The 65,991-nt window shown below is 42.8% G+C and overlaps 1 protein-coding gene across 1 annotated transcript; it reads left to right on the top strand.

The window, feature by feature from the left end:
- The first annotated feature begins 11,329 nt into the window (after positions 1-11,329).
- LOC116527059 (putative uncharacterized protein C10orf126) lies at positions 11,330-38,688 on the top strand. The gene is made up of 4 exons (XM_032243767.1): positions 11,330-11,475; positions 14,401-14,551; positions 31,963-31,998; positions 36,969-38,688. The coding sequence occupies exons 1-4, from the start codon at positions 11,453-11,455 to the stop codon at positions 37,209-37,211; spliced, it is 453 nt and encodes a 150-aa protein (XP_032099658.1). The 5' UTR covers positions 11,330-11,452; the 3' UTR covers positions 37,212-38,688.
- The last annotated feature ends 27,303 nt before the right edge of the window (positions 38,689-65,991 follow it).

Genomic DNA, 65,991 nt, shown 5'->3' with positions numbered 1-65,991 from the left:
CTTCCTCCCAGCCTACCTACTTCTTCTTTCCTCCCTCCCTCCCTCCCACCCTCCCTCCCTCCCTCCCTTCCTTCCTCCTTCCCTTCTCCTTCACCTTCTTCTTTTTTCTTTCTTTCTGTCTCCCTCTCTTTCTTTTTGAGACAGAGTCTCACCCTGTCATTCAGGCTGGAGTACTGTGGTGTACATATTTATTTTCCAAAAAGTTGCTGGAATATTGTGCTATTGGCCTGGCTTAGGCTGATATCAGTCTCTAGGCTTGGAATCCAATAGTCTTGAAAAGGCAAAGTGAGATAGCTCACTGGAGCCTTGAACTCCTGGGCTCAAGTGATCTTCCTGCCTCAGCCGCAGTAGCTGGAACTACAGGCATATGCCACCACACCTGGCTAATTTTTTTTTTTTTAATTTTTCTATAAAGACAGGGTCTTGCTATGTTTCACAGACTGATCTTGAACTCCTGGCCTCAAGCGATGTGCATGCTTCAGCCTCCCAAAGTGCTGGGATTACAGGTGTGAGCCGCTGCATCTGGCCTAGATGTTATTTTTTATACTCCTTTCGATGAGGAAGGAATTCAAACTGTGTTGAGAGCAACGCAAATGTATAATCTGTTTTATTAATATAAAATTTTCTGCCTTCAGAGAAATAATAATCCCTGTGGGTACGTAAAACACACTAATGTGAAAATAAATGTTGAAGCTGCAGAGTGATTCACTAGGTAAGTATTCAATTAAAGCAGGTACCTAATGGGGTGGCACGAGGTTAGACTTGGCACCAAATGCCTTTGTTTTCTCTCTATCACTGGTCATGTGTCCGACCATCTACATCTAACTCCTCTTGGCATTAGCTCCCGGAACTGTTGCAAGGATCGAAGGAGATAATTTATTCCATTTCAATAAGTAGTTTTGTTGAAACTCAGGTGCACTAGGGAGTTTGCACACTGCTGGAGTTAGCAGGGTGAATACACCAGGCATCGTGGTTCATGCCTGTAATCTCAGCACGTTGGGAGGCTGAGGTGGGAGGATGGCTTGAGCCCAGGAGTTTGAGACCAGCCTCAACAACATAGCAAAACTCTTTCTCTACAAAAAATGAAAAATTAGCAGGGCATGGTGGTGTATGCTTGTAGTCCCAGAAACTTGGGAGGCTGAGGTGTGAGTATTGCTTGGGGCTGGGAGGTTGAGGCTGCAGTGAGCAATGATCCTGACACTGCACTCCAGCCTCAGAAATAGAATGAGACCCTGTCTCAAAAAAAAGAAAGAAACAGGAAAGAAGGAAGGAAGGGAGAGAGGGAGGAAGAAAAGAAGGAAGGAAGGAAAAGGAAGACAGGGTAAGAAAGGGAAGGAGGAAGGAAGGAAGGAAAGAAGTAAGGAAGGGAAAGGAAGGAAGGAAGGAAAAGGGAGGGAGGGAGGAAGAAAAGGAAGGAAGGGAAAAGAAGGAAGGGGAAGAAAGGGAGGGAGGGAGGAAGGAAGGAAAGAAGGAAGAAAGAGAAAGGAAGGAAGGAAGGAAAAAAAAGGTGGGAGGGAAAGAAGGAAAGAAAGAAAGAGAAAGAAGGAAAGAGAAAGAGAAGGAAAACAAGAAGAAAGAAAGAGAAAGGAAGGAAAGAAAGAAAGAAGGCAAAAGAAAAAAAGGAAAAAGAGAAAAAAGAAAGGAAGAAGGGAGGAGGAGAGAAACAGAGATGAATGAGACAAGAATTGCTCTTGAACCACGACTGCACGGGGAGGCCGACAAAGGACTCTGATCGCAGTGTAGGAGCATTCAGGAGGACACGATAGAATCTGTCTGAAGGAGACAGTGCGTGTCAGGACACTTTATACGACCGGATATGACATATTGCTAATGTGAAAGCTGTTAATGTGGGTTGCTTTTATCCGATTATTGTATAATAGTAGAAATGATTTTCATCATCAGGGAGAAGACGGCACATTTCCAGCTGAGGTAATGCCTATTTTCCGACTTGTATTTATGAGGAATCCATGGAAATGTGTTATGGGTAACCTCACATTCTACTGTAGGTTAAAATCTGACACTGGCTACGTTTAACCTGTGAGCTGCTCTCTTAAGAGAGTTTGGGGAATCGATTCTTCTTAGTTAAATGCGGCACAGCGTCTGAGTCTCATGCAGTGTGCCTGCTGTTGGGTCTAGAGCTACAATAAAGAAAAATACGAAGCTGCAGTTAGAAGGGAAGAATAGTTTTGAAGTCCTTTTACAGGGTGGGTGACTACAGAAAAAGCAATGTAGTGTAGACAGTATTTCAGGATAGAAGATTTTGAATGTTGTCACCACAAAGAAATGATATATGTTTAAAGTGATGGGTATGGAAATTACCCTGATTTGATCATTATGTCATGTATACCTGCAATTAAACACCACACGGTACCCTACAAATACGCACAATGATTATGTGTCAATTATAAATAAAAAATTAAAAAATAGAACGTCAGCCCTTGGATAAAACAAAAACAAAAGGAAGAATACAGCAGCTGCTTCTCGAATGAGAATATCTGAAACAAGACCTGGGTGTTGGAAGGAACCAACATTTCTTTGGGTTTCCCTCTGTTGCCAGGCTGGAGTACAGTGGACTAAGTGTAGCTTGCTGCAGCCTCGAACTCCTGGGCTCAGATGATCCTCTTGCCTCAGCCTCTTGAGTAACTGGAACTACAGATGTGTGCCACCATGCTTGGCTAATTAAAAAAAAATTTGTCTACAACATTTTTTTTTTTTGTATACATGAAAAAGAGAGCTCTTGCTTTGTTGCCCAGGCTGGTCTCAAACTCCTGACCTCAAGTGATCCTCCTGCCTTAGCCTCCCAAAGTGCTGGGATTATAGGCGTGAGTCCCTGTGTCTGGCCTAAACCAACATTTGTATTGCGTGAGCATGTGCACGTGTGCACACGTATACACACACACACACACACACACACACACCCTGCAGAGATATTAGCCTATGAGTAAAATCGTGACCCATGATTATTACATGTGTTCTTTGGCCTACCATTCAACAAGAAGGTTTATGAATTTAGAATTGGTAGTCCGCTATGGTAGTCTGGAGTTTGAGACGAGCCTGGGTAACAAAGCCAGATCTCTCTCTACAAAAAAATTTTAAAAATTAGTCAGGCGTGGTGGCACACATCTGTAGTTGCAGTGTTCAGGAGGCTGAGGTGGAGGGATCCTTTGAGCCCCGGAGTTTAAGGCTGCAGTTGATTCCCTTTGTTTTCACAGCTATCCCATACACTCACTTGAGAGCATTTTCTGTAATGAATTCAAGGACTAGCCGTTAGTGAGCGTTTACCTTCAGGTTCTTGAGGCCTTGTTAGTAGAATACAGAGTTAAGGGCTATTTCGGGATTGCAGTAAAGATGGGGACATGTGTCTCTCATTCTTCGTGGGGATAATTAAGAAGCTGTTGCTAGTGTCTAATGAGAAGTGAAGTTGCTGTTTCTGGCAGAGGGGCAATGAGGATCAAAACACGTTTGGAATTTTATGTTGTTCCTGAGCTCCCCTGCTGGGCCAGGATGTGGGTTAAATTTGCTCTCTTGTATTAATGAAGAAAAAAAAAAACACGAGGGAGGCTAGGCAGTGGAGAGCAGAGAAAATAAAAAGCAGGGAGATGAAGTCGAGTTTCCTCTGATCTCTCTCGGAGCTGCTGTCGACTTATCAGCCTCATTTAATTATAGAGGCAGAAACTGAGCCGCTGCCAAAATAAACGGTGCTGGGCACATACTAGCCTCTTGATAAGGGCCGCATTTATCTGTGAGAAGAGCGTCTCAGAGAAATGTGGAATGACTTACTTCCGGAACTTGGGGCCTTTGTAAACCACGTCTACTAAATCTAGAGCTTGTTTATCAGCCAGTCTGCAGCTTCTCATTCCTGCAAACATTGTCACTGGTCCACATTCTGTTTCTCTTCCTGAAGGAATGGGAAAGCTGGTCTCCCGCGCCCTAGAATGAAAGTATCTGAGATATTAATATCTAGGTTTATGGCATGGCACTGCCTTTTAAGTTTGTGGAAAGCTATGGAAGCCAGGGCTCTGCCATGTAAAATTGCTTTTCCCATTCTCTAGTTGGGGAATTTTGACTTGAAGTTTAAGAGAGATCAAGTGAAGAGAGTTCACAATTATTATCGGTAAGAGTCGGGATGTGATCTTGTCTTTTTATTGAAATTCAACACAAGACTTTCTAAGCCCTTTCTCTGCTATGCACCCTGCCAAGTGTGGGATTTCAGAGTGCCCTTGGACCTTTGGGGAGCTCAGTCTTTTTTTTCTTTTCTTTGAGACAGGCTCTTGCTCTGTTGCCCAGACTGGACTGCAGTGGAGCAACCATAGCTCACTGCAGCCTTGAACTCCTGTCTTGGGCTCAACGTATCCTCCCTGAGTACTCAGCCTCAAGCAGGCTAGGACTACAGGCACATGCCACCACACCTAGCTAATTTTTTAATTATTTTTTTGGAGATGGGGTCTTGTTATATTGCCCAGGGTCTCAAGGGATCCTCCTGCCTTGGCCTCCAAAGCACTGGGATTATAGGGGTGAGCCACCGCACCAGGAGGTCAGTCTTAATAGGACAGGCAAGACAGATACATAGATCCCTAGTTCAGAAACTCGTTTGGAAATGTGTCCCCAGCCCTCCAATATCGATATTCAATACATTTTCCATATCATGTATAATGCATGCATGGAGGATTTTTTGTTTTTTTTGCTAATGATTAATGGATTGAGAAATCTCATTTTCAGATCGATTTTTAAATACATCCTTACAGATCCATTAAAAGATTAATTTTATTCCATAAAATCAGTTTTAAAGTTACTCTTTCATTCAAAATTTGGAGAGCTTCAGTGTCTCTGGTACCCTCAGTCGTATGCCTATGTGCTTTTTGCCTTAATAATTAAATAATTGTTCATCACCTGAAAGCTCTGAGCCGCTTGACTATGGATAGTTAAGTGTTTATCTTCCGCTGCTTCTGGGTATCACATCTTACTGCTCCTGCGTGCTTTTGAGTGGTAGAAAAAAGTCAGTGTTAGCATCGAACATTAACCTTGTGACCTACTTGTTTATATGCCTACTGTAACATGGCTTTGCTTGAATTTCTGAGGTTAGTCAAAGCAAATATCCGTACAATCTTGAGATGACTGCATATAAACTAAAACATCTTCTGTCAAGATTGCCGGTAATACATTCCTTCAGACCAAAGCCTTGAGAAAAACTAGCTACTGATATGAATGGAGGGAATTTCTTAAAAGCTTAAGAGGAATTAGAGGGCTTTTGTACACCTCCCATTTACCACTTTATCCTGAAAGAGGTGGCGTGGTGGTCCTCCCCCGGCTCAACTTAAGTGCCTTGTTGGGTTGTTGCTGCGTGAACACACTGTTGTGTGAAAACTAACTGTGCTTTGTGTTTGTTAAACTTACATATTCTAAAATAAGCATGAGTTTTGTTTGTCCATCAGGCAATGTATGGGGCAACATGAAACAGAAATATCTGGTTGCAAATAAATTATATGTGCTAAATTTTCACTGGGTATGTGGAATCTAATTATAAGACAAAGCTGTATAAGACATTTAGCAAACTGTTTTCTAGGGATGATATTAGATAAAACCTTAAAAAATCACACTGATTTTTTTCCTATTCTTAAAAAAGAAAGCATTTTGGCTTGGTAGCGTAACACTCATCTTTCCAGAATGAATTGTTTATCTTTTAGGGTGGAGAGAAATCTGATCTACATTAAAGGAAAGGCCACCACTTACTACTCCAGAAATCCTATAAATAGATTGCTATGGGCCAGGCACAGCGACTCATGCCTGTAATCTGCACTTTGGGAGGCCTAGGCGGGAGGATTGCTTGAAACTTGGACTATAAGACCAGCCTGGGCAACACAGTGAGACCTTGTCTCTACAAGAAACAAAAAAATTACCTGTGCAAAGCTGTGTGTGTTTGTGGTCCCAGCTACTCAGGAGGCGAAGGCAGGAGGATTGCTTGAGCCAGGGAGGTTGAGTCTGCAGTGAGCTGTGATTGTGCCATGGCACGCCGGCCTGGGTGACAAAATGAGATCCTGTCTATACATAAATAAATAGTTTGATCCTAAAGGTTGGCTTCAATATTGGGAAAGAAAAGTTTTAAAAAATTCTCATAAATGTTGTCCCCTCCATATCAATTGTTAATGACAACACCGTGCGCCATATTGTAGAAGACAAAAATCATTCATTCTAGGTCTGAGGTTCTGTCAGTAAAAGCAAGCTCACGTTCTTCGCAGTGGGCAGCAATGCGGTACTCTCCAGTTTTGGAGGCATCACTGAACTTAAGAACCCTGGTTCTGATCACCATAGTCCCTTTTCTCCTGGGGATTTGTCCCTAGTTGCTCCCAATGTTTCCATGTCAAGCCGTAGAAGGGATTTCCTTAGAGAGCTTCATACTGAAACAAACCACAGACAGATTCCTATGATTGGGCCATGGCTTCGCTTTCCTCATCAGGTCTCCAGCACAGCACTCAGAAGTCTCCATCTTGTGCCTATCACTTTGCAGGTTTTGTTTCTCCAGGGTGCTAGGGAAAGGGTTTTTGACTCAAATCACCATAAACTGTTGCCAGGAAAGAAAGGATCCCTTCTTCATTGGCAGTGTGGTAGCCAGTGTGCTGATTTAGCCTAGTGCACAGTATATAATTCCTTCTTCTGTTTTCTTTTCTTTTCTTTTCTTTTCTTTTCTTTTTTTTTTTTTTTTAAGACAGAGTCTTGCTCTGTCGCCAGGCGCTAGGCTGGAGTGCAGTGGTGCGATCTCGGCTCACTGCAACCTCTGTCTCCTGGGTTCAAGCAATTATCCTGCTTCAGCCTCCCGAGTAGCTGGGACTGCAAGCGCGCGCCACCACGTCCGGCTAATTTTTGTATTTTTAGTAGAGGCGGGGTTTCACCATGTTGGCCAGGATGGTCTCGATCTCTTGACTTCGTGATTTGCCCACCTCGGCCTCCCAAAGTGCTGGAATTACAGGCGTGAGCCACCGTGCTGGGCCTCCTTCCTCTGTTTTCTTAATACATTTGCTTGTGCCTCAATAATGAAAATTTCTGCTTTATATTTAATTTGTTTTCCTGCCTTCTCCCCCTATTATATATATGGTGTGTATATATATACTATCCATCTATATATACACTACTATATATATATATATACACACTACTATATATATATATATACACACACACACTACTATATATATATATATACATGCTATATATATGTATTTTGAGACACACACACACACACACACACACACACATATATTTATTTATTTATTTATTTATTTGAGATGTTATCGCTGTCTGTTGCCCCGGTTGGAGTGCAGTGGTTTGATCTCAGCTCACTGCAACTTCCACCTTCTGGATTCAAACAATTCTCCTGCCTCAGCCTCCTGATTAGCTGGGATTACAGACACCCGCCACACCTGGCTAATTTTTGTATTTTTACTAGAGATGAGGTTTCGTCATGTTGGCCAGGCTGCTCTTGAACTCCTGACCTCAAATGGTCTGCCCCCCTCAACCTCCCAGAGTGCTGGGATTACAGACCTGAGCCACTGTGCCTGGCCTCTGTACTATACTCTGACATCTTCAGGATGACAATTTCTCATTCCATTTAAAACCTTCCATAGTATAACCACAATACTTTGCATGTAGTAGGCTCTTGACAAATTCTGTTGAATCAAAAAATGCACTAAAAATGATTGCCTCATACTAGCAGCCTTTCTTCCTTATTAGTAATTTTTTTATTTTTTATTTTTTAAGACTCAGTCTCACTCTTGTCCACCAAGCTGGAGTGCAATGGCGCAATCTCAGCTCACTGAAACCTCCGCCTCCTGGGTTCAGGAGATTCTCCTGCCTCAGCCTCCCAAGTAGCTGGGATTACAGGCACCTGACACCATGCCCAGCTAATTTTTGTATTTTTAGTAGAGGCAGTGTTTCACCATGTTAGCCAGGCTGGTCTCGAACTCCTGACCTCAGGTGACCTTCCCACCTTGGCCTCCCAAAATGCTGGAATTACAGACATGAGCCACTGCACCCAGCCCCTTATTAGGAATTTCAAAAGATGGTCACCCTATTCCAATGTGTTATCACATTGAAAAGGGTGCGCTAACAGAAAGAGGCCCTTCTCCTCAGTGGTTGGGGTCCAGAGAGTCCAAATGCTTCTTCTCCATTCTGATTAGGTCATATTTTATTCTGAACATAACCAACTTTGAACTGACGTTCAAAAACCCTTTCTCTTCTCCATTTCTGCCCTTTTTCTCCTTGCCCATCTGTCCTTCCCTCATGTTGCTGCAGCTCCTTGTGGTTGAGACCTGTTCTTGTTTCTATCAATAGATTCTTGCAGTTTTCAAACTGGAGTCTAAAAAGAACACTGCACATTATTATTTTTTTGTTATTGGCATAGTAATCTGCAATACAGTAGCTTCTGTATTATCATGCTCAATGACTATCTCTACTAAGAAGAGGATGAAAAGAATTCACTATAATCAATAACAAACATAATAAAGTAAATTATATAGACTGTTAGAAGATAATAAATGGTATGCTTCTCAAAAAAGAAAGAGAGAAAAAAGAAAAGGAAAAGTGTACGGCAGGATAAACTGGGGAAGGAGCTAAAGTTGTAAGTTTAAATAGGATGATGAGAACTGGCTTATGACAACGTGAGATTGTGAGATTTGAACAAAGTCTTAGGGAGAGAAAGTGAGCCATTTGGATCTTTGAGGGCAGGGTGTTCAGGCTGTGGAAAGGAAGGAGCCTGGATGGTTGATTGAGGAGCAGAAGGTAATTGCCTTGCTGGAGCTGGGTGGCAGGAGTGGGATGGTAGGAGCTGAGGCTGGCGAGGTCACAGAAGTCTAGATCACATGGAATAGATGATAAGGGGCAAGGCAGGAGCAGGGAGGCCTTTTAGGAGGTGAGAGCAGTTCTCCAAGCAAGATGGTACTGGGATCAGAACAAGAGCAGCAAAGGCAGTGAGAAGTTGTCAGAATCTGGATGTGTTCTGAAGAAAGAGGCAAGGGATATTCCTGATGGATTGGATGTAGGATAGGGGAGAAACAGAGGAGTCAAGGATGAATCCAAGAAGTCTTCCGTTTTAGGTCGGAAGGATGAAACTGCCATCAACTAACTAACATGGGGAAGGTTGTGGATGCAGTGGGACAGGTAGGAAAAATCAGAGAGCAGCATATTAGATATTCAAGTGAAAATAATGAGTACGCTACTGGAGATGCAGGTTTGGAGTTCAGGACAGAGGACTGGACTGGAGATATTCATTTGGGAGTTATCAGTGTGCGGGTAGCATTTAAAGCCATGGAACCAGACGAGATCTCCAAGGGAGTAAGTAGAGACGGTGATTTAAAAAAATGGAGCAGTTACTGAGCCCTGGAGTAATTAGAAGCTAAGAGGGGGCAAAGGACTGCAATGAATATGCGTGATGAGATCCACGTATTGCCATGAAAGTGACTGGCTGTTTCTATGAGGGTAGGGGTCAAGACGACTGGAGGAGGAGAGAAGCTGAATGACCTGGGATGGTGGAGTTTTGGCAGGATTATTATCTATGCATTGAAAATGCTCAGAAAAGAGAGGAGAAATATTGGAGAGGACGCCAGTGGGCCGAGAACTGACGTTGTTGAGAAAGGTGGGGAACAATGTTGGGGGGAGGTATTACAGGACCAACACGTTCGGACGTCTGTTGTGCCGGAACAGATCAATATGCCAAGACAGCAGCCTTTGCAGCAGAGAGAGGGTTTGATGACAGCAGGGAGGCTGAGTGAACATATGAGAGAAGACCCTCAAATCCATCTCCCTGAGGAGTTCTGGGCGGAGGGTTTTAAGGGGATTGTGGGAGTTGAGGGGCTGAAAAACTGCAGTCATTGATTGGTTGGGGTAAGAGGGATTAAATCATCAGGATGTAGAAACTGCATTCTTCGGTGAGTCAGCGTCTCATGGAGTCCTTCAGACCAGCTGGCGTCAGTAGTTTCTTCAGTATGCAGGACCTACAAGAATATCTCAGATGGAAAACAACGTTTCACAATGTTCAGCTGTTAGCTGTAGAGCAGTGAAGGGGAACTCTAATCTCTTGACAGGGTCTGTGTGATCCTGGAGCAATACGATGAGGAAGGATCAGGAAAGAGCTGATCCCATGACTAACGCTGAGTGTGTGAAAGCTTGGCTGATTTTTGTTTCTCTCCCTCCCTTCTCTGCTGATTAATTTTAAAGTTTGAAGGGACAGTTTTAGGGGTGACAGATGATGATGGTATGAGATCTGCAGTAGCAGGGAAGGAGAAAGCTCTGGAAGGGGAAACGGGGGTCAGCAGGGCCCTTCCGTCACCTCCAGGTCTGGCAGCAGGAGGGCCTGGAATGAAAAACAGCCAGCACGTGAGAGGGGAGGTGAGCAGCGTCCTCAGGGAAGAGTCAGTTTTTGTCAGGAGGGACTATTTGGAGGTTAGATCTGGGATGTGAGGCGTTTTGCTATGAGTGGATCAGGCTGATGGCACTGTGGAGGGGTTTCAGGAGTCAGGAGCCGGCGGGAGGAGGTTTCACAGTGAGGGCTGTGCAGCGTCTCCTGCGCAGGAGAGTCTGGGTGTGACCAGTGGCTTGGGAGACAGGGATGAAGAGCAGAAACACAAACGTGAAGCACTGAGCTTAAAGCACTGAGCTTACGTCTGCCACATCTTAAGCTCTCAGAAGACCGCAGCGTCTATTCGTTTTGTCACAAATCAATTCATTGTTGAGCTAAAGGATACACAAGAAAAGGATCAATAGCAATACTTCGAACTTCCAATCTGTACTTTGAATTGGCATTCAACTGATGTTATCAAAACCTGTGCTAGCTCCAAGGAAGAGAGAACACTGTTTTCTGATCTGGCTGCTTCCTGAAAGAAACTGAGAGCTGTAAAATGCAGCAAGATTGGACTTTTCAATAATGCTTGTATATCGACTTGCAAAAGACAGTATTAGAACATTTTTTAAGTGCACACATTATCTCCTTAGGGTAAGGGAAGCGGTTTCATCTTTTTGTTTTTGCATCCCCCCTTTGAGTGAGCATGCTTTTCTTTTTTTTTTTTTTTTGCTGTAACTAGCAACTTTACAAGGTCTTCAGAGAAATTTAAGGGAGAGAGAGTTTCTGTTTCTCATCTCTTTAGGCAATATCCTCTTGTATACCAAATAATATCTTAACTGTAGTTAATGATATGAGAAACAGAACACTCCTCCAGAAACCTTTTCACATCCCAGATTCAGAGTTCCTGGGCCCAGAATATGATCTGACATATTTTACTACTTAGGTAAATCCTTAATTGCAAGAGTAATTCGACTGAAGTCTTTTTATGTTTGTTTTCGAGAGCTGGGTCTCCTTCTGTCACCCAGGTGGGAGTGCAGTGCTGTGATCAGAGCCCACCGCAGCCTCGACCTCCTGAGCTCAGGTAGTCCTCCTGTCTCAGCTTCCTGAGTCGCGACTGCAGTCATGACCCACTGCACCCTGTTCAGGTGTTTTGTTTGTTTTTTGTTTTTCTTAAAAAAACACTAGTGATTCAATTTTGACTCTGGCAACTTTCATAAGGTCCAGGGACAAAATCAGTGTGTTGTCTTCTGGGAGGAGATGGACGTGTAAGCCCGTGGGCACCATTCAGAGGCTATGTGTCCTGGAAGCACTGAGGAATGTGGCTTGCTCCACCTTCCCAGGACTCCAGTCAGACACTTGGGTCATCCTTGACTCTTCCTTTGCTCTCACATGGCACATCCAATCCTTCAGGAAATCAACTTGGCTCAGGTAGTTTAAAAATCTATCTGAATGTTGGGGCCAGGCACAGTGGCTCCTGCCTGGAGTCCCAACTACTCAGGAGCTTGAGGCTGCCATGAGCTATGATCATGCCACTGCACTGCAGCCTGGGCAACAGACAAGGCCCTGTCTCTAAAAAAACCCAAAAAAACTATTGAACGTAATCCATTCCATTCCATTTTTGAGTCCCCATCATGTTCTAACTGGTCTCCCTGCCTCCAATTCCCACGGCCTGTCCTTAGGACTTTCAATTTCAAGTTCAATGATGTTTGCTTTCAATTCAGAACCCTGCAATGGATTGCATGTCTCTTACACTAGAAGCTGTGACGCCTCCCCCGCCCACTGCCCCTTACACTGTCTTCCCTCCAACCCCTACTTGGCCTCTGTGCTGCTCCTTAACTCATTGTGAACCCTCCCTTCCTTTCCTCCTTCCTTCCCTCCCTCCCTCCCTTCCCTCCATCCCTCCCTCCCTCCCTCTCTTCCTTCTTTCCTTCCTTCTTTCTTCCTGTCTTCTTCTTCTTCTTTTTATTTTCTTTTGACTGAGTCTCACTCTGTCACCCAGGCTGGAGTGCAGTGATGCAATCTCGGCTCACTGCAACCTGTGCCTCCTGGGTTCCAGCAATTCTTGTGCCTCAGCCTCCTGAGTAGCTGGAATTACAGGCAGTCACCACCACACCTGGCTAATTTTTGCATTTTTGGCAGAGGCAGTGTTTCACCATGTCGGCCAGGCTGGTCTCTAACTCCTGACCTCAAGTGATCCACCCACCTTGGTCTCCCAAAGTGCTGGGATTACAGGCATGAGCCACTGTACCCGGCCTGTGAGCCTTTTCTTTGGCTGTTTCTTCTGCCTGGAATTTTCTCACCTTCCTCACATATGTTTCAGTCAACCTTCTCATTTCCTTTGAAGTTTTTACTTGATGTTACTTTCTCATCCTGACCACCCCATTTCTTTATTTTTTTAATTTTCAATTTTATTTACTTATTTAATTTTAAAGACAGGGTCTTGCACCATCACCCAGACTGGAGTGGGGTATTGTGGTTATTGCTCACTGCAGCTTGGAACTCCTGGCCTCAAGTGATCCTCCCGCCTCAGCCTCCTGCACTGCTGGGATTACGGGTGTGAGCCACTGTGCCTGGCTGAATGATAGATGATATAACTGCCTACTCATTCACCTTTGTTCTCCTGGAGCATGCACACACACACAGTTCCTGGTATACAGTAGGTGTTCAATATATGCTTTTGCCTACAGATGATAAATTCTTCTATTCTGAGAAAGTGGCATAGGGACCAGATTCTTATTTGTGTTATTGATATCTAGTAGAAAAAAGAGGGTGGGAAAAGATAAGAAGATGCTGATTCCTTTGTCAGACAGATCTGACTCAAGTGAAAAAATTGCATCATCATCACTAGCATGTGCTTAGTCAGCCTCTACTGGATGCTTTGTGGCAGCTGTGGAAACGGGCGCCTAGATTTCCCTTTAAGCAAGAGCCTGTGATCAGTTGTGAAGAGCCATTGCGAGCCGTCAGGATCTTCAACACTCTAGCCGTGGCCATGCATTTCCAGGGCAACTGCGCAGCAAGAACTGAGTGTGGCGTGATTCCAGGGCCCAGACCTTTCTGCCTGATGAGGGACTCTCAGGGGACATCAGATGCTGAGACTTGATCAGCTGTGCATTGTGGTTTGGGGGCTTCCTGCCCAGTCCTACCTCCCTTTTCCTTTCTCTCCTAACTTGACGTTAACTGCTTCTGAAGGACTCAACTGATATAGCAAGTTCCAGGTGTGGTCTAGGAAAGAGGCAGTTGGGGGGCCTTTGGGACTGGATCACTTCTTTGACTGGCAATGAATACCCCATCTGCCTAATATGTGGAGTGTGGATGGTTTCTGGCAAAAGGTGGTGATTCAATTGCTCAAACTTTCTCTTTTTATTTCTTTAGAGACATAGTTTCTCTCTATTGCCCAGGCCGGGTGCAGTGGTATGATCATAGCTCACTGCAGCCTTGAACTCCTGGGCTCAAGTGATCCTCCCATCTCAGCCTCCCAAGTAGTCGGAACTACAGGCATGCAACACTGTTCCTGGGTAATTTTTTTGTAGAGATGGGGTCTCACTATGTTGCCCAGGCTGGTCTTGAACTCCTGACCTTTAGTGATCCTCTTGCCTGATCTTCCCAAAGTGTTGGGATTACAGGCATGGGCCACTGAGCTCCAGCTAAAACTGTCAGTAACTTAGAAGAATGTTCTAGTTGATGGGAAAACCCTGGATGGAGAGAGGATTTGGGCATTTGAGAGGTCAGAGAGAAGCAAGGTATCCAAGGACAATGGAATTGGCTGGTTGTTGCTCGGTTGCATTGAGATTCTACAGTAGTATAATGAAAAGCTGTAGGCAGTTAGGAAACAATTCAAAGCCAAGTGTGAAGGCAACAGGGCCTCCAGGAAAGAGGCCCGTATCCACTCCATTCAGAGTAGAAACAGCAGAAGACTAAACTATGGATTTAATAGGCTTGCCTAGCTTCAAAGATGATTATCATTACGCAAGATCAGAGCACTGGTTGGGAAAACATGGAACTCTTGTGCATGGGATGGAGACATGTGGGTGGACGCCTCCAAATATTTTGAGCCTTCAAACTCTTCTAAGCCCTCAGAGCCTGCAGAGGTGGCTCACCCTTCCCTCTTATGATCTAGAACTCCCTATATGGGACAACATCACAGAGTTCTGTCCCCATGAGCTAAGGAGGGCTTCTCAGGATGCTCAGTTTCTTGCCCAGTTGCCAGACCAATCACTAGAGGTAAGTCGCAACATTACCAAGCCAAGAATGTTATGAGCTAGAAAGAGACTGTACCTTCCGCAAACTGTGAAAAATGAGCCCCCACTACTAGAAGGAAGGAACTGGATTTTGAAGGTGCTTGATCCAGGAGGCAGGATAGAGGAGAGTAAAGGAACCCAAGGGCATTTTCTCAGGACGTGGGACATAATGCTTGGCAAAGACCCTAGAGGATGACAGAAACGTGCTGCTTGGGTGGTTCAACAAGCCTGGAGATAGGTCCAAGCCGGGTGGAGCTGAAACAAAATAGTTTTTTAAAGCCTCCGGGAAGTGAATATGCTGGAGAGGATGTATTATGGAGATCGGAAGACCCATCAGAGGATCACGTTGCAGAGGGAGGTCTGGAGAACACAGTATTCACCAAGCCACTGAGAAATCCTCTGCAGGCCACAACTGATGGTGTGAAAAGCTGTTGTGGAGTTGAATCCATGGAGAACACTGATGATGGGGTGAAACAGATGGGAAGCTTGTGAGGATGCTTCGTAATACACTTAATCAAAAGAAAGCCAACACAGGCCAGGTGCAGTGGCTCCCACCTGTAATCCCAGCACTTTGGGAGGCTGAGGTGAGTGGATCACTTGAGGTCAGGAGTTCAAGACCAGCCTGGCCAACACGGTGAAACCCCATCTCTACTAAAAATACAAAAATTAGCCAGGCGTGGTGGTGTGCACCTGTGGTCCCAGCTACTTGGGAGGCTGAGACAAGAGAATCGCTTGAATCTGGAAGGTGGAGGTTGCAGTAAGCTGAGATTGCACCACTGTGCTCCAGGCTGGGTGACAGAGTGAGACTCTGTATCAAAAACAAAAACAAAAACAAAACAAAACAAAAAGCCAACATGGATGCCCAGGAGGCTGAGGGTGTTTGCTCTTTCAAATATTTGCAATCCCTTGTCTAGTACCTAGAGCCTGAGGCAGTTTTCAGACCTGGAGTTCCCCCGTAGAAAGGGTGGCCATGTTCCCAGGATGAAGGACCCAGCAACACCACACCAAGTCTATGGTGGTAGAATTCCCATTGTTCTCCCCAAAGGACATTTATTCAAGTGACTCTACTCTGGGGAAAAACTCTCAGACGTTTTGAAGATTATCAGGTGCCTGGCAGGGATGGATGGAGGTAGGCATTGAGGTGTGCAATGGCTCAGATGTCCACTGGAGAAAGAACTTACTTGGCAGCTGTAAGGAGTGTGGGCAGCCGACAGCTTCCAGCTGCAGCACCTAGAGGATCTGCTTGAGCTTCTGAGCCAAGACCACCCTTTCTCTGGGCAGCTCCCAGCCAATAATGGCACCGTGGTGGTACCAAGGCAGTTCCTGTCCAACACAGGAATCCTCCAGTGTGCAGTCTTTGCTCCAGAGCTTCCCACCGCATTGGCCAAATCCATGTCTGACCCACCAAAATCTGATGTTCTCTCTTGTCTATCTTGTTTTCTACCCGTTTTCCTTTTGTAAGTGTCAAATCTGCATCGTGATCTGAAGGCTTTCCATGCCTGGGCAATCTTCACATTTCCTCTTATGTTCTTTACACACATCCCCCCACCCCAAACCTCTTGCACTTCTAACTCAGCCTCATTATCTGCTTTCCTCTGGATGCAGCTGACGTGATGCTCTGGTCTGCTGGGTTGTAGTCTGTTTCGCAACAGATGAGGCGGTCGGATGCGGTGAATGGCCTCGCAGAGGCTGGCTAACACACGGAAATGCTTATGCCGGTTTAAAAAGTTGATTCACAAAGTAGTACCAGATTTTCTCATTATGGTATTTTAATGCAGGAACCCTTACAGTTAAAATATTCTGGAAGTTGAGCAGGAAAACTACATTGAAGATAAATCTAAGTTAATTACAAGTTTTGTTTTAAATGTAAGCATCTACCCTGCTTCCTTCGACCAGAGTTAGGCCAGGGTTCTGCGAGGTGCAGACAGACATTTCTTGCTTGTATGGAAATTGCTTTTTGTATTTCAGAAGCAGCTAAATTCTGGGCAACAAAACCAAACTGGTCTCACATTTAGATTAAGTGTCTTCTATGGCTGAGCCACTTCCTGTTGAATGTTTGATAGTCACCCCAAATTAAAGACAGTGGTGGTTCCACTCTTCGCCTTCTGTTTCAACGCTCTTTTGCCTTTCTTATTTCCTAGTGCTATTTGTGGCACTGCAATCATATATGTTTGCTAGGTTTAGGCAACAACAGCATCTTGGCTGCCGCTTTAAAAAAAATATTTGAGATCGTTGACAACAGCTCAACTCCTCTGACTTCGGAAGAGGTCACATGGCTTCTCACCATGGCAGAGACAAGGGTGGGAGCAGGAAGGTCGTTCCGTTTCTTCATCCAGGCACTTAGTGAATAAACCCAGTTCCTCAAAATAGCTTTTATGCAAAGAACATAATCTTTTACCTAAGATTCTTTATTTGGTTTTCCATCATCCAGTCTTTTCTTTTTTTTTCTCTTTTAAAGCTTGAAGCCCATGGACTTTAAGATTTGTTGCATCTTTATCCACAAACCTCCTCCCTTTAATAACTGGCATTCTCAGGACTTAAATTTCAGCCAAGCCAACAGCTTCAACACACCCAGCCCGTTTTTTCTTCTTCAGATACTGAATATTACTAGACTGTTTTCCAGCCATTCTCATTTTACCAGTATCTCCTTCAATCTTGAGAGTCCTTCTTAAGAACCACTTCCTTCTAAAGGTGTATTCTAACTGCCTCCCAATGACTTCCTCTTCTTCAGTCATGATCTTAATGCTCCCTTAGCCATGAGCTGGTTTGTACAAGAGTAAAGATAAATGGTGGCTGGCAGAATGCCTGTGCTTGAAAGAGACAACTGACATATTTGCCAATTTCTTTTGTCTTATAGGACTGTGGTCAAACTACTCTACCTTCATGACAATCACAAATATGTGAGAATGAAGGAGAGGCCAGGGATGCCTGTAATATTAGCATTTCGGGAGGTTGAGGGAGGAGGATTCCTTGAGCTCAGAAGTTTGAGACCAGCCTGGGCAATGAGCAGTTCAATGAGAGATGAGCAGGTGGGAAGACTATCACTACTACTTCAGAGGAAACCCAGTCTCTACAAATAACACAAAAACTTAGCCTGGCTGGGTGTATACCTGTGGGCCCAGCTACTCAGGAAGCTGAAGTGGGAGGATCATCTGAGCCCAAGAGGTGGAGGCTTCAGTGAGCCCTGATTGCATCACTGCACCTCAGCCTGGGTGACAGTGAAATCCCATCTCAAAAAAAAAAAAAAAAAAAAAAGAATAAAGGAGAATATTCAAAATCACCATCTGAAATTTGAGGACTAAGGAATGAATTTGGCTGCTTTGTGATTCTTATATAGTTGTTTGCTGTCAGAGCTAAGGGTTTTACTTAACAAATAACTATGCTATGAGTAACAAAAATGCTGAGCTGAAGACTTACTAATACTTTTCCTAGTTCTAGCTGGTTTCCCCTGAGTTAGAACATACCTATGAGAACACAGGGGGGAAATCTCTCAAAATGTAACGGCCACCAAGCTGTTTGTGTCAAACTGTTTACTTATCATCCGCTGGGCCAGACATCTGACATCTTTGTTGTCTTTTTGTTTTTAGGGCTTAGTACCCTTGACATGTGATAAATGTTTATTTGTAGATTTTAATTCTTGGCCTTTGTTTCATTTAATACTCTTTAGTTCTTCATACCAGAATTGTCTGGAAGGCAACTGAAAGTTAAACAGAGATAAAGGAAATCCAGATCACAGTATATTCCTCATAGTTCTGACATCTGCATTTTGGAACAGAAGGCAAACGTTTTAAATGTTTTGTCAACCGCAATTAAATGAAATGGTCAACTATTCATCGTTAGACAGTTCAGGGATGTACGTCTGAGATTCACACATTTCCTCTCCTAGCTTGTTCTTTCAATAAAGAGGTCACAATGAGAGTGACTTAAATAGTAAACAGCTACCTTTGCCTTTATGTCTCTTGTAATAATTGTCGTGTTGGGCAAGGATTAAATGTGATATGTGCGTTGTGGTCTTTTTCAGAACAGAAGAGGAAATGTGTTGGTCTTCCCCAGAATCACCTCTGTGAGCCACTTCAAACTCCAGTAGACAGAGCACTGGACAGCATCCCTCAGAGAACAGCTTTAGCTGGCGATCCGCCTTCTCACCATCTAGCTTATAGAGTGGATCTATGTTTTGCAGCTTTTAGGCTCCAGACCTTTTTTTTTTTTCAGTCTCAACCCCTAAATCCTAATGAGACTAAATTCTCCGTTGTTTTTATAAGTGTGTAGAAGCTATTCCAAAACTTTCAGATTTCATTGACTAGTAAATTTCCAAAAGATATTTTTGAATCCTTGCTTAAAGTTTTTAATATTTTTATTTTCTCAAGTAAAAACAGTTTTTTGAAAGAGATTGTCAAACCGATATTTTTTCTAGAAATATTTACTGTGGCAGATACTCCCCTCTCTTTCCTTTTTGGCAAAACTTCAGTTTCATGTGGGAGTTTATCCCTCTCCCGTACGAGTTAAAGTTAAATCTTGACAAGTTGAAACCTCTAAGTCAATATCCTTGACAGCAACTGGCTTAAGGGGAGGCATGAGATCCTTTTCTGGACTACTGTGTACATGGAAGGTCTGTTAGGGGTTTATGCTGCTCTGTTTCCATTTGTCCTGCTCCATCCAGAATTCATCTGTCTTTTTCTGCTTTTCTCTGTGCCCCAGGAGGTCGACCTCTAAGGTTTGGACTGTGAAGTCTTCCTTGTCCTCTGGTGTTCCTCTGGATTTGGCTAATGGAGGCATTGCGGGGAGGACAGAGCATTCATGACTCGACCTCAGACTCCCTTCCTTCTGGCTGAGATCTGGACAGTAGCTCCGCTTCTCTAAGGCACAGCCCCCGTGTCGGGCAAGTTCTCTTCCTCAGCTACAGCTCTCTTTATGGAGGGTGGAAACTTCCTTTTTCCTTTCTCCTTCAGGACCGGAAGTAGGGAGACTCTCCACTATAATCCTTGGCACTTCACCTTTCTTCCTTGGTTCTCTTAACTTTGCTCGCTCGCAGTCTTTAAACAGCCGGGTACAGTGGTTCATGCCTGTCATCCCAGCACTTTGGGGGGCCGAGGCAGGAGGATCACTTCAGTCCAGGAGTTCGAGACCAGCCTGGGCAACAAAATGAGACCCCTGTTTTTACAAAAAATAAAACAATTAGCCAGGTATGATGGCAAATGCCTGTGGTCCCGTGGGAGGCTGAGGCAGGAGGAGGATGGTTTGAGCCCAGGAGGTTGAGGCTGCAGTGAGCTGTGTTTGTGCCACTGCACTCCAACCTGGGCAACAGAGACAAATAACAATATCTCAATAATGATAATAATAATAAAAAGAAGAAACTTGCTCCTTATGATGTATGGGGCAAGATGTTTTGACCCTTCCTTTTTTTTGGCTTTGGGTCTTTAAGGCATTCACTTAGCCTCCCTGGGCTACCAGAGTTGTGATCTCTAGCGCTGAGGTGATTAATCCTGTTCTGCTCACTTCTCAGGGTCAGACCGGATCAAATGATACAGATGACAGCATGTCGTGACACACAGCCTTCCACACTAGTGCAAGGTATCACTGAGGTTCTACTCTGATGCGTGACCCAGTTGCACAATCACCAGGCACTGTGAGTGCTATGGCCAGCTCCCCGCTGAAGAGGAAAGCTGGAACAAGCTGCAATCCTACCCCTGGGTAGCTTCATTTGGCTGGAAAAAAAATCACTTACCCAAGGCTGTGTGCCTAGACTGTGCTGAGAAGCCAGGGGAAACAGAGAGAGGTCTCAATCAGGGCGTTTACAAACCGACGCCTGGGAGCACCATCAGACTTAACAAAGGACACTTAGTTTAATGTATTTGCTAACATAGCCACCTGGCAGTTCCAAACGAAGTCACGTTTGTTTAAGAAAATTATAAATAAATGTGTTTTTGATTCAAGCTCATCTTGTCGGCCCCTTCTCCTAAGTGTTTCTGAAATCTGCCCCCTTCTCTCCATCACCACCGCAGCTTTATTCCAGGTCTGCCTTGCCTCTCATGTGCATCAGACGCTCAGCCTCCCACTTGGTCTCTTTTGTTCCAATCTCTTTCTCCCAGCAACCTACTGTCCACACCCACCTCACATCTTCTCTGCCTCTGGTCAGATCCTGTCACTTCCCTGCTTAGCATCTTCTGGTATTTCTCCATTCTTCCTCCTTCTCTGTTGAACTGAGACTTCCAGCCTCCCCAAGGCTGGACTGGGTTGCTCCTGTGTGCTCGGTGGGCATGCTCACCCACCTTCCCTCCTTGATCTCACCTGGTGGCCTCACATCACACTTCTTTGAGGAGGGAGAACGCTCTCAAACTCCGACTAAATCTTCTCATCAAAACTGCTGACTTGAGGCTTGGACAAGAAAGTGAAACAGGATATGGAAAAGAATGATCACAGACCCCCACTAAACGTCAACCAGGTGTCTTTTTTTCTCTCTCTTTGAGACGGAGTCTTGCTCTGTTTTCTAGGCTGGAGGGCAATGACATGATCTTGGCTCACTGCAACCTCCACATGTCAGGTTCAAGTGATTCTTGATTCTCGTGCCTCTGCCTCACCAGCAGGAGTAGCTGGGACTACAGGCACCTGCTACCACACCCACCTAATTTTTCTATTTTTAGTAGAGATGGGGTTTTGCTGTTTTGGCCAGGCTGGTCACCAACTCTTGACCTCAAGTGATCTGCCTGCCTTGGCTTCCCAAAGTGCTGGGATTACAGGTGTGAGCCACTGCGCCTGGCCCGTCTCCTCCTAAATCGATAATCATCTCCCTCCACTGTTTTCTCTTTCTTCCCTCCAGGCACAATCGTCACACATCCCTCCCTTGTCTAAGGCCAGTCCCTACGCTCATGCCGTGCACCTGATCCCTGAATCATCTCAGGGACTTCCTCCTTTTATTATCTGCTCTATCTCCAACCTCATCAAGTTCCCCTTTTCTTCTGGATAATTCCCATCAGCTTGCAAACATTCTAAATGTTTTTCCTTGATCCTTTATAGGATGTCTAGCAATCCTTCCATTTTTCTGCCTTTTATGCCTAAAATTCATGGAAGAGTCAGCTGGGCATGCCGTCTCACCTCCTCACCTCTTCTTGCCAGTCGGGTTTCCCCTTCTGCTGCTTGATGGTAACTCCTGCTCCAGGTAATCAGTGACCTCCTCCTTGCCACACTTAGGGCTCAGCTTTCTTTCTTTCTTTTTTTTTTTTTGAGACAGAGTCTCACTCTGTTGCTCAGGCTGGGGTGCAATGATGTGATCTCAGTTCACTGCAACCTCCACCTTCCAGGTTCAAGTGATCCTCCTGCCTCAGCCTCCCGAGTAGCTGGGATTACAGGCAAGTGCCACCATGCCTGCTAATTTTTGTATTTCTAGTAGAGTCGAGGTTTTGTCATGTTGGCCAGGCTGGTCTCGAACTCCTGACCTCAAGTGATCTGCCTGCCTTGGCCTCCCAAAGTGCTGGGATCACAGGCGTGAACCATTGTGCCCTGCCTCAGCTTTGTGCCTTCATCTTGCTCCTTGCTCAAGGGCAGTCACCACCTCCCCGGGTTTCTTTGTCTTTCCCAGTTCCATCTCCGGCTCCTCCTCCCCTCCTAACACAGCTATAAGACCGTGCTCCCGAGCCCTCCTCTGCTCTTGCCACACTCTCTGTGGGTAGTCCCAACTTGACCCATGGCTTTAAATAGCATTTATTTGCTGGTGATTCCTAAATTTATAGCCTTAGCTCAGACCACTGCTTCTTTCAACTTCAGACTTGTGTATCCGACCGCCCTCTCTCCACTCCCATGTAGCAATTTCACAAGCATCCCAATGTTAATATGTCCCAAAATGAACTCTTGATTCCTGCCACTTCAATCCATTTCTCTCCTGTCTTCCCTGTCTCAATAAATCACACCTTCATCCACCTGTGGCTCCATTCAGAACCCTGGAAGGCCTACATGTCTTTTCCCTGTCCTTACCTTCATAGTCAAGTTGTCAGAAATTCCAGACTATTCTACCTCTAACACACATCCTGAATCAGTCCACCTATTACCTCCTCTCTCTCTCACTATAGTTCAAGCCACCACCAGCTTTCTCTTCTCCTTCTTCCTCTTTTTTTTTTTTTTTTTTTGACATGGTCTTGCTCTATCGCCCAGGCTGGAGTGCAGTGGCACAATTATAGCTCACTGTAGCCTCCACTTCCTGGGCTCAAATGATCCTCCCACCTCAGCCTCCCAGGCAGCTAGGACTATAGGCCACACTACTATGCTTAGTTAATCTTTAAAAAAATTTTTTGTAGAGACAAAGTCTTGCTACGTTACCCAGGCTGGTCTCAAATTACTGTCCTTAAGTGATCTTCCTGCCCTGGCTTCCCAAAATGCTGAGATTACAGGTGTCAGCTACCACGCCCAGCTCACTGTCAGCTTCTTAAGTGGTTCCCCTGATTCCGCTTGTGGAATGCTTTGATCTCTTCCTATGCAGGATCCAGGGAAAGTGTGATGCCTGTATGAATCCTTCAGTGGCTCCCCATTGCCCAGCTCATAGGGCCCTACTTGGTTTGACCCTTGCCTTTCTTTAAGCCCTCCTTCTCTCCCCATGTTTCTGCCATCCTCTTCCCATAACCCGTGGCTGGCCCTCCTCATATCTGTCTGTTTCACTGATGAATACTCAGTCTCTGGTAACTGCCCCAGCACAGAGGCTGCACAAATCAATATTTGTTTTGTGCAAAGAAATATTTGAATTTATTGCTAGGTGCTAGATCCTAGAGTAACTAAGATGAACTAAAGAAAGTCCCCACCAAACAGGAGCTATTAGTCAAGTCAGTGACACAAATGTGTACACAGAGAATATTTACAATTCATTGTGATGGGGTGAACATGAGGGGAAGCCAAGGAAAGACTTCTAAGGAAAGGAACACTTGAACTGAGTTGATGAACCTCCCCGTAAATCTAAAACATTGCATAGAAAAAATTTCAGGAAATCAAATGGAAAAATATGCTAAAATATCAATATTAGTATTCCTGGCTTTTAACTTGGAAGGTTTTTTTCTTCCCTATTTTGATATTTCCAAATATTCTAACATGAACCATAAAAATACTTAGCTTTTTATTATTAAAAAAAGTTAAAAAAAAAAACCCGGAGGAAATAGTTATTACACACACACACACACACACACACACACACACACACACACACGATAAAATAAAAACAAATGGAAACAAATGAAAATCCCTGTTGAGTAATGCAAACACACATCACACGTTGATATTATAAAACAAGACACACTGGGATATCCCACTATGCATTTTCTCATGTGTTTATGGAAGTCAGCTACAGGTAGTGGAAATAAAGCTGCTTCTCGAAATAAATTTTTCAAAAACATTTTTCAAAAAATTGAAGAAAAAAAGGAGAAAAAGGATGAGAAATGTTGAAATCTTTTTACTGAGTTTATGAGTTGAGTGGGTAGCAGGGAAAGGATGGGCTGGGAGGGAATGGGGAGGAAAGAAAATGGGATTTGTTGGTGATGTTCCACTCGTAAAAGCCAGTGGATGTTTTTACAGGTAACAGCCAGTCCTTCCTGAAAATCCTCTAATGGCGACAGGCTGTGACATGGCAATAGGAAGATAAACGCTTTTCTGAAGAGTAATTTTAGAGCCGTGTGGAAAATGTGAAGGGGAAAAAAATTAAAGATGGAATGGAAAATCCATCCATGGGCCAACCCACACCACAGAAGCGCTGGGGACCTTGTCTGTCCCAATTAGCCCCTCCACCAGGAGCAGCAGCCCCAGCAGAGGCCTCTCCCTGGGCAAATGCCCTCGTCCTTTGTGGGGGCAGCCTGGGTGAAGGGCATTCACTTACTCCACATGCCCTGAGTGTGGCTATCATTTTGAGGGTGCAGAAGAATTGGAACGTATAAAAAGCTAAGACCACCAAGCAGTGACCTTTTCTCCTTATTCTACAATGTAAGTCTATTTTTCCATAATGGGTATTTAGATGTCAGTGGATGGGGCATTCCCAAGGCAGGCAGTGCTGCAGGGAAGTGGCTAGTAATCTCAAATCTCTCTCCCACTCAGCTGCTTTTTCTACCCTAGTCAACCCTTCTGCAATCACGATGAAGTTCACGCAGATCTCACCAACACTCATGCCTCTTCCTTTTGCTTTCTCTCCATGCTGAGATGATCCTCATATAGCACTCTTTTGAAGTTCAGAATTTTACCATGCACCTATGGCAAGCTTTAGGGTTTCCAGTGCCCGAGCACCACCCAGCTGGCAGAAGCTAAAAATAAGATGGCGTCATGAGATAAGTCCTACTAGTCTGTGGGGTATTCATAGCTTTCTCCCGTCTTCTTTACTCATACAGCTTCTCTTCCAAGTCAAAGACTTCTAAATGACAGGAAATTCTGAAGATTTCCTGAGAGCTCTGTACTGAGACATCTTTAAATATCTAAGAGAAACATGGGCAACTGTAATTTCCTTCTTAGGACCAGCTCACTAGATAATACAGTTCTGTTTTAACAAGGGCAGCTGATGGCTGAAAATAAGAATCACACCCTGTGTTCAGAGCATTGCCATTTTATGTTTTGAGGTGCCATTGACCCTTGAGCATCCTGAAGGTTAGGGGTGCTATGCATATTCCTGCATACTCCAAAATCTGTGTATAATTTTTGCCTTCCCAAAAACTTAATGACTCATAGCCTGCTATTGACTAGAAACCTTATCTGTAAGATAAACCATTGATGAACACACATTTTGTATGTTCTATGTATTCTATACTGTATTCTAACAATAAAGTAAGCTAGAGAAAAGGAAATGTTATTAAGAAAATTATAAGGAAGAGAAAATGTATATGTTATTCATTAAGTGGGAGTGGATCATCATAAAGGTCTTCATTCTACTTTTCTCTGTGTTGAGGGGGCTGGGGAGGAGGAGAGAGAGGAGAGGTTGGCCTCGGGGGTGGCAGGAGTGGAAGAAAATCCACGTGTAAGTGGAACCTTGCAGTTCCAGAGTCAACCGTATATATTTTTTCCAGTAAAAGGGACTTTCTACGCCCACACAGGCAGCCATTGAGTTCTAATGGTTGACTTTTAAAACACAAAAACAGTAAGATCTACAGGAATAATTTCACATTTAATTTAAAACAGGAGACAATCCAAAAGGACTTAGCAGAAAGGAGAGATGGTTCCTGGTCCAGTCTTAAGCCACCTGCTGTAATATGTCCAAAGTCCGTGTTCGGTCCTGACACTCCCGGCAATAACTGGGAATGTTTACTTCTCTTGTCTTTAATCCTTAGCCTGAGAGTTTGTCTGCTTCCTAATTTGAATGGTTGTCTTTTGAGGGGTTTCAATCAGGTCTGATTAGATGTAGAATTAAGTTGGAACCTGGTTTGAAGGAGTTTACTTATTTCTTTTGCTATCATTGAAAATGGTAGCCAAGACTAAGGGAGTGCTAGCAGGACTGCTAATTTGACACCATCATGTTCAGGTTAACACTTAGGCTTGAGTTCAGCAAATGGAACGTGACAATTGCAAGGATGTAATTCTAAAGGGGAACATGATGATAAATAATCTGGCTTATAAAATCATATCACTGCATTTTCCAGTTAATGTCTCTTCATGGTCACCTTCCCACATGGCTTTACCCCTGTGTTCACAGGACAGTGGGTATGTTTGATTCCACCTCCTGGGAGGACCTGCAAGAGAACCAAAAGACAGAGGCCTATAAAGACAGAAGTGTTCCTTCTCACTCCTCTGTTTGTTTGTTTGAGAAAGCGTCTCGCTGTCTTGCCCAGACCAGAGTACAGTGATGCAGTCACCGCTTACTGCAGCCTCAAACACCTGGGCTCAAGCGGTCCTCCCATTTCGGTCTCTCAAAGTAGCTGGGACCACAGGCATGCATCACGATGCCTGGCTTATTTTTAAATTTGTTGTAGAGATGGGAGTCTCACTGTATTGCCCAGGCTGGTCTCAAACTCCTGGCCTCAAGTGCTTCTCCCAGCTGGGCCTCCCACTGTTGGGATGACAGGTATGAGCCACCACACCATGCCCTCTGTCATTCTTATCTCAGGACAGCTTCAGGGTTCCATTTTGCTTCTAAGACCCTTCCTCCTCTCCAATCCTGGATGTCCACTTCCTGCAGGGAGGGGCCAACTCCCACCCTGAACTTCGAACACTCTTACCCCGAGTCCTCAGTAGGGCCAGCATCAGGCTCTAACCTATTAAGCCCTATGGCCACACAAAAGGCAGACACCCCCATCAGAGGACAGAGTAATTTTGTTGTCATATGACACTTTCCTATTTTCCAGAGTGTGCCATGCAGATTTTTTAAACAGAACTCAGGAAATGGAGAAGTTATATAGTTGTGTGTATGTGACCGTATCTTACCTAGACATCAGTTTGCCCTTTACTTGTGGTAAAATAATGTAGACGATATTGTCTTGAGGGGTCACTGAGATTTTCAGAGTCTCTGAACAGACCGTTGAGAGAGTCTGAAATGGTTTCCTTGGTGAAACCATTTCTGAGCAGATTAGTTTCTTTATAAATTATGAAAACATGGCACCTAATGATGACCTCAACACAAATAAAATGATGAGACCCAGGCTGCCGTGAACCTCAGAGGTTCTAGGGAGGTCTGTTCTCATGACCGTATGCATTTGAGTTTGACCTAAAGATAACAAAAATGCACTTCAAAATATTAGGCTGCGGCTGCTTCACTGATCAAAAGGAGGAGGGAGTTGTTTTGAAGGTTTCATTCTGGTTTATACCACGGTGGCGTTGCACATCCTCTCAGACCTCTTCCTTTGTATCCTTAGCCAACATATTCAGAAACTGAAAGGGTCTGCTGCCTGAAAAGAGAGCAACAAAGCCCTCCAAGCTGGAGTAAATCTGACACCAAAACAGATTGCAGCAATAATAAGAAAAAAAATTCATTAAGCCAGGCATGTTTGAAATATAGGGACTCCCTGTGGAACCGCAATGAAGACAGATCAGACACAAAAGCATTCAGTGTCTCCATTGTAAAATCAAAGCTCCAGTTTATGGGGCGACTTTGAACATAGCTGAAGTAATAGGTTCGTTATTCTGCCTAATCCCCACTTTTCACTGAGAAACAATGTTAAAATGTTAGGATTCTTTGGAGATATGAATAAACAAATACTGAGTTTCCATGAAATTTTTAGGGACATGTTTTAATTTCCCCATTAAAAAAGTCACCTATTTCTTTAATGTGGTTAATCTCAAATGTGTTTCTATAGAAGCAACTGATGATTAGACAGCAAAGTCAAACGGTTATTTTTAAGAATATGTGCTACGACCCAGAATTGGTGTGTAACTTTAGCTACAGATATAGAATCTAAAAGTGGGCACCGCCATAGAATCTGGCAGGAAGAAGGTGGTACTTGGGCTGAAAGGGGTCCAAAAATGAGTGTCATTAAATTTTCACTACACCGTAAAATACTGTGGTTTTGAAAGATCATTTAAAAATTTAACGAAAATCTTAGTTTACACAAAAATTTGATAAGTAAATAATGTTTGTAACAGTTTGATGGGAATAGGGCAGGAAAAAACTGCCAAATTGGACTTTCCTTTAAAAGAATCTTCAGAATTAAAATATTCCTGCTAATGATGACATAATATGTTGGCAGAAGGAAGATACATTGGAATGATCTTAAAAGGAGCAGTTCAAGGTAATTCTTGGCGGTCTTATGATCATGGACATGGGTTTATTAAAAAACCATTCTTGCAATTATTACAAGGAAAATCATAACCTTAACTATCAGACATTCTAAATTTAAACATTTCTTTTTATAGGTTTCTGTAATAAATTGTTAATGTAGTGCTCCTTAAATAATTGATTATTAAAAATGGCCCTGAGTTATACAATAAGAATAAATGTAATATCACTTTAAATAATCTTTGAAGGATTATTATTCAAGATATTTAGTTTTATCAACACAGAACCCTATAAAGACTTGCAGGGCAGACATATTTCCTTTTTGCAGACTTAAGAAGTGTAAGCTTTTGCCTTGCCTAACACTGAGAAACGCTGGAGTGAGTAGCCAGCTCTTCTGTCCTCTGGATCAATGGCCACTGTGTTTTGGTGATTGAAGAAGATGCTATTGCTGCTGGATTGCTCTTGAATGAGACCTAAAGCTTTAAAAATATTCTCGGCTTAGTTTCAGGTTAAAAAAATAATGCATCATCACTCCTTGCCATTCCATAGTGAATGAATGCACTATAAGTCTTCATTTAACTTTATTATTATTTTAAATTACAACATTTTTTAAGAGACAGACAGGGTCTTGCTCTGTTGCTCAGGCTGGAGTGCAGTGATGCAATCATAGCTCACTGCAGCTTCCACCTCCTGGGCTTAAGTGATCCTTGACCTTAGCCTCCCAAGTAGCTGGGACTACAGGTGTGTGCCACCATGCCTGGCTAATTTTTTTTTCTTTTTTGTAGATTCAGGACCTTGCTATGTTGCCCAGGTTGGTCTTGAATTTTTGATCTCAAGCAGTCTTCTTGCTGTGGCCTCCCAAAGCTCTGAGATTATAGGAGTAAGCCACCATGTCTGGCCCTAAATCTTCATTTTAATATATAAAATCTAGGTGCTGTTTTGTGTCCTATCTGTGGAATTTCCTGGTTCTTTTGGGGAACCGTCTTTCATTTAAAGAGGTTTTGTCTAATAGGCAATGGGATATCTACAAGTACGGAGTCTGGGAGAAAGGTAAGATGAGGACGTTATTCTGGGAGTCCCCAGCATGGAATCAGACGTCTAGGGTGTGAAGATGGACGGAAAGGAAGAGCTGAGGTCTGAGAACTAGTGGTGTCAGTGTGGAGCAGTGACGTGGCGGTAAAGCCGTCGTCTAGTAATGCAGCGTAGAGCAGGGCTTCCTTCCCGGCTGCACAGCGGTCTGAAATCACATAGCCTTGGAAGCCAAGGAAGTGTTCAGGAGAGGTGGCTTGTTCAGCCCTGCCAAGCGCAACAGATGCAACAAATAAGACAACACTGGTCATTCATTTTGTCAGTAGGGGGGTCATGTTGATCTTGACAAGGCCGTTTCTGTGGATGAGTGAAGAGGAAAGTCTAAATGGAATTTTTTTTTTTAATTTGTATTTTTTGAGATAGGGTCTCACTCTGTCACCCAGTCTGGAGTGCAGTGGCATGACTGCAGCTCACTGCAGCCTTGACCTCCTGGGCTCAAGTGATCCTCTTGCCTGGACCTTCCAAAGTGCTGGGATTACAGGCATGAACCACTGCGCCCAGCCTAAAAAACGTCTTGAACAGGTGCCAGCATTAAGAAATTGGGAGGTTTTGTGGATTTCTGGCTTCTTTTGACATCACTGGGTTCATTCCTAAAGAACAGTAGTCAATTGGGGCCCACAAGGGTCCTTCCCTCTGGGGCGTCTCAGTTTGACTCATTCCTCAGCTGGCCTCTCTGTTACCTGCGTGGTGCACTCAGCCTCAGCTTTGGGATTGTTCTGGAACTTCCGGTGCTCTGCTCTTACTGTTCATGGTCAGGCCTCTGTGGACAGTGTCAGAAGCCATCACTGCCCTAGTTTAGGGATCAAAAACTCCATTATACATTTGTCCTTTGGTGCCCAATGCCTCCTTGTTTCCTGCAATAAGACAAAATTTGGAAACCTGGTTTCTGATTAGAGCTTAGCTTTATTTTGAAGTCTCTCGCTTTTCTGAATTCTTCTCACTTTTCTGAGTGTCAGCGTCCTTATTTGTAGAATACATTATCTGGACAGACGAACTGTGAGGTCGTGGACTGTCTGTGGTTATGGTGAAATTATTCCGAAACGTGTCTGCGTGTTATGTGTCCCTTAGCTGAAGGGTACAGGGTCAGTGGGGAGGGTACTCTTTTTAGCAGGAGCCTTGCCTGACATGGGAGATAATGGCCTATTTCCCTCCTGTCAAACCTGAAGCCTAGGGAATTTCTAAAATACTGGAACCCACTCCATTGGCTTATGGCTCCATGTAAGCTGTAAAACACACACTCAACACCTGATACTTTTCATTATGATGAAAGGACTCTCAAGTGCAAATGACAGAGAATGTTGATCTATGGTTAGGGGCGTAACACTGTGCTTGACTGTCTTCAGAAGAGTTTTGCCTGGTTGTGGCTTTAACTTGACATCCAGACAACAAAGCTCCCTGATCACATTTAATTAGAAAATTTAATAATCCCCTTGTTGAGTATTTTTGCTGCCCCCACAGGTTAACCTTTAACAAATGAAGCTTTCGTCACCACACAGCCTCAGGAATGTCCTCTCTGTGATGAATGTGTCTAAATTTGTGTGGACATGAGGACTCTGAAGGATGGAAGAGTTCCATTGTGTGTGGAAAAGTTCCTAGGGAGCCAGCTCTAGTGGAATCGATGTTACCAAGACACTAGGAAAGACTTTCTGCACCCACAGCCCCCAATCACACTCATGCACACTAAATGACAACATCTAGGAGACACCCATTTCTCCAGGTACTTAAATACCAGACACACATAAGCAGCCCAATAATTTCCCCAAGATTTTTAAATAAATGGTCATCTATTTAAAAATGGAATAATGGGCTGGATGTGGTACCTCACACCTGTAATCTCAGCACTTTAGGAGGCCAAGGCAGGAGGATTGCTTGAGCCTTGGAGTTTGAGACCAGCCTGAGTAACAGCAAGACCCCATCTCTACTAAAGATTTAAAAAATTAGCTAGGCATGGTGATATGTGCCTGTAGTCCCCACTACATGGGAGGCTGTGGTGGGAGGATTGCCTGAGCCCAGGTATTCGAGGCTGCAGTCAGCTGATTGTGCCACTGCACTCTAGCCTGAGTGATGGAGTGAGCCCCTGTCTCAAAAAATAAAATAAAATAAAAATTGAACAATGGTTTACTGTGGGTCACAGCAGCACAGCGGTTGCTGGGACATGTTTGTGATGATATAAGGGGACAGTTGGTGTTCTATGGACAAGAGAAAAGAGTAAAAAAAAAAAACTCCGTATTCCATTTTGTAAATATCTCATAAGCATTACAAAACAATGCTTATTTACTATTTAGCAGAAGATATTCTAGATGTACAAGCTTGAAGATAATTTGAAAAAACCGATAACACTGTGTGATCTTTCCCAAGAGCTATTGCATCACTGTTTCCTGGGGTTTAACTGGATAACATCACAACAAATCTTTCTATGTGATTTTGTCATGCTGCTCCCTGTAGATCAGAGAAATTTTGATTTACAGTCGTTTTTATTTATAATTATTAATGATGGCTTCATAATGAAGATCTTTTGAGGCAATGAATGTGTAACGCACATTTCTATTCCTTTCAGGTTATGCTGGATAAGTACACAGCTTAAATTATATTTAGTCTCTATTAATTAAGGTTTAATGTTGTAATTATTTTTGTTCGTTTGTTTTCAGGTAAGCCTCGAATTGTATGATTGGCACACAATGACGGTAAGTACTTATTACACACCACAATGTATTTGTATGATATGTGATATATTTTTATGAAGTAAAAAAGTTTTCTAATATATATATACACACATACACATGCATACATATGTGTACTTAACACTTAATTATTCTGATGAAACTTTACATTCCTTATTGTGTACTATACCTTATGTGCTCAAAGTGCCTTTTTGCATCCTTGGATCTGTTTGAAATCAAGATCTCTGGCTTGTAGATGTATTTTTAATTGGGAACAGATGAGCCCCTGGCCACCCGGGTGAATTATTTGGGACTGTGGTGTGTGGCCCTCGAGCACTCTGCACCCTGTTTCTTCTGCTTTCCTAGGGAGGTGATTGGTGAGTCTTAGGGAGGGGCTAGGACAAAGGTCCCGTGGCCTGGGGAGGACAGGTTATAGTTTAAGCTAACACCCTGTCCTTATGTGCTAGGAGGTCACCAAGGAAGGAGGTGGCCTTGTCCCCCGGGGAGTTTGCACTTGCGTGCCTGTGGTTTGTCACGTACCCAAGGTGACTGGAGACACTGGCTGGGTCCTGGAGCAGTCTCACCTTTTACATTTTAAGTTAATGATTACTTTTTGAAAGGAAGTTTCCCTTTGTTGTGCAGGCTAGCCTCAAACTCCTAGGCTCAAATTATCCTCTTGTCTCGAGTGATCCTCGGGCTGAGATGACAGTAGCTGGGATGACAGGCATGAGCCACTGTATTAGTCCATTTTCATACAGCTATGGAGAAACACCTGAGACTGGGTAATTTACAAAGAAAAGGAGGTTTAATGGACTCACAGTTCCACATGGCTAGGGAGGCCTCACAATCCTGGTGGAAGGTGAAAGAGGAGTAAAGTCATGTCTCACATAGCGGCAGACAGGAGAGCATGTGCAGGGAAACTGCCCTTTATAAAAACCATCAGATCCCATGAGACTTATTCACTACCACAAGAACAGCATGGGAAAAACCCACGTCCATGATTCCATGACCTCCCACCGGGTCCCTTCCATGACATATGGGGATTATGGGAAGCATAATTCAAGACGAGATTTGGGTGGGGACACAGCCAAACCGTATCAGCCACTGTGCCTGGCCAAGCCTACAGCACCCATCTTCCCAGGTGGTCTCCCATCCAAATACTAACCCGGCCCAAACCTGCTTAGCTTCTGCTTTCGGATGAGATGAGGTGCATTATCTTCAAGTTGTGGTATATGCACCATCAATTCTAGCTTCTACACAATATGCAGGGACATTGAATAGATCTTGTCCAAATCCCAATTTTCCTCTGTCAAACATTGCCACATCCCACAGAAGGAATGGGTTAGAGAACATGGTAATGCCACAGTTCAGCCACCCCAGAGTGACAGAAAAATGAGATGTGTGGAGATAAGTACTGCTACAAAAGGTCTCCTGTTTCCTAAGCGCTCAGCATTCTGTAGCAGATGGAAAGAAATTGGCATCTATTCTGGACTCCAATGTTACCTTGCCCAGGACTTTGTGACTGTTGAGGCGTGACTACATGTATGTCCAGTTAACAACCAAAATAAGAGCAAGGCTTCTTCCGATCTCCCCTTCCTCTACTCAGAGGATGTCTGTGTTGGGGGAAAGATTGCCTGCTGAATTCCACACACCTTCGAACACCAACATCCCCCCAACTTTGCACTTGCTGTTTCAGGTCACTTAAGCTGACCTTCTTTATTAACGTTCCTTCTCATCTATTCTCCTCCCTTTTTGATGTTAAAAAAAAAAAAAATCTTTCATTCCCTTGTTTAAGGCCAGATTCCATGAATGAAGATCCCTGGTTAACAGTGAATATGTGGCTAGGTGTGGTGGTTCATACCTGTAATCCCAGCACTTTGGGAGGCCGAAGTAGGAGGATCACTTGAGGTCAGGAGTTTGAGACCAGTCTGGCCAACATAGTGAAACCCTATTTCTACTAAAAATACAAAAATTAGCTTGACATGGTGGCAGGTGTCTATAGTCCCAGCTACTGGGGAGGCTGAGGCAGGAGAATCACTTGAACCTGGGAGGTGGAAGTTGCAGTGAGCAAAGATTGCACCACTGCACTCCAGCCTGGGCAACAGAATGAGACTCTGTCAAAAAAAGCCCAAAACTCCCCAAAACAAGAAAACACCAAACAAAACCCAGTGAATATGCATGAAGGATAAGCTTTACTATCTTGTGAATAAAAGGAAATGTGTTTTGAAGGCAGCAGGTGACTTATCTTTGAATCTCTGGGACATGTCATGGAACTGTGGGGAGTTTAAGCCCAGACAGAATTGTCTGAGATTATTAAATGAAGCAGTCCCACATTCACAGTGACTCAGACTGTTAGCACTTCCTTTCTTCTGGGATCCAGGCTGTTGTGGCCTCTTTAGCCTCAGTGGTGGCTGTGCAGAACATTGCCAAGTCCTTAGCAACCTATTCAGGAGCTCTGTGGGGATGACTAGGGAGCCCCAGGTTTGCAAATGCAACTGCGAGTCAGCCTGGAAAGTCGGCACCACGGTGCCCCCTCCCTGCCTGGCTCCTTCCAAGAAACCCAGCTACCCTGCTGTTTATTAAACAGCTCAGTAAAGAAAGCACAAGGGGCAAAACAGCCATCCTAGACGAGCAGAAGGCATTCACAAGTTGCCAGAGTGATTTTGTCCGAGTGTTCGGCCTGGAGGTGGCTGAAAGAGGAATAATGAAACAGGATGGGCGGTCCAAAGGGACATGAAACACTGATGACACAGTGTGCGTTGCTTTGTAGTCAGGCACTCTCTTTGCCAGTGTGAACACGCAACTTGAACTTACTCAACAGTTTAAAGTCAGGGATTCCAGAGACTTAGCTTCAGAATACCCACTGTTCAGGAACAATGCTGACATTTACAAAGCTGATGTGAAAGATCGCACCTGTGAATGGAAATGCTTTATCTTTATGGATTTATCCTCTAATGATGCATGCTGTAAAATAGTATCCTGAAGCAATGGAGATATTGAAATAAATAAAAAGTTATGAATAATTTTATACACGCACACATCCAAAAGCAGCTGCATTTTTACAGATTAGCTATTTAACTGGTCAAGGGCAGTTAGGCTTAATTAAGGTGAACCAAGCCACTACAGTTCATAAATTCTCCCATGGGAGCTATGAATCCAGAGGGTGAAAGGAAGTTGTCTATTTAATAGTGAATTAAATGACTGGTGTTTTCCTACAGTATCATTTTCTGGGGTTTGCAAGCTAACAAGGAAGCATCACTTCGATTTCTTTTTTTTTTTTTTTTTTTTTTGAGTTGGAGTCTTACTCTGTCGCTCAGGCTGGAATGCAGTGGCGTGATCTCGGCTCACTGCAACCTTCGTCTCCCTGGTTCAAGCGATTCTCTTGCTTCAGCCTTCTGAGTAGCTGGGATTACAGGTGCATGTCACCACACCTGGCTAATTTTTGTACTTTTAATAGGGATGGGGTTTCACCATGTTGGTCAAGCTGGTTTGGAACTCCTGACCTCATGATCTGCCTGCCTCTGACTCCCAAAATACTGGGATTACAGGCATGAGCCACCGCACCTGGCCCAATTTCTTTTTTTAATCAAGAAAATTTAAGACAATTTTTGCTTTGTAAAGCCACAAAAGAGCTTCATTTTATTTTCTGTGTTTTCCATACTTTGTCAACAACGAACCACGTTAGAAAAAGTAGAGCTGAGATAATCTCGTCAGGAATTGGCACTGGGCTTCCGGGAAACTTGGCCTTAACCACCTCTTTTATTTAGTGTGTTTGTCTAGGAATTGAGGAAAGCTTGAGTGTTGGTTTATTTTCTGTTTCCAGCTAAGAGTAATTTCATAAATACTAGAAATCTTGCAGGGAAAAAACCTATTTTCATAAAATGATTAATGCACTAGGCAAGAGAAATTTGAATGAGTGGAGACTAGAATTGGATTCCTTGATCTTTTTTTTGCTGCAGCATTTTTTTTTATTTGGAAGCAATCCCCAAAGTTTGGAAATCTGTTTAGGTTATGAAACTCAGTATTCAGATGAATGTCACTTCTTCGTTAAACAAAACAAAATACAATTTTGTGCCTTCTGAACTGAAGAGTGGTGTTCCCCATCTCTATGGAGTAGGGAATGAGGGCGGAATCTCCAGCCTGTGAATATAGGATCTAACTGCACACACCCCTGTATGCTGAGGGGACTCCCAGTTATAAGGCTGATTTTTTTTTTTTTTTTTTTGAGATGGAGTTTCACTCTGTTGCCCAGGCGGGAGTGCAGTGGCTGATTTCGGCTCACTGCAACCTCTGTCTCCCAGGTTCAATTCCCCTGCCTCAGCCTACGGAGTAGCTGGGATTACAGGCACCCAACACCACGCCCAGCTATTTTTTTTTTGTGTTTTTAGTAGAGATGGGGTTTCCCTATGTTGGCCAGGATGGTCTCAAACTCCTGACCTCAGGTGATCCGCCTGCCTTGGCCTCCCGAAGTGCTGGGATTCAGGCGTCAGTCACCGCGCTCAGCCTGATGTTGTTTTCTATGACAAGAAACAATTTGCAAAATCTGATTTAGGAACCAGTTAGCTAAATTTAAGATCTTGAAAATGAACCAGAAACAGAAGTCTCTGATAAAGGACTTTGGCTATTGGGAGACAGACCCCTCACGTCCCAAGGGGCCTCCAATCAGCGCCCTTGAGAGAATCTCCAGGAAGCCTGAGAGTGAGCGAGGCCTGGGCCATTGGAGACCGCTCCTGGCCCTTGGCTTCGTCCGCTCTGGGAGGGACCATCCTGTCCTGGAAACACGCTCCGTGGTGACGCCACCGCGCAGGGTTGGCCTTCTGGAGTCTGTGTCTCTGCAAGCCGCATCCACATCCTGCTTCCTGGTCCACACTGAGCGAGGCTGGGAGAGGGTTTCCAGGGGCACTTCCGTTTCAGCTTGTTTCTATTTTAATGCCTGGAGACAATTAAAGACCAATGTCTGGTGCCAGTCTTTTTTTTTTTTTTTTCTTCCACAGTTCACTCTATTCTTAGCAACAGTTGAGCCAGTGGCAGCAGAGTCTGAAGGCCCTGGAATCCTTTCCTTCGTGTGGCAGCAACTTAGTTTTCCTGCGGAGGCTCGGTGGTGCTTTTCTTGGGCTCAGGATTGCGGCTTGGATGGCTTATTCCCTGGGAGTGCACACACAGCCCTTTGGAAAGGCAGCAGCAGGACAAGGATCAGTGGCAGGCAGAGGCGAAAAAGCAGGACCTGGGTTTCGTAGGTAACGGCTTTATTTACAGTTCCAAAAACGGTGCTTGTTCAACTATCCCGAACTTTTGTAGAAGTTCAAACTTGGAAACTGTAGTGATGAAAATGAGAGCCGTGTTTTAAAAACCACTTTTAACTGTCTATGAAGCAAGTCTACGTTTTGGCAAAATGGGCTGCTTTTAATCTGGTCATGTGGGATTAAAAAAAACATTTAATTCAGCTGGATTTTGCAAAGCCCTTGCATTGTATGACATGAGGTTATTTAAGGTATAGTTTTGTCTTCAAAGAGAAGAAATAAGACACATGCATGGATTTCTAGAGTAAAAATAGGGAACGTTATTACCCAAAAGCATATATTAGAAAGTTCACTTGATGTGATGTTGAACTGGGAACATTCCAGGAGTCTGCGTGAAGCAGCATTTGCTTTTGTATGTTTGAAACGCTCCATAATAAAAATGAAAAACTGTAAGAGCAAAAGAAATAATAGTGCAGATTACAAAGTAATTAAAATGAAGTAGAAATAAAACCCGTAAGATGCAGCCTAAATAAACGATACTTTAAATCAAGCTTGTCCAACCCATGCCTTGCAGCCCAGGGCAGCTTTGAATGGGGCCCAACACAAATTCGTAAACTTTCTTAAAACATTATGACATTTTTTAGCTCATCAGCTATCATTAGTGTTAGTGTATTTTACATGTGGCCCAAGACGATTTTTCTTCTTCCAATGTGGCCCAGGGAAGCCAAAAGACTGGACACCTCTCCTTTAAATAAACATTTACAGCCTCAGTCACATGTATTAGAACACGAGAAAGACTGAAAAATTCGCCAGCTATGTGCTTGACACAGTACAACAGAAAAACAACAGCAAAGCAACCAAAAGGAAGGCAGAAGAAGGAAGGAAACCATAAAGATAAGGAGAGCAATTAATGAGCTAGAAAACAAAGTAATAATGCAGAAAATCAACCCAACTAAAAGCCAGTTCCTTGAAAAGTGATAAAGCCATCTCTGGCAAGAATGACCAAGGACGAGAGGAGAAAAAGCATGAAAAAGAAACGGAACGTAACTACCGATGAAGATGTTAAAGCCTGTAAGAGAATACTATGGACAAGTTCCCGACAATATGTTTGGAAACAGAAACCAGACAATCTCTTAGAAAAATATTAATTACAAAAATGGATGAAAGAAAAAGCTAGAATATACCTATAATCAACAAAAGAAGTGAATCAAGTTAATAATCTACAGCCTTCCTTCCCCAGATGCCTCCCCCTCCAAAAAACAGGCCAGACAGCCAAGTTTACAAAATCTTCAAAGAACAGATAAGCACTACTTTGTATAAACTTTTTCAAAGAACAGAAAAACAACTTCCCACATCATTTTGTATGCATAACCTTGATAATAAAACTGAGCAAGTAAAGTGAGGCAAAATTATAGGTCACTGTTAATTACGAATGTGAGTGTAATGATGTCAAATAAAATATTAGTAAACCAAATCTATCAAAATATTTAAATAATACATTTTTGATCAGTTAGTGTTTATCCTAATGTTGCAGAATGGTTTACATTACGAAATCCTTTTAATGTAATTCACCACATCTGTACATTTAAAGATGTTCAAATGTTACTATGTATTGCTTACCCTTCCATGTCTATAAAATACAAAAATATAGTCAGTTACTGTCTGTCTCTGATGATAGATGGTGAATGATAAAATGGGAATGCTTTAGCTGACACTAAAATATTTCCTTTCTCAAAAAATAAAAAGGTCACTAAAAGAAAGATTGTGGTAAGGATAACACTTCTTAGATCCAGTGGACGAATTCATTGTTTTTCTTATTTTTTATGAATTGCTGATGTATTACACAACTAAACATGTTTAAGAGAAAAAGGCAAAATCTGAAATTTAGATGATAGCCAGCACTGTTCTATTGAGAGATTTCATTTATCTTCATTTACACACGAAATGAGTTTTTTTTTTACTAAAAACACAAAAATTAGCTGGATGGTGGCACATGCCTGTAATCCCAGCTACTTGGGAGGCTGAGGCAGGAGAATCGCCTGAACTCAGGAGGCCGAGGTTGCAGTGAGCTGAGATCGTGCTGCTGCTCTAATAGATTATCTGATATAATAGATTAACTTCTCCATTTAAAACTTTTTCTTAACTAATCTTCTGCCCCACCGTTATTGATATGTCTCCATGCAGTGTTTGTCAAAACTAAAATTGATTCACTGGCACCTTTCTGTCTGTCTCCTCCAACTCTCTCCTCACCCCACAGCCAAGAACATTGCCAGCCGAAGTTCTGCAATTGACAGGTTTGTTGGTAATGGTGTGTCCAGGGTCTTTTTCTGCTCCCTCTCGCTAGTGTGGCCTCAGACCCTGGGTCCACCTTCATACTGGCTTTCTGAGGACTTAGGAGGGAGAAGTCATCCTCAACCTTGGGGCTAATGATGTGACCTTTGCTCAGCAACTCTAAAAGAGAAAATAATCTTCTAGCCAAGGTGAGAGGTCAGCTACCCATGGGGGACAGAAGGGCGGCAGAAGGGACACCATAATTGGATAAATCTGTTAAATTTCATATTCCCAGTTTCTTCGCTGTTCGTTTAGGCAACATCTGCCCTCTGTTCCTCAGCCTATTCACAATGGGTTGCCCCTGTCATCCCCAAGTCTCTCTGCATTTAATATTTCAACAGACACTTGCTCAGTGTACCAAGGTCCAGGTATGAGGGCTGGCACTGAAAATGCCACGGAAAGCAAGACCTACGCCTAGCCCTGGAGAAGATGCCCCCTTATGGGTGAAACAGACACACACTGGCGGTAGAAACTATCTCAGCTACTGCTGACTTTATTCTTAAGACATTTCTGGGTTATGTTCTTTGTACGTCTTAGTTCAATTCCAGCTTTCTTGTGAAGATTTCTCAGATTTGCCTCCTCTGAGTTCAAACATACATAGCCATGTTGTTACCAGGTGTTAGACCTGGCACTTAGTACCCCTTGCATTGTTTGGGGAAAACCACTGACACAGGCAATGGAACCCGGGTCCGGTCCCTGATCCGGCTTCTTAGCCATGTGACTTACCTTCAACTCTCAGACCCTCTGTCCTTTCCTTTGTCAAAGGAAGGATGATAATCCACATGTCTCGCAGAGCTGTCGAGTGTTCAGTGAGATATGTATAAGGAGACCTGCCTGGGGTCCGCCTTACCTGTAGTTACTCATTAAATATGAGTTTCTGCCTTGTCTTTTAATATCTTTATTTCTTCTTCATCTGTCAAGGATTTAGTCTATCAACTCTAATTTCTCATCTGCCTCTCAGATGCTGAGATTCTGATAGATTGTTCTTTGATTATTAGAAAACTAGTTATTGCCTGTGTATGTTTTGTTTTCTGAGCACGATTGTCAGTTTCTTGAGAGCTGTTATAATTTTGGCATCCCCGCTGAGCTCCAGGCAGTGAGGTCTCTCTGTGTATATCACTCATCTACGCATCATTTCTATGTCTGCTTGTCCTGTGTTCCATCACAAAACACAGACACCTTGAGTGTATAAATTATAAAACTTCCCTACAAAAGGGAGTTTCAGAAACATTTACAGTGGTCAAGAATGACAAGCCATCTTCCACCATAGACCAGCTTCCTTTAAACACCATTTCTAGAATTACTTATATTCAGAATAATTAATCTTCCATGGAAGCTCTCAGTGAGAGTGCAGCGTTCCTCAGATACCCTATTCTGATAATAGCATGATTCCAAGTTGTCGTCATTTTATTCGTTTGATTGATCCTTGGAGCGTGTACCCATGAACTGTTTATGGCCAGTAATTGAATTTCAAATCTTATCTCTCTCTTGTAATCTGATATGCGTTCCTACTGTGCTTTGGCTCCAAATATAATCAAAATCACATTTCTGAAATCCAAATTTTACCTCCAGGGATCTTTCTGCTCTTGTTAATGAGCAGTTTGTGTACACTGAACTCTTCAGAAGGAGTTTAGTCAAACAGTGCTCAACGCTTCTACTCTCTGAAAACTCGTTATTAGTACATACTAATACAAAACCAACAGCAAGTCCTTTGTCATTAGAAATACTCCCCCAGGCCTAAGGAGTTTAATATTTAGAAAATGACACTCATTCTGTCATTCTTCAGAGAACTTACTTCTATCGGTAAACATATATTCAGTTATTATTTTCCCAGATAGCAAATATGACTAAGGTATTACAGCATTTCCTTGTTGGTGCTCAAACAGTCAAAGTACCACCTCTTTAAGTGGGATCTTATCCCCCAACTTAACAATTTAGTTAATAAGTGTTTAGTTTGAACCTCTCCTAACACTTAACAACTTGACTCAAGTGGGCCCTTGGTTCCTGGTCGTCTCAAGGATCTGTCTAAAGGCTTTAAAAAATCTAAGTTTAGGAACATTATTTCTATAGCAGCCTTTCTCTCTCTTCTTTTTTTTTTTTTGAAACAGTCTCGCTCTGTAGCCCAAGCTGGAGTGCAGTGGCACAATCTTGGCTCACTGTAGCCTTGATCTCTTGGGCTCAAGCCATCCTCTTGACTCAGCCTGCCGAGGAGCAGAGACTATGGGAATGTGTCACCACATTTGGCTAATTTTTGTATTTTTGCTTAGTAGAGTCAGGGTCTCACTATGTAGCCTGAGCTGGTCTCGAACTTCTGGGCCCAAGCAATCCTCCCCCCTTGGCCCCCCAGAGTGCTGGGATTATAGGCGTGAGCCACTGCACCCAGCCAAAGTCAGTCTTGAGCCAGTTGGGAAGAGTGCTGCCTGCCACACGAGTTTGAAAACAAAAAATAAAAAACCTAAAAGTTTGGCTGGGCACTGTGGCTTATGCCTATAATTGCAGCACTTCGGGAGGCCAAGGCAGGCAGATCACCTGAGAACAAGAATTCGAGACCAGCCTGGTCAACATGGTGAAACTCCGTCTCTGCTAAAAATAAAAAAAATTAGCCTGTAATCCCACCTACTCAGGGGGCTGAGACAGGAGAATCACTTGAAGCTGGGAGGCAGGTTGCAGTGAACTGATCCCACCACTGCACTCCAGCCTGGATGACAGAGCAAGACTCTGTCTCAAAACAACAAAAACAAAAAACCCTAAAAGTTTGTTTTATAAGTAATGAAAATGTATATTACATCTCTAAATCGACTTTAAACCACTTGGCTTGTGTCAAGGATTAACTGAATTCTCTGGTTTCTAATGGCCATCATTGATAGCTTGAAAAAATTGTGGTTCTTCTGTGTATGGTGTGGGTGAGTGTATCAACATGTTAAAATAAATGACTTTGTTATATAACAGCTTCTGGATTTGTCTGGGATATTAAGATTAATTTACACAATCTAATGAAGCATGCTGAATTCCAGGTTCGTTAAAACAGAAATGAGGCCTATTTCTAAGAGAAAAAAGGAAAAATCCTGATGCATCTCTGTCTCCCAACACTCCCTATTCTTACGACCTGAATCTTTCTTGAGGCATCTGTTCCCTTTGGGCCATGAATTGTCTGTTCCGAGCAAACATTTTAAATCCTTTGTTTGGATCCCTTCTCTAAAACAAAACCAAAACCAAAAAACCCCAGCAGCTTAGCATGCTGGCACATGCCTGTAGTTCCAGCTACTTGGGAGGCTGAAGTGGGAGGCTGGCTGGAGCCCAGGAGTTCAAGGCTGCAGTGAGGGGTGATTACACCACTGCACTCTAGCCTGGGTGACAGAGTAAGACCCCGACTCCAACTCTAATAAAAAAAGAAAACAAAAATGTTCAAGGATGAGTTAGGTCACAGAAGTTCATTTGAGCATTCAAGATAGGCATCAAAGTGGCCCTACCCTTTGACTGGGGTTCTGCCTTCTTTGTGATTTCTTGGCTGTGTGCTTCTTCACGCACAGCCTCCAGTTCTGATACAGAATGGGAGGAGGGGTCACTCTTCTAGGGACTGTTAAATCAGAAGTGGGAACTGATCTCCCATTTGCTCATTCTCAGCAAGTTTCTAAATGGGGCGCGTGATCACTGTTGGCATGCTCTCCTGAGCAGCCCTGAGTTAAGTCTAACCTTAGAAGCAGCAGTAGCAATAATAATAATAGCTAGCATTAACTGAGCGTTTAATTTGTGTAAAGTGCCATAGTATGTGCATATCATGTGGTCATTTAATTTTTTTTCTAACTAAAAAAAATTTTTTTGTTTGATATGGAGTCTTGCTCTGTTGCCCAGGCTGGAGTGTACTGGTGCCATCTCGACTCACAGCACCCTCCGCCTCCCGGGTTCAAGCAATTCTTCTGTCTCAGCTTTCCAAGTAGCACTCTTCATCACGCCTGGCTAAGTATTTTTAGTAAAGATGGGGCTTCACCATGTTGGCCAGGCTGGTCTCGAACTCCTGACCTTATGATCTGCCCTCCTGGGCCTCCCAAAGTACTGAGATTACAGGTGTGAGCCACCATGCCTGTCCTCTTTTTTTATCATTTTAAATTTTTAACTTTGTGGGTACCTAGTAAGTGTATTGGCCATTTAACTCTTATAACAGCTCTGTGAGTTAGGATCTAATATTTGTTTTCCATTTTACTGATGAGGAAAGTGAGGCTCAAAGAGCATAAGTCATTTGTTTGAGTTACTAAGCAATGAAACTGAAATTTGAAAAAGCAAGTCTTATATCAAAGTTCCTGATCTCAATCATTTTATCATATGTAATGCACAATGATCCTAACTGAAAAAATGTTCATGCGATAGAAATGCAGCTGACACCCCTTAACTCCCCTATCTTCTATCAGGCATCTCCCCAGATTCTTATGAGATTCCCAGATCTTTGTTTTCACACATTTGTGATATGTGTATATATAACATGATTTCCTTCTGTGGGATTTAAAAAATATAAACCATATCACATCATATGTTGTCATCTGTAACTAACATTTTAAGAAAAGTATAACAACATATTTTAGATTTTCTTTTTCAGCTCAATACAAAAATTATGCTTTATTCTTTCAAAATGGTTGCATGGTATCCTATATTATGGATGTACCTTATAATAGTCAATCATCTCTCTAGCGTCCGATGATGATTAGATTTTTTTATAATACAGTGTACTGTGATCATCTGTGGGTAGGCTCCTGTGCACGTTTCTCTTATTTCTAAGAGGATAAAATCATGCTGATTATCTGTAGGGCAATTCCTAAAACACCGACTGATGTCTGTTTCAACCTGTTCTCTGAGAAACACAATTAGAACTTTAGAAAATTGCCTATACAGGTGATGTTTGATTTTTTAAAAAAAATTCTTGCCCCTTAATGTCCTGGGGTTCATTGGAGGATACAGCACAGGTGGTCCAATTTGAGGTCACATCACCCCAGTGAGGGCAAGTCCATCTTCCTTGGTAAAATTCTTACTGGTTTCTTTTGCTTCGAGGAGAAAAATGACCCGGGAAGGATATTTCCTTTAATAGTCCAGTTTTAGTCACCCCTTGGCCAGTGACCTTACTGTTATGTGAACCATTTTAGCTAGAGAGAAAAACCCCATTGCTTCTTGTGGATGTATATGTATCCAAACACACACACACACACACACACACACACATACACACACATATATGTATATATATATTTGTTTACATATAAAGAGAGAGACATACATATCTAGATATATACTAGATATATATGATCACAGATTGAGACCCTATCTCTCTCTCTGTATATATGTGGATCACACTGCTATATATTTACACATAGATAGATCTATATAATATGTATCTATATAATATGTGTGTGTGTGTGTGTGTGTGTGTGTGTGTGTGTGGAAAGAGACAGAGAGAGAGAGAGAGAGAGACAGAAGAGAGAGAGAGCGCAGCGGTGTAATCATGGCTCACTGCAGCCTCGACTTTCAGACTTAAGCAGTCTTCCCACCTTAGCCTCCCAAGTAGCTGGGCCTTCAGGTGCCACCATACCCAGCTAATTTATTTTTATTTTTATTTTTATAGATGGGGTCTCCCTGCGTTGCCCAGGCTGGTCTCAAACTCCTGACCTCAAGCGATTTGCTGCCTTGGCTTCCCTTGGTGCTGGGATTAGAGGTGTGAGTCACCATGCCTGGCCTTGTTGTAGATATTTCACATTATGCAAAGGAACTGGTTTTAATCTTCCCCGTCCAATTTGTGAATAGCTCAGTGGCAGTGTCAGTGGTTTCTCTACCCGTGGTTTCACTGAAATATGAATTTAGGTCTTTGGCTTCCTTTGGATTCACATTTCCATGGAAAATCAAGGGTTTCAGCTCCATAGCTTCACAACAAAAATACTTCAAATTTTTAACTTTTGTTAATTTTTCTCTCTCATTCAATAACAATTTCTCCCCAGCTGGACCCCTTACTAAAGTAGTTTTCTAAAACACTTTTCTTATATCACTAGAGTAAGCTAGACTTCTTTATATGGTAGATCTGAGTTAACTGCAGAGGTTAACATCCTATCCTTCCAGGTATCCAGAACTCCTTGTTAATACCCTTGACTTTCTTAGGTGTCTTTAATTCCTTTAATTATCAGGAATACTAAAAAAGTAGCAAATTTGGCCATTTGTCCTCAGTTTTAGTTAGGATGGTTTCATTTGCTTTTATTCCTCTTCCTCAGGGCTTTGTCAATCTATGTAAAATCTACTTCCTAGCATCCTAGATTGGGTCATTTATTTTAGAGATCCATAGACTTTGAGAGATGGCCATTCTTTCAGCTGTCATTTAGCATACATTATTAAATGACAAATGTCATTTAAATGTACGCATGTATTAGTCCCTTCTCACAGTGCTCTAATGATGCTGTCCAAGACTGGGTAATGTATAAAGGAAAGAGGTTTAATTGACTCACAGTTCCACATGGCTGGGGAGGCCTCAGGATACTTGCAATGATGGCGGAAGGGGAAGGGGAAGCAAGCACCTCTTCACAAGGCGGCAGGAGGGAGAAGAGTGAAGCAGGAAGGGCCCCTTATAAAACCATCAGATCTAATGCGAATTCACTTACTATTACAAGAACAGCACAGGGGAAGGTGCCCCATGATCCAATCACTTCCCACCAGATCCTTCCCTCGACACATGGGGGTTACAGTTGGAGATGAGATTTGGGTGGGGACGCGGAGCCAAACCATATCACCATGTGGTCCACTGAATCTCCTGAGGATGGATTAGAACTCAGATCACCTCATTCAAGGCCAGTGCGGCTCCACTTCACTGACGGCGGCCTAAGTCTCTGAAATTTCAGAAATTGGAGAACAGTGACCATAAAAGGAGATCCAGGTTCTTTTGGTCAGTGTTGAGTAAATGTGGATGTTATCTCAGCTGGGTTTTTTGGGGGCATAGGGGTTAGGGAGAGGAATGGGAATTATCACGCACTGTAAACCCAAAATGAATAAAAGGCGCTCATAGGCTTTAGGAATGGGTAGATACTGAATGTGGTTTTGGTCATTCCTGTCGAGAGCAGGCCTGCCCAGGTCTGAGTTGATAGGACTGTCTCACTCCTCATCTCCTCCAGAATCAGGGGGACTGGGACTCTTCTCCTGAAGAGAACTGTAAGGGGTTTCCAAGAGCTTCAGGCAGCCCCTGTGGAGACTGAGGTGGGGAATGTGTTTCCCCTGGCTAGGGGCTGGGGGAAATGTTTTGTTGCTCCAGTTATAGAATGCAGTTAGGCACGTGGTGGCTCTGGGAGAGGCCCTCGCAGCTGTCATAACCAGGGCATGAGAAACTTCCAGAGCCTTCTTCACCCTCGGATTGAGGGCTTGAGCAGTCTCCTCCCTACATCAAACAGAGGTGGCATGATTTTAACTGTGCATTCAAAATGTTTGCAGAATATTCCAGACAAATCTCCCGACAGGAGACCTGCATTGGAGGCCTCATTTCCAGATGGCTCCCGAGGCAGGGCCTGACAGGCGAGGGTCTGCAGGGGCTGGAAGGCCATCTGGGTCTCCTTCGGGTACTGGATTCTCCTCGTCACGTGTGCCTCCTTTCCTTCCTCTGTGCTCTTCCTTTTCTTCCTCTTCGCCAGGATGTTAGAAGGGAGCGGTGTCTTCAAGTCTCTCTTTCCCCCACAGCCTCCCTTCTACCTGCACCTATTGACTCATCCCTGAGAGTTACAGCATTGGCTTCTAGTGCAATCTGGCTGGCTCGACACCAACGCTGGCCCTTCTAACAGTCAGGCCCAGTAATTAGCCACACGTTGCACAGAGCCTGGCAGCTGCTGACTAAGGCAGGGTGAAGCTGGGGGTGTGGGTGCCAGCAGGAGCCTTTACTATTGCTAGCGTGGAGTACTGGAAAGCAAGAGGTACCGAGAAACAGAGGCGAGGAACTAAGAAATAATCTGAAGACATGAGCAGTTTCTCATTTAAACTCTGTTCTGTCATCCTCAGACCCTTCCTCTGCGTGAGTTCCAAGAAGCACCACAACTTGGCCTCCCAGGAAAATGCTACTTTATTAGTATGTATTAGTATCGTAGAGGAATGCTACTTTATTAGTATTCCTGATAATTAAAGGAGTTAAAGACACCTAATCCAGTTTAGAAGGTGACGCAACAAACCAGGGAAAAGGCAAAAGCATGTACAGAGTTGCCTCGATCAACATTGGTGTTTTTAATTTTATTTTTTGAGACAGGGTGTCACTCTGCTGCCCAGGCTGGAGTGCAGTGGCGCAATCTCAGCTCACTTCAACCTCCATCTCCCATGTGCAAACGATTCGCCTGTCTTAGTCTCCTGAGTAGCTGGGATTACAGGCACATGCTACCACACCTAGCTAATTTTTGTATTTTTAGTAGAGACGAGGTTCCGCCATGTTGGCCAGGCTGGTCTTGAACTCCTGACCTCAAGTGATCCACCTGCCTCAGCCTCCCAAAGTGCTGGGATTATTGTTTTTGATTTTTAATTGTATTCATTTATTTATTTTTCGAGACAGGGTCTTGCTCTGTGGCCCAGGCTGGAGTGCAGCAGTGCAATCATGGCTCACTGCAATCCTCCCATCTTAGCCTCCCAAGTAACTGGAACTACCGGCAAGGATCGTGATGCCTGGCTAATTTTTAAAAATGTTTTGTAAAGGTGAGGTCCCCCTATGTTGCCCAGACTGGTCTTGAACTCTTGCCACAGGATTCCAAAGAGCTGGGATTACAGGTGTGAGCCGCTGCGCCCTGCCCAACTTTGATTTTTATTCTGTGCTGGCTGTCATATGTATGTGAGCATTTCCTACTTAATGTTGACAATATTATGGCTGCATAGAAAAACTCATTTTCCTCCAGAATGACCACAATTGGAAGCAATTAGTGGCATAACTTGGATGATGTTATGCGTCTACCACGTGCTTCCCTAATGACTGATCAGCATTTATTCTCGGGGGCTATGCTGATCTCCATCACTCTTGGGCCCTGGGAAGAAGATCTTTCTCTAAGGCACACAGCAAAGTTCTAGGGTGAAAATGCGAGCTAAAATTAGATGATCCTTAATTAATATTAAAGCAAATGTCTCATTGTGCAAAGCGTTTTGTTTGAGGCTAATCCGGATTCTTCATTTGCTGCGACTCTTTCACCTTGAGACTCTCTTTTTTCCATTTCTCTTCCTCACTGAGCCCTGGTGTGCAGGAAATAGCGTATCCTGTATTTGCCAATAATGGTTTTTGAGGTAAAATGTAAAAAAAAAAAAAAAAAAAATGAAGCATGGCTTCCCTGAGACTCTGGGAAATTGAGCGTATTGATTTGTCTTTATCATGTGGTAAAAAGGGTTTTTGATTTAGTTACCTTCTTAATCTGCAAATCCTGGCACAAAATAAAGGTGGCATGAAAAATGAGCTTTGAGAGAACAGATTTGGTTGTGGGAGACTAACTGGCCAGGGCCATTTTTCCTACATTTCTGAGCTGTGTGAAGATGAAGGTTGGATAGGAGCTGACACTCAATGACAAGGCCTAGGGCGCAGAGCAGAGCTCCTCAAGGAAGCAGAACAAGGGGCCGTTCATTCTGGAATGCGGTTCGTGGGAGCACGAGGAAGGACAACCATTCTGCCCCAAAGTTTTCTCCCATCATGGCCAATAGGGTCTGAAATGCTAACATGTGAGATTCAATCTTCCATGTAAGGCAACTCTTTCCTTGGGTTCTTACCAAAGAAGGAAAAAAAAAAAAACCCAATTATTGAATTATATTGTCACTAATGCTCTGGTGGAAATCTACTCAGCCTTACTAGCTGAAAATAACATGGAAAGTATTTACAAATTTGTCAGTGATTCTAGTGAATGAAGTTTTTCTGGAACACAGCCATGTCCATTGATTTATGTATTGTCTATGGCTGCTGTCGGCACTACGAGAGGACTGAGTCACTGTGATGAAGACCACACTTCCAGAGGCCTAAGATGTTTATTACCTGGCCCTGTAAGGGAAAAAGTTGCTGATCCTTTGTCCATAGTTATGCTATCTAGTACAGTAGCCCTAGCAACATGTGGGTATTCAAATGTAAATGTCTTAAAATTAAATGTAATTAAAAATACATTTCTTCGGCTGGGTGATGTGGTTCACACCAGTAATCCCACCACTTTGGAGACTGAGGTGGCCGTTCACCTGAGGTCAGGAGTTCGAGACCAGCCTGGCCAACATGGTGAAACCCTATCTGTACTAAAAATACAAAAAATTAGCCAGGCATAGTGGCAGGTGCCTGTAATCCCAGCTACTTGGGAGGCTGAGGTAGGAGAATGGCTTGAACCCGGGAGAGGGAGGTTGTAGTGAGCTGAGATCACTCAACTGCACTCCAGCCTGGGCAACAGAGCAAGACTGTCTCAATATATATATATTTCTTCATAGGTACTAGCTACATTTCAGGTGCTTATTAGCCACATGTGGACAGTGGCTACCATATTGGTCAGCACAGATACAGAACATTCCCATCATTACTGAAAGTACACTTTAAACCTAAATATGAATGAATACCTAATTTATTAATCAATAACATTTTAGTCTTGTATATAAATCTATTCACAATCCAAACATGTCACGTTCTTTGATCTCTATCACTTTTTAAAATCAAAGGTAAAAATCACTTCAGGGAACGAGTTAAACTCATTGCCTGCCTCTGAGCAGTAGGGTAACACCTCACTCTATGAACAATCCTCCACACAGAATTCTCTCGGGAAAAAATGGTTATTTCCTTCTCCTATGTGAGTCTTAAAAGACATAGGCATTCGGGCTATTTCCACATATTTCACTTGATGCCTGCATTCACGATTCCTTGCTGGCCTCCGAGTAGGAAGAGAGATTCTGTGAACCGCGGGCTGGATTGTCCCTGCTCAGAAGGAAGGTCACCCAGCCTTCGCAAGCCTGAGAACCCTTGGCTACAGCCTTAAGATGACAGTAGTGAACTCTTCCAAAAGGAGAGCCGAAGATCATCCCTGCTCATCGCTGCTGCTCAAGTGAGCTGCTTTCCTGAGGAAAGAGTTGAGGGGCTGGGGGAGTCATTGCCCCTCGTCTTGGCCAAGGTTTGCACTTCTGCACAATGAAGTGTTACCATTTTTTTTTTTTTTTTTTTTTTTTTTTTTTTTTTTTTCTGGAGATAGGATCTCATACTGTCACCCAGGCTGGAGTGCAGTAGCACAATCACAGCTCACTGAAGCCTCGACTTCCAGGGCTCAAGTGGTCCTCTCCCCTCAGCCTCCTGGGTAGCTGGGACTGCAGACGCACCTCATCACACCTGGCTAACTTTTTGGTATTTTTTGTAGAGACAGGACTTTACCATGTTGCCCAGGCTGGTCTCAACCTTCTGGACTCAAGTGATCCTCCCACCTCTACCCCCCAAAGTGTTGGGATACAGACATGAGTCACCTTGCCCAGCCAACCTGTGACATATGGAAAGCTGGTAAAAGAAGGATGGGACCTGGGAAATCTCTTTCTGATCTGATTTGATAATTATTTTTATTTTAGGGCAAAAGGCTGCACTGCCATAACACAGACTCAACAGTACAGAAGTTTAAAAGATGAAGAAGTTTCTTTTGTGTAACTATCCAAAATAAGCGTTCCAGGTGCAGCCCGTTCTGTTCCACAGTTACTTAAGAACACAGTTTCCTTTCAAGTTATTGCTCTGTTCTCTCCTGTCCCCTGTTCTCTGGAAGAATTCTCATCTGCTGGCTGAAGCTGTTTATAGAGGCAGTTCTAGTTTCCACTTGTGAGAAGAACAAAAAGCATGAACGATACATGCCCACTCCCTGAAGGCCTGAGTCCCTCACTGCAAGGTCACGATCCACTGGGCTAGATATATACCTAAATGCAAGGATCGCTGGGAAATGTCATCTAGACTGTGCTCAGGAAGAAGTGGAAACTGGAAACTGAATTTCGGTGGACTAATGGCACTGTCCATTATAACTCTTTCTCAGTTCTCTTTTTTTTTTTGAGAAAGGCTTGTTGCCCAGGCTGCAGTGCAATGGCATGGTCTCAGCTCACTGCAACCTCTGCCTCCTGGGTTTAAGCCATCCTCCTGCCTCAGCTTCCCGAGTAGCTGGGATTACAGGCACCTGCCACCATGCCTGTCTAATTTTTGTATTTTTAGTTGAGATGGAGTTTTACCATGTTGACCAGGCTGGTCTTGAACTCCTGACCTCAGCTGATCCACCCACCTCGGCCTCCCAAAGTGCCTTTTCTCAGTTCTTAGTATTTTTTTTTCTGTTCAAACACTATGATAACTTCATATTCATCAAGACAGTATGTTGTTTCTCATCTTCCCCCACTTCTACCTCCCTCTCTAGCTTTCAAAAAAAAAAATACCAAGAATGAAACAAAATTTATTTTTTCAACCTTTTTGTTAATGTTTCAAAAATCACAGATCCCCAACACGCACAGACTAGGTTGAAAATATATTACATTTCTGTGGGGAATGAGCCCTTTCCATCTAAATGCTAGACTCTCCCAAATGGACGCTATTTCGTGTTTTCCTGGAGCAGGAGTGGTGTGGGACAGCGACCTCTCATCATATCGTCAACAGCCAGAAACATAGATACAGCCGGAGTGGTCTCCGGAGCCAATCCGCGGTGCGCAGGCCTCAGCGTTCCCTATGGTTTTGTTGCCTTCATTCCACTAGAGCGGCTCCAAGTCATGACAACCGGTTGGGATAATTGACGTAAAAGTGCTCAACCCCCAGTGGCCAAGCTTCCCCCAAACAATTGCTGGATTGTTCGGGGACCTGTTGATGCAACAAACCTCGTGCTGAGAAGCTTGCCCCGTAATTAGCAAGCGACGCTGTCAAGCCCATCAAATGGTTTTGTGTGATGGAGTGAACGAGACAAAGCACTCTCCTCTCCTTCGCTGGCCGGGTAGACAGTCGGCCTCTGAGTGCAGCTGACACTTCTGTAAAGGGAACTGCGTGAATGTGGCTTCCGTTTCACACTCCGGTTTTCCAGGCTGATACCAAATCTATGAGCCTCGGCTCCGAGCCTGGCTCGCTGGTGCGGGGCTGCTGAGCTGCTGAGCAGCGCAGTCTTGATGAATCTCCGGGAAGGAAAGAATGCCTGTGGGTGTGAGCCCTGTCTTCCCTACCCTCAGTAATGCTGAATAACCTCTGGGAATCCTCAAAAGGAGCATGTTTTGCACTCACTCAACACTGAAAGGAAGCTCAACACGTGATAGTTTTAACCTTGACGTTGACTTTGCCTATTTGGGGAAATTCAAAATGATGTAAGGTGATGTCCAAGTTATTCAGAGCTAGAAGAACACTGTTCACTGTGTATATTGTATACTGTGATTAAAGCAAATGTAAATTTTATAGCATTTTAAAATTGCTTTTATGAAAACATACAGTTGTAAAGAAACATTGAGGAGTGCTGGGAAAAGCAGCAGATGAGAAAAAACATGGGTAGAAATTTAACTTTTAAAGGCCTCAGCTGCCTTGACCGTAAATTGGGAACATTCTTTACATAATCTTTAGAATGTTATTCAACCCCAAATATATATGAACAGATGGATCGTGTCCTTTACAAAACATTGTAATATATACAGTTATGTTGTCAAAAATCTCTTTCCTTCTCTCTGTACACACATAGTGGTATTTATATGTTTCTAAATATATGATAGATGATAAAGCTCTATAGACACATTGATGCATTAGATATTTTTCCTATATACTCATACCAGTTAGAAATACAGATGCATTGGCCGGGCGCGGTGGCTCACGCCTGTAATCCCAGCACTTTGGGAGGCCGAGGCGGGTGGATCACGAGGTCAAGAGATCGAGACCATCCTGGTCAACATGGTGAAACCCCGTCTCTACTAAAAATACAAAAAATCAGCTGGGCATGGTGGCGCATGCCTGTAGTCCCAGCTACTCAGGAGGCTGAGGCAGGAGAATTGCCTGAACCTAGGAGGCGGAGGTTGCGGTGAGCCAAGATCGCGCCATTGCACTCCAGCCTGGGTAACAAGAGCGTAACTCCATCTCAAAAAAAAAAAAAAAAAAAAAGAAATACAGATGCATTTAAAACCTGATTCATGTTTCTGAGTTGAATGAGAATGGAAATGGTTACTTAGCACCATGCATATAAATAGCCAAATAATAGTTGTTATTAATATCAACATACTTATAACTGTGATGATGACTATAACACAATTTAAAAAGTATCTAAAAGGCAGAAATTTGTATCTTGCATTTTATATGTGCTAAAATAACTGTGACAGGGGATCTTTTAAAATAGAAAAAGTCCCATTTATTTTAATTTTCACTGTAGATTTGAGTCTTAAAAAGACTTTAGCCAATTATGGCATGATAAAGTTGGGAAAAATATACAGTCATAATTACATTGTTTATGATATTCACAAACCATTCCATCTCTTGGAGAGCTTTAAATTATTACCAGTTGAAATGCAATGAAACCTCTGACATTAATAGCACATGGGCATCTAGAGAATGAATTAAATATGAATATGTACTTGGGAATTTTGTGTATATTTCTCTCAATTTCAGATTGATAGTACAAAATAGCAGCTGCTATGTAACTTCTGAGATAACATGGGGGAGAAAAATATATTCTTCAACTTAGAGGATGGCCCAATTTTCAGGTTAAAGGAACAAAGTTTTACTTTTAATTACTGTACTATTATGATACTATTTTATAATCTAGACTTATCAGAGATGAAATAGGTTGACATAGATAGGAAATATGTCCTTGTGTTACTTCTTTGATTTCTTTTTCTCATGGTGTTCTCAGCTTATATCACTGTACCTGGCACATTAAACATTAATAAATATTTGTTTAGTGAATGAACAAATGTATGAATTTGGGAATAGGTTCCTATGTCTTTGTGAATGTAATGGTGAATTTTTTGTGTCAACTTGACTGGGACATGAAGTACCCAGATATTTGATTAGACATTCTTCTGGGTGTGTCTGGGAGGGTGTCTCTGGATGAGATTCACATTTGAATGGGTGGGCTGAGCGAAGCAGGCTGCTCTCCTCAATGCGGGTGAGGCTCGGTCAGTCCTTTGGAGGCTGGAGTAGAACAGAAGGCGGGGAAGGGAGACGTGGCTTTTTCTGCTTGATGGCCTTGAGTGGGGATATCTGTATCCTTTTGCTTTTGGTCCCTGACTGCAACTTATACCATTGGGCTCTCCTGGCTCTCCTGCCTTTCAATCTAGATTCTTTTCTTTGGTCTTTCTCTATAAGTTCAATTTTTTTCAGCCACATTTGTTGTTGTTGTTGTTATCTTGTATAGATAAAGGAGAAAATGTCAGGTATATTCAGAGAAAAATAAAACATAAATATTCTATGGTAAAGAGCATTATAGAATGTGTGTATGTGTGTGTGTGTGTGTGTGTGTGTGTGTGTGTGTGTGTGTTGTATGTTGGGGGAAAACTTATGAAGAGATGGGTTTGAAAGCACTGAAAATATTGCCATTAAGGGAAAATGTTGATAAGTGTGGTAGTTTAAAAAAATGACTGCAAATTTTTTAACACTACTCCCATTGAGAGGTGGGGCCTATATCCTCTCTCCTTAAATCTGGGTGGGCTCATTATTTTCTTCTAGCCATTAGAATACTGAATGACTTCATGGCTCAGTTGGAAAAAGTGACAGTTTTCACCTTGTTCACTGGGATACTTGCAACAGGACTCCAAGCCGGTCATCTTGTGACAAAGCCCAGACCCCGTGGAGAAGGCACATGTAAGTGCTCTGACTGAGGTCCCAACTGACAGCCAATATCAGCCATGAGGCATACTAGTGAAGGTGCTTCCAGAAGATTTCCGTCTCCAACTGTTTTCTCATCCCTAGCTGTAGAGTTTTTGCATTTGAGGTTCCAGGTTTAGCTAAGCAAGCCATTTTCCCTGCACTCTGACCAAAACCCTGACCCACCAAATTTGTAAGCATAAAGAACTGGCTGTATGAAGTGGCTAATTTTGGGGGGTGATTTGTTCCCAAGCATAGTTAAGTGGAACAACGGGGTACCGAGAGAGGGATATGGGGAGGGACAGCGCAAGAGCCAGCATGAGGTGTTACTCTTCCTTTTCCTTTGCTACCAAGTATTCTGCTGTTGCTGTTTTTGCCCTGAATAAACCCTGGGGCAAGGTAAATAGATTGGGAGTAAGGGTTTGGAAGAAGTCTCAGCATCGATTTCATATTTCTATATCTATATGTAGATATAATAGCTATACTTATATCTATTATATAGATATATAAATCTATAACATTGGTGGGCGTGAGGTGATTCTCAAATTGTTTTTCTTCTTGGAGATGGGGTCTTGCTACGTTGCCCAGGCCGTCTTGAACTCCTGGCCTCGAGCTATCCTCCTGCCTCAGCCTCCCAAGTGGCTGTGATCACAGGTGTGAGCTACCTTGCCTGGCTGCAATTAACATCAGGCACAACAAAACTACCAGGTTAAATATATATATTTATATATAAGGATCTATATATAGATTTATCTAGATATATAAATATATAGATATATTCACATATAAAATATACATTTACATATAAATATAGATATATAAAATATCTATTTATAAATAGACACACACACACATACACACGTATATATATAATGTATATGTATATTTAGCCTGGTAATTTTGTTGCAGGTATTTAACCTGTAACTTATTGCAGTCAGGCATGGTGGCTCACACCTGTGATCACAGCCGCTCAGAAGGCTGAGACAGGAAGATCACTTGAGGCCAGGAGTTCAAGACCAGCCTGGGCAACACAACAAGACCCCATCTCTAAGAAGAAAAACAACTTGAGAACCGCCTCACATCCACCAATGTTACATTCCTTTATGCAGGTACAATTGAAAGAGGAGGAGATAGGGAGGAATTCTTGTGGCCAGCTGCTCCAGGCAGCCATTTTTGGGTGACCCAACGTAAATACAATGTCAACAAATCAGTGGCCACACAACAAAAGTACTTTTATAAGAGCTGAAGTTTCAGGGGTGGGAATCCGGTTTTTGTAAATGCAGAGATAGAGATCAGTTTCTTAGCTAAGAGTTTTCAAAAGGGCTGTTTTCTATACGGACTGCAGGGATGGGTATTCTCTTGAGTATCTGGCAGAGGAGGGGAATGGCATGGATGAATTGAAACCAGGGATACTGACGGCAGGCCAAGTGAGGTCCATGGAACTACAGGAGGCAGAGTGGCTTAGTTCCAAGTCAGAAAAGGGCCCAGAATCTGCCATCTTGAAGAGCAGTATGGTTCTCACAAGGCGTGGAGATGCTTTGCTATACAAATAAAGAATACAAAGGGGTTTGATGCTTACCATATTCACTGTGTCTCTGTCAGATTTTTTTCCCAAGACATAATTTATAGAGCAATCTTTTTTTTTTAAGGAAAAATAAAATGATCTCAACTAGGGGAGAAAGTCTTCCAACCCAGTAGACTTCTTAAATACTTCTTCTGAATAGACTGTTTTTCTAATTTCTTCCTTAAGTTTGTGTATGATATATTATTACACCAGCACGTGAAGCCAGCCAAATGAGCCCCAGGAAAGAAATATTGCTCCAAAGTAAATATAGGAACTTGCTTAATACCACAAGATCGGATATCTTGCACATAAGACACACAATTAAAATATCATTGTATATGAGATTGAGGGTTGCAGATTGTATGAGATAGTCCCACTATACTGAAGTGGAAATTTGATATACTAGTTGAGGTCCGAGAAGAATTCTGGGAAAATGGAACTTTGAACCTGTGTGGGGAGAGAGGGATGAAAACTAAGGGCCACGGAGGAATGAAGGCAGATCATCAATCTGGAATTTAGAGCAAATGTTTAGCAAACTATTCTAGCTTTATAAAAGTATATAACATTTGTGGACATAAGGTTCTCAAATTTTAGCTAGCACAAGTCACAAAAAAATTACCAGGTTAAATCCTATTTAAATTCTATTAAAGCATGCATATATGTAAAAGAATATTTGCATGGAAAAGAAATTCATAGGCAAACAGTGGTCAACTTAAGCAAAGCAAGGAAATGTCATTAAAGAATTAAGGATAGGATTTTTAAAACTCATCATAATGTGATTTTATTTTGCAAAGTTCATTATTTAAGAGATATGCCTATCAGTAAATAATATAAATACACACACACACACACATACACACACACACACACACACACACACACACACACACACACACACACTGAGATGCCTTAGTAAGTTTACCTTTTAGTAGCAATAGAAAAGTAAGCCAAGGGCAAGAAAATGAAAAAGATAAGCCCAGAGGCAAATAAAGCAAACTTTCAGTGTGTCTTATTATTGCGTAGCTTGAAATAAGTCATTGCCTGGGATTAAAAAAACATTTTTTAATGTAAAAACTTGTTACATTGTGATATTATTTTACTTCAATGTGATATTATTTTACTTTAATCCAAAGACAACTTGGGATATATATTTAGATGAAAAGTCACAAAGAAGCTTAGGTGTCTCAGTCCATGAAGATTATTAGGCACAAAAGGAGATTCAGAAATTTCCCTAGAAAACACAGTTCGATACTTTAAATTTCTTTTTTCTTTTTGCTGGGAAAAGTTTAATGTAAATCCTTCCTTTTAAGGGAAGTGATTGACTTTGTTCTTTGCTCAACGTAGATGGGGTCTTAGTCCCTGACATTGTGCGTTTTTACATATTTAAAGGAGTTTTAAGGGACACTAAGACTTTTCCTTCACCAAGGTCTTACAAACACTGATACTATTCCAGCAAAGTTGCACACTTTGGTCTTCAAGGATCAAAGACTGAAATAGAACTAATTTCCTACAATTCTACAGCCTGGGGAGTTTGCTAAGTAGGAGAAGGCTGCCCATTGCTATTTATTGAGCTAATTAAAAATAAAAACTTAGCTTTCAATAAAAGGTAAGCATGATACTAATTAGGTTTTCTTTTTTTTTTTTTTTTTTTTGGTCTTGAAATAAAATGTAACTTTATCCTCCTCTTTTCCTCTTTTGAAGGTTAACAATGCTCCCAGATTTTGTTAATTGGTTTATTAACTTTTCCTATCCTGGAATAATTCATGTTCAGTCTTTCTTACATTCATATTCTTGTGTAACTGTTGACTTTAGATTGAAATTTTTGTTTGTTTGTTTGACCAACAAAGTGAGTAGAATCTGAGTTGGAAGAGAGCTTAGGTTTCATGGGCTCATCTCTGCCTTCAAACAAGTACATTCTAAGTTGAAACATTAAGATGTACAGTCTGTAGCCTGGGAGGTGGATGAGTTCAGACGATGCACAGCCAGTGAGGTCATGACAGGGCAGGCCCTTACAGCTTAGCTTCACAATCTGGAAATCCAGCAGGCATCCACTTCAGTAATCAACATGTTCTGGGGAAGGAAGGCGGGAAGGCACAAACCCAGGACTCAGATTTCCATAATGCAGAATGACAGTTACTAAAATGACTTTGATCTGGAGAGTGTGTTTCTAGTGATCTGTGATCATAGGTTTCTGCCCTACAACCACTATGTTCTGAGGTCTTACAGGCCTTATATTCACCTTTTACGAGGGTTTTTTTCAAAGATGTTTGAGTTAGGAGATGCCACAACCAACCAGATGGCACAGAATATTTTTCCCTATACTCTTTCAACACGTTGTTGTTTGCATGACTTCACTGGTCTTGGTGAAGTATATGGCCTTGTATAATAAAACCACAGGCCTTTGGGTAACAAATCTTCTCTAATTTTGATGCTCTCAAGGTTCCTAAATAAAACACTTTTTCATTAGCATCTTCAGTCCTAACCAAGTACCTCTGTACTCAGAAGGAAGGCTTTCCTAAATATTTGTCAGGGAGAGAAAAAACCCTGGGACAGATTTTATCTGGCTCTCTGAGTACTTTCAAAGTCTTGGATAGAACTGGACAACTTTTAGACTTTCCTTTGTGCGTCAGAGGAAGTTTCAGCAAGCCAGGCCACTAGATAAAAGAGAAACCCCAGCCTAATTGGAGATGAAAGTCTTCAAACCAGGGCAAGCCAAATTCATTGGAGAATATAGTCTCAAAGGAAATGTTTACTTTCTTTTGAAAATTCATTATTATAAAGCCCATTGTGTCATTAGGCCAGTTGCATGATTATTGAGAAATAACTAAAGATAATAAACGAATGTCTCATCAAAAGCATGTTAATGCTGGGTGATCTTATTGAACTTGTGAGTTGTATAGAGGCCTGACTTCTCTGTGAAAAGACACAGCCCATATCCATCAGCATTTTTAATTAGGAAAACCCCCGGAAAACTATGGTATGGACAAAAGTTGAGGCTTTAAAAAAATTCTTGGAAACATGGCAAATATTTTACATCTGAACTTCAGAAGAAAGATCTATTTTCGTGTTTTGATTTTGGCTCGACAGACTGGTCCTTCGCTTTGATAAATGGCAAAGTTACCTCGTTAATGAGCACTAAACAGATCCGGCCACTGTCCCTGCTTGGGCTCCACGCTGGGCAGGAAGCGTTTTTTTTTTTTTTCCCCCAGGCCAGATCTTATTTTCATGACTGAATCTTGTGAGATCTTGAAGCACTAAATCAATAGCCCTTATTCAGTCAGTCCTGAAAGGAAGGCAGTTATAAAAAGGAACGCAGGCAAAGCAGGTGACAGCAGATGAAACTCGGTGATTAATTTCAAAAGGACCAGCAGGCTCAGAAGTCTGCGGATGCTTCCCTGATATACCCCAGATCTTCCCCTCACATCCAGTTTGGTGCCAAGCTGTGCCTGTCCTCAGTATAGGGTGTACAATTTAGTTGCTTTAAGCAGAAAAACGTGAAAATGGCCTATCTTACCTCTTACTTACCTAGTCAAAATGCATATAGAGCAAAAACCAATTGCCTACATTAAAAAGAAAAAAACATATCTGGTCCAGAAAGACATGAATAACACGCCCCACTGAGCAAATACCATCTCTGTGATGAGTCACGGTATACTTCAAGAATTGCCTCCTCTCCTGCCCCCACCCCATGTAAAACAAGGAAGTCAAACATAAGCACAGAATTTCCCAAATATAGAAAGGATCCTTTGATGATTCAATGTACAAAAGAAGGCATGTCCCTGAGTTATAATAAGAATAAAATAAGGGACTGAAAATAGAAAGACCATTTTGTCCAAGAATTCATCCTGGATTTGCAAGAATAACAATGGCTTTTCCCTGCCTCTCACCTCATGCCTTCTTCTTCTTCTTTTTTTTTTCCGAGATGGAGTCTCACTCTGTCACCCAGGCTGGAGTGCAGTAACAATCAATCTTGGCTCACTGGGCCTCCGCCTCCCGGGCTCAAGCAATTATCCCACCTCAGCCTCCTGAGTGGCTGGGACTACAGGCACACACCATCACACACAGCTAATTTTTTTGTATTTTTGGTAGAGACAGCATTTCCCTGTGTTGCCCAGGCTGGTCTGGAACTCCTGGCCTTAAGTGATCCGCCTCCCTCAGTCTCCCAAAGTGCTGGGATTACAGACATGAGCCACCTGGTCGCACTTTGTGTCTTCTATTTAATGCTGAATGTTATAGCACAGGCTAGGAACATGTATTGCATGGCCCTTGGTTCAAAATTTCAGGAAGCTGAGATCCTAAGATAGCAGAGAGGAAGGAGACTAGAAACATTTTCAAAAGTCAGATAACTATCATACTCAATCTATTCAAATGAGTAATCGAATTTCCCTATCAAAACAAGGCTAAAGGGTTATTTCTCCCTATACAGAAATAGTTTTTCAAAGGTAATAGAAAGTTTGCAGAGGTGTGTTTAAGTTAAGTGTGACTGCAATCAGAGCTATTTTTTTCTTTTCCTTTTTTTTGGAGACAAGGTCTCACTGTATTGACGAGGCTGGAGTTAGTGGCATGATAATAGTTCACTTCAACCTTTGCCTCCCTCCCAGACTCAAGCAATTCTCTTGCCTCAGCCTCCCAAGTAGCTGGGACATGTAGGATTACCATGCCCAGCTGATTTTTTTTTTTGTTTGTATTTTTTTGTAGCGATGGGGTTTTGCCATGTTGTCCAGTCTGATCTTGAACTCCTAGACTCAAGTGATTTGCCTGCCTCAGTCTCCCAAAGTATTGGGATTATGGGCCTCTGCCACTGTGCCCAGCCTGCAATCACATTTTCAATGTCTTTGTCTTTTAAAAGGCATTCTGTGATAAATCATACATCATGGAATACAGAGAATTATTTTCTAACGTGTAAAACTATCTCAAAATATGGGAGTGTTGGGGTTTTTATGTTCAAAGAAATATCTTCCATATTAAAGTTTTAAACAGGTGATTGTCTCTCTCGATGTGGTAATTAATTTCTATTAATTCTTTACTGTTAGTTCTGTTTAATGTTGGTTTCAGTTTTGATTGTGTTTAAGGCACATCTGCACTGTGGAGGTGAGACAGTGAGCTCAGTGCCTGGAAGGAACTTAGAAAGCATAAGAGGTGTAACCTTCAGCTTCTCATGCTCCCTTCACGTACGGCTGATATAGTTTGGCCCTGTGTCCCCACCCAAATATCATCTAGAATTATAATACCCATAATCCCCATGTGTGGAGGGTGGGGACTGGTAGCAGGTGATCGGCTCATGGGGTGGTTTCCTCCATGCTGTTCTGGTGAAGAGTGAATTCTCACAAGATCTGATGGTTTTATAAGTGTCTGGAATCTCTTCTGCTTACACTTCTCTCTCCTGCCATGTGAAGGTCCTTGCTTTCCACCATGATTGTAAGTTTCCTGAGGCCTCCCAAGCCATTTGGAACTGTGAGTCAATTAACCTCTTTCCTTTATAAATTACGTAGTCTCAGGCATTTCTTTATAGCAGTGTGAGAATGGACTAATACAATGGCTTTCTACGTATGCCTGTGATTGAAGCTCAAGATTGGTATTTCAGGAGCACATTTTAATCTATACACTCTGAATTCTTCTTATTTCTAAAAAAAATTTTGAGAGAGAGGGTTTCATTCTATCACCCAATGGGACAATCATAGTGGAGCAATCATAGCTCATTGCAGCCTCAACCTTTTGGGCCCAACTCTTCCTCCAGCCTTAGCCTCTAGTGTAGCTAAGACTACAGGCCTGCGCCACCACGCCCAGCTGAGTTTAAAACTTTTTGTAGAGATGAGGTCTCGATATGTTGTCCAGGCTGGTCCGGAACACCTGGGCTCAAGCAGTCCTCCTGCTTCAGCCTCCTAAAGTGCCAGGATTATAGGTGTGAGCCACCATGCACTGGCCAAATTCTGTATTTTTGAAGAAAAGAGACACACGATTCAGTCATTAGAACAAACGTATACAAATGAATTAATTTTGCCTAGACTGATAACCATAGTTCTATGTACTTTTATGGGATTTAAAAATCAGAATAATTAGTCCTAGAACCAACAAAACTCAAATCACTGGAAACCAGAAGACAGTCATGCATATTTCTCAAGCATACAATTAAAATTTGCAGCTTGGTGAAGGAGCCATTGGAAACACATCCTTTTAAAACCAGTGGCATGCCTGTCATTCCCAGAATGCAGCAGGACAAGGTGGCTGGGCCCTCTCTGCTTTGGGGAATCTGAATGTGATGCCAGCACCAGGGATTCAGGTCATCAGGTCACATACCCTTAGTCTCTGAGGAGTCTGAGCCTCTGAAGCTACAGGTCTGGGGCCAAAATCACAGAGTTCTGACACTGTGGAGAGTGCCCCCAAATCAGCTAGAGTTGACATGTGGATGCCATTTTTCTGTGTCCCCTGCAGATTCATGACTTCAATTGAGAGATGAATTTCAAGCCAACTTTCAAGGAATCCTGGGTGGAATGAAATCTGTTCAATGGAATCTAGAGAAAGAAAAGAAGAAGGAGGAGGAGGAAGAGAAACAGAAGAAGAAAAAGAAGAAGGGGAAAAAAATCGAGATCCCTGTGGTAGGTGTCAGTCATTGGTTTCTAGTTACTCAACCTTTTTACAAGTCTTAAGGATCCTATAAACTTTGAAACTGTAGTAAAATATTTATAGAGCAAGTCAAAGAAAAGTATAAAACAGTGGGTCCAGGTGAAATTTTGACGTGGCTAAAATTCCTTTTCACCTCTTTAGCTTTTTGATTCGTAAGGATGTAGGTACCTGGCCTGGTGAAATAGCAATTCATTTCACCCTGTAGACCCGACAGAGTTCAATTTCCACAGTTGCAATGCCATTTCATTTCTTTTCCTCCTTGTGTTTACTTTAGAAGTTCAAGAGACGATTTTGATGAGAAATGACAGTCTGGTGCCTCATGAGAAACTCAGGCGGGTGCCACAGCTGAAAACTCTTAGGTCATTACCCCTTCTGAATTTTCCTGGGAAAGGGCCTTGGAACCACTTTCCACTGTGATTGAGAAATGCAAGAGTAGCAATTGGTGTTTCAGACTTTTAGGGGAGATATTAAATGGAGGCCTGACTAGTAAAAGCTGCCACCAAAGCCCCAAGACACTCTTTATTCAGGCAGTCGTAGAGCCAGGGTGGAACTCCATCTGGAGGAACCCCACTTTGCCTGTGTGCCCTCACTTCCCCAGCCCATCCTTGGGATTCTTTCCTTCCTGACCAAGATGCAGGGGCTGTAATAGCAGGTGCTGATCAGCAGCTGTTGCGGTATCACTAAGCAGTAAGGACTGGCCTTCAGCATGAGCCGGGGTTCATAGACATACACAGGGCAGGGAAATGCGATCACGCATAAATGTGTGCAATGTTATTTCAGGAAAAACATGAATGTTTTGAAAGTCATAGGGATTTCCTAAATAATGATGGTGTATGGAAGCCAAGAGGTTTTTGCTCAAAGAAAGCCCAAGATCATAACTGAAAGTGTGGTATGAAGCAAAAAAAAAAAAAAAAAAAAAAAAAAGGGTAAAAAACCAAGGGCAAAATTAATGTCTTATTTGGTCCTGCTATGTTAACTCTGGGTGAAATGAAGTTCATGTTCCTTTATTCTGAAGTATGATTATAAAGCAATGGGGTAAATGATTCAACAAATATATCTGAACGAAGGTAACTAGGTAAATGCCGTGGACTTCAAGTTGGCCGTGGTGAAAACGCTGATTATTATGACACGTTTGCTTGAGCCTTTTTTGAGACCTTCCCAATCCTTCTTCTCCTTCTGTGCACCGCTCTTCTGAGATGCTTGAGGCTTCATACATATTACTATTGTAAATATTGCCATTTAACATTAAAATTAGTTGTTTTCTGGGTTTGTGCCCCATCCAGAATTGGCACAGAGTGAAAACGTATTACATTAAAAAAACCTCAAAGTGTGTTGAGTGAGTGGCCTTCAGAGATAATTTATGACTCACGAGAAAACTTGCCTGATGTTTTAGGGCCGTATTTTGTATACCCAAGTAGTGTCACCCAGTTTCATCACTACCTTCACCAGCTCTGTTTTAAAATAATTTTTTGGTTTATTTTAAGAATCAAATACACCTTCTTCTTGGTATGAAGATTTATAACCATTGAGACTATTCAAAAGGAATGTGCTGTTGGCTCTGAAGGCATTCCAAGGGAGGAATTTCCAAAATATTTTGAGCTATGATTGCATCATTGTGTAGTGATGCCCAGTGGAAAAATATTTTTTAAAGCAGTAGAACTGTTCTTTAAACTTACTCGTGGTTATGAAAGGCTGAGTAACCAATGCATGATTGTGACTTCCTTTGTTTTGGGAAAAGTTAGCAGAATAAACGCTTCAGTTTGTCCAAGGACAATAATTTATGTAATGATCATCATCCTCATTATTATTCTAAATGTAGCCTGAGATGTAATGTGTTCTGTTTAACATAAATAGAGTCTGTTTTTAGTAGGACATTGTCCTTGCTCCATCTTTGAATATGGATTTAGATTTTAGTGACTGTCTCCAAAACTTTCCTGGGAAGGTGTGTGTGTGTGTGCAGGCACATGTGTGTTCATATCTGTTTGTATGTATAAATGCATGTATATTTTGCCTATCTGTCTGATTACATTTGTTTTAGGACACCGCAAACCCTGAGCTAATTCAGAAAGTAGCCTGACCCTCTCTTTACTCCATACTGGATGAAAGGCTGGGAAAGGAAATTGAATCAGGTTTGGCCGGGCGCGGTCGCTCATGCCTATAATCCCAGCACTTTGGGAGGCTGAGGCAGGCAGATCATCTGAGGTCAGAAGTTCAAGTCCAACCTGGCCAACATGGCAAAACTCCATCTCCACTAAAAATATGAAAACAATTAGCTGGTTGTGGAGGCACAGGCCTCTAGTCCCAGCTACTCTGAAGGCTGAGGCAGGAGAATCGCTTGAACCTGGGAGGCGGAGATTGCAGTGAGCCGAGATCATGCCGTTGTACTCCAGCCTGGGCAACAAGAGTGAAATTCCATCTCAAAAAATAATAAAATTTTTTAAAAAAGAAATTGAATCAGGTTTGACCTAGTGCTCTCTGGGTGACAGTCCCAGGCATGG

This window comes from Sapajus apella, unplaced genomic scaffold (genome assembly GCF_009761245.1).
Source record: "Sapajus apella isolate SASKATOON/1434 unplaced genomic scaffold, GSC_monkey_1.0 scaffold53, whole genome shotgun sequence".
Taxonomy (NCBI): domain Eukaryota; kingdom Metazoa; phylum Chordata; class Mammalia; order Primates; family Cebidae; genus Sapajus; species Sapajus apella.
The sequence above is the reverse complement of the archived record's forward strand: the minus strand, read 5'-3'. Positions and strand labels throughout refer to the sequence as shown.

Coding starts and splice junctions, on each gene's coding strand:
- LOC116527059 (XM_032243767.1), top strand. CDS start 11,453: ATGACCCACTGCACCCTGTTCAG. Junction 14,552..31,962: donor TGCCAGACCAATCACTAGAG/GTAAGTCGCAAC, acceptor GTTTGTTTTCAG/GTAAGCCTCGAATTGTATGA. Junction 31,999..36,968: donor ATGATTGGCACACAATGACG/GTAAGTACTTAT, acceptor TTTCTTCCACAG/TTCACTCTATTCTTAGCAAC.